This window comes from Haliotis cracherodii, unplaced genomic scaffold, assembly GCF_022045235.1.
Source record: "Haliotis cracherodii isolate W230 unplaced genomic scaffold, xgHalCrac1.p SCAF_8, whole genome shotgun sequence".
Classification (NCBI taxonomy): domain Eukaryota; kingdom Metazoa; phylum Mollusca; class Gastropoda; order Lepetellida; family Haliotidae; genus Haliotis; species Haliotis cracherodii.
This window is the reverse complement of record NW_027266341.1, coordinates 29,013,565-29,085,653: the sequence shown is the minus strand read 5'-3', so window position 1 is coordinate 29,085,653 and position 72,089 is coordinate 29,013,565. Positions and strand designations below refer to the sequence as shown.

The 72,089-nt window shown below is 40.0% G+C and overlaps 3 protein-coding genes across 3 annotated transcripts in view; all 3 read right to left on the bottom strand.

Moving 5' to 3' along the window:
• LOC139450073 (microsomal glutathione S-transferase 2-like) overlaps positions 1–7,520 on the bottom strand; it is a 17,163-nt gene extending 9,643 nt beyond the window's left edge. The window contains exons 1-2 of the mRNA XM_071231714.1: positions 7,401–7,520; positions 2,093–2,192 (exon numbers count right to left, since the gene is read on the bottom strand). Coding sequence (XP_071087815.1) covers positions 2,093–2,192; positions 7,401–7,485 — 185 coding nt within the window. The 5' untranslated portion in view covers positions 7,486–7,520. The remainder of the gene's footprint in view (positions 1–2,092; positions 2,193–7,400) is intronic.
• A 7,817-nt stretch (positions 7,521–15,337) lies between these two features.
• Positions 15,338–22,542, bottom strand: LOC139449498 (uncharacterized). Its single transcript, XM_071230922.1, has 2 exons — positions 22,474–22,542; positions 15,338–18,537 (listed from the first exon to the last, which is right to left on the bottom strand). Exon 2 carries the CDS (start codon positions 18,533–18,535, stop codon positions 15,338–15,340), a length of 3,198 nt encoding a protein of 1,065 aa, XP_071087023.1. The 5' UTR covers positions 18,536–18,537; positions 22,474–22,542.
• Positions 22,543–25,590: 3,048 nt separating this feature from the next.
• Positions 25,591–54,616, bottom strand: LOC139449966 (BBSome complex member BBS7-like). Its single transcript, XM_071231580.1, has 19 exons — positions 54,493–54,616; positions 52,650–52,709; positions 52,025–52,087; positions 50,541–50,716; positions 48,583–48,769; positions 46,778–46,850; positions 45,868–45,934; positions 44,207–44,256; positions 43,181–43,311; positions 42,309–42,393; positions 41,847–41,946; positions 34,364–34,556; positions 33,917–33,991; positions 33,199–33,401; positions 31,913–32,077; positions 31,156–31,265; positions 29,358–29,461; positions 29,049–29,172; positions 25,591–28,712 (listed from the first exon to the last, which is right to left on the bottom strand). The coding sequence occupies exons 1-19, from the start codon at positions 54,529–54,531 to the stop codon at positions 28,576–28,578; spliced, it is 2,142 nt and encodes a 713-aa protein (XP_071087681.1). The 5' UTR covers positions 54,532–54,616; the 3' UTR covers positions 25,591–28,575.
• Between the last annotated feature and the right edge of the window lie 17,473 nt (positions 54,617–72,089).

The window sequence follows — 72,089 nt, the reverse complement described above, 5'->3', positions numbered from 1 at the left end:
GCATTATACACTAGCTGGGCAGTATTACAATCAGCATTATACACTAGCTGGGAAGTATTACAATCAGCATTATACACTAGCTGGGTAGTATTACAATCAGCATTACACACTTACTGGGCAGTATTACAATCAGCATTATAAACTAACTGGTCAGTATTACAATCAGCATTATACACTAGCTGGGTAGTATTACAATCAGCATTATACACTAACTGGGCAGTATTACAATCAGCATTATACACTAACTGGGAAGTGTTACAATCAGCATTATACACTAGCTGGGTAGTATTACAATCAGCATTATACACTTACTGGGTAGTATAACAATCAGCATTAAACACGAGCTTGGCAGTATTACAATCAGCATTATACACTAACTGGGCAGCATTACAATCAGCATTATACACTAGCTGGGAAGTGTTACAATCTGCATTATACACTAGCTGGGAAGTGTTACGATCAGCATTATACACTAACTGGTAAGTATTACAATCAGCATTATACACTAGCTGGGAAGTATTACAATCAGCATTATACACTAGCTGGGCAGTATTACAATAAGCATTATACACTAGCTGGGTAGTATTACAATCAGCATTAAACACAAGCTGGGCAGTATTTACAATCAGCATTATAAACTAACTGGGCAGTATTACAATCAGCATTATACACTAGCTGGGCATGTTGATAATTGCAATCAGAAATACTTAAAATTCTTGGCCAAACAACTGACAGTTTTGTCAACAATTGTGAGGAAGAAGTTACAATGCCACACAATCCACACATTTTAAACACTCAATCACTAATGTACTCTGCTTTTTTGGGGGGCAGCAAAGACAATTTTAGCTTTTTTAGACAGGCTCCAGATAATATTTGGAGCCAATGAGTATTTACTAACAATTATCAATCACAATGGGTCTATATAGGCTTTTTGGGGGTATTCAACATATCTTTACTGACTTGGATCCTGTCACAGTTTTTTTTTAACCAAAATTCATTTGACATTTTTCTGCCTAAAATGCTGTCTCAGGTGACTTCTAATTTGTACCTGATCGTGTGCTACCCCAAGAGTGTTATATATCTCATAAACTCCAACTTCCCGAAGCAAAGGTGTTAACTGACTTTAAAAGTCCAGTTCTACTTTTAAAGTCAGTTAACAACCTTGCCTTGAAGAGATAAAAACGTTTTGCCACGGCTATGCTAAAAATGTGCAATAGGACATTTTAAGACATCTCCTGAGACCTACAGTGGGTACTTGGGTAGAGTCAAGTAATAGGGGGGTGGATACCCAGATAGTAAATTTAAACTCGTCCCAGCATTAGGATCTATGTCTCCATTCTGTTGTGATAAATGTCCTGGGCCCTGTTGCTACCACAGCTTCATGACATCCCCACCTCCATCCCTGGCATCACGTTCTTAGTACACACCATCTCTCACTCATGACAGTAATCTGATAGGACAGCTACTTTCAGCATTGTGTTATTGAATTGTGGCAAATGGGTCCTGGGAACTTATCATAAAGAATGGAAATATAATACCATTGATAATCAAGGATGATTCTACCTTAAAACCACATGCGGATAGAAAAATGCCATCAACAATAATCATTATTTGTATACAACCTTCTGGTTATAGGATGTGTGTATATTTACCACAGTGAGTGAGTGAGTGAGTGAGTGAGTGAGTTGGGCTTAACGCTGCTTTTAACAGTATTCCAGTTATATCACGGCGTGTCAGCTTGATCAAGGAGGAAAGCCCGAAGTGATGCAGGCCTTAGACGTTTACCACTTGGTGAAACCCACGAGCACGGGTATGGTGCTGAGAAACCCAAACATCATCAGGGCGAACCGGGATTCGAACCCACAATCATAAGTTTCTGGCGTGCCCAAGGGACGCAACTCTGCACAGCGAATTGCGGCACGTTAGACAACTGGGCTATCCATGCCCCTATTTACCACAGGAAGGTAGAGAGTGTATGCCGAAGGTACACATGTGTTTTCTAATGGTAAACAAATGGATGCATTTGATGTGACTCTGAAATTAAGAACTTTCTAAATGATCAAATGTTTAGAGGCAAAAATGTTGTACTCACTGCGCTCGAAATGCTCTTTCGAAGGCAGGCTCCCCTGATATTGCAGGGTAGGGTACCTTGTGCTTCTTCCTCTGAACACCCACATTGACAGCAAATTTTGCTACATTTGTGAAGGAAAAAACATGTTACATACGAAACCTGGGTGATTCTTACAAACTATTCGTTCTGTGACAATGGTGTGTTCATGAATATCTTGTCCCCCATTGATAGTGAACAAAAGCTGTTTTTTTAGCCAGTATCAGATATGTTTGAGATATGTAACCCCCACAAACTTTTGAAGCATACTAAACATTTTTATCATCCCAAACTGGCTCCAACAGGAGATATGGCTTGGGTGAGATCAATGGGTACATTGTAGATACTGCTGCAATAAAATAGTATCATATTGCTTTGCAGACAATTGTGACATCATTGGTTACCATGACATCACAATCAAATTACAACACTAATGGCTCTGCTACTGAAGCTGTCAGTAGTACTTTTTACACTTAAGACACTGCTTATTACTGTCTACAAACTGAAAAACTGGAAGAATGATGTTTAATGATAAATAAAATCTCACCCTCGTGTCTTTTGATATCAAATATATCAACACTCGTTGATAAAAGTGGAAAAACTTTTAGCATCTCGTGTTGATACATTTGATATCAAGAGACCCAAAGGGGAGATTCTCTGTATACATTCGGACATGTCAGTAGATATATAAAATACACATACACAAACTTGTAGGGCGATATATTTGCAACAAAATAACATGATAGATGAACGTGAATTACCAAATCACAAAATTCACCCTTCCTTTTCAAAAAAGCCATATCTGTGATCGACCTTGACCATAGGTGCTTTCGTCTTGGAATGTTAAACCAGTGGTCGACATCATGAGCAATGGTTCATGCCAATAGCTTGAACACACCTGAGTTTTGGATACTCTGCACATTTTCTGACTAGGCATTAATCATTTATTAAATATTTTATAAAGATTCACTCTCTAATTACAACTGTAGAACTTTAAAATAGTTCAGTTAATAATAACAATGAATTTATTGCCTGTTAATGAGTGAGTGAGTGAGTTTGATTTTACGCCGCTTTTAGCAATATTCCAGCAATATCACGGCGGGGGACACCAGAAATGGGCACACATTGTACCCATGTCGGGAATCGAACTCGGGTTTTCAGCGTGACGAGGCAACACTTTAACCACCAGGCTACCCGACCGCCCCTTACTGCATGTTAATGTAAAGTTGGCTAAGTTTCGGCAAAGTGGCTGTTCCAGTTAACACACTACCTCTTCACAACCTTGTGGTAAGGTTGTAGATTGGTGACTTTGTGATATAACACTGTCACAATGTTATTATTATGTCTATATGTAACATTAATAACGTAATAACAATGTTGCATACTGATGTGAAAACACTGTATTTGTGATATCACACAACCTTTAAGTAACAATGATTCTGGGGTGTTGTTGCAACCTCATGCAGTTTAGTTCGCGATAGTCATAGGAATAGGAGACTTTCATCAACATCAACTTTATTTTCTTAGAAAAACAGATCATTACGATCAAATATATTCGGCATTAGGATTTTCATCCCTTGAATATAATGAATAATATACCTGAATGCAATTGCCCCCCTCCATAACAACGTTTTACGTTACGGTGAAAAATATTAAACTTATTACATCTTATAATTTTAATTTGATATTTCAAATACAGTTTATTAACTGCCATTGCTTTTCTTCCATAGCATCACGTCATAGCTGTTTGTTGGTTGGTTTGTTTGTTGTTTAACGCCGCACTCAGCAATATTCCAACTATATGACGGCGGTCTGTAAATAATCGAGTCTGGACCAGACAATCCAGTGATTGATATCATGAGCATCGATCCATGCAATTGGGATCGATGACATGCATCAACCAAGTCAGCGAGTCTGACCACCCGATCCTGTTAGTTGCCTTTTACGACAAGCATCATAGCTGTTTACAGATAGTGACACCAGCAATTACAGCCAAACATTTTTGCAGACGTGAGTAGGACCGTTGCTGGTCGAAAGGGAATCTATTTTGTTTAGGTCATAATATAACTCGCATCACTCCTCACACGTCGCATGTGTGATGTACGACAGAGATTGATAGTTTCCAGAAACTAAACAACTCACACAAATTGCCCCAGGCATGGGTCTTCTATTTGTGTTCATCCGCACTGTGCTGTAAACGCAAGAGGGGCGGTCGGGTAGCCCAGTGGTTAAAGTGTTCTCTCGTCACGCCAAAGACCCGGGGTTCGATTCCCGACATGGGTACAATGTGTGAAGCCCATTTCTGGTGTCCCCCGCTGTGATATTGCTGGAATATTGCTAAAAGCGGTGTTAAAGCATACTCACTTGTAAACGCAAGAATTCCTGTACGTATGTGTGCTATCATATCCCGCCTCCATGGACAACTTATAAACATGAACCATGAGTAACAATTAAGATGTAGGTACAATTAGTAATTTGAGTTTGCATTCAGTAGGGCTGGGACGAGTAACTCGGGTACTCGGGTCGGGTGGGCCCCGAGTAGGACCCGGGTACCCACAGGACTACCCGGACCCGTGCTTAGTCACGTGATATATATTGTTTAATGACGAAACTCATCTAAAACTCTATGGTTACACTCTAAGTCACTAATGTTCCCATTTCTTTCTGACAATGCACCCATGTTTGAATAAAGATGAACTTCAGTGTATGCATGAGCGGATCGTTTTACACATTTATCTATATACATTTTGCCAGGGCTATGGTCAAACTTTTCCAAATCGGACAGTTTGTACCTATCTCTAAATATCTAAAGCGGGTACCCGGGTAGGGTCGGGTAATAGGGTGGTGGGTACCCAGGTAGTAAATTTTGTTTGTTGTTTAACGCAGCACTCAGCAATATTCCAGCTACATGATGGCAGTCTGTAAATAATCAAGTCTTGATCAGACAATCCAGTGATTGACATCATGAGCAACGATCAGTGCAATTGGGATCGATGACATACATCAACCAAGTCAGCGAGACTGACCGACCGATCCCATTAGTCGCCTCTTACGACAAGCATGCCGCAGTTTAACATGTATACCCCACTCAGACACAGTATACTGACTCTGAGCCGACTAGTCCTTGTTTTAGCCCGTTAATGCCGTGCGCCAGACAGGGTAACAACAAGTACCATCTTATAACGTCTTTTGGTATGACGCGGTCGGGGATCGAACCCCCGACCTTCCGCTCTCCGGGCGGACACTCTACCACTAGACCACGGAGGTGGTCGGAAAGAGGTAGAGTTGGAACTGATTGAGTATCTTATACATGCGCCATCTGAACAAGGGGGAGCACAGTTCCAAAGGTACGTGATATACGTCTGGAAATGCACAAATAGAAGTGGTATTCGTAAGATCCTTTTCTCTCACCTTCGTCTTACGTTAATGTTATGTGAAAAATATATTATGATGAAGAAATATAAAGTGGGTCCGTGGCATTTGATTGGTTAACTGAGCATATAACTTTTCACTTCTGTTTCCATCAACCGAAAAATAATAAGACCACGCCCGTTACTGGACTACATGTGTTGCAAAAGTGCCGGACTGTACGTCACAGATTCAATCTCATTAAAATCAGACCTCAGTTCTCGCTTCGGCTAAACAAAGATCTGAGGACATCCCATTAGGGGCCATGTCAGAATGACCTTTCATCCGACCAATCAGAGCGTCACTTACCAGATCATGAAAGTGACAGCCGGAATGTAATTTCTTATCATGCAGCCTCGAAAACGTTAAAACAGGGTATTCCGAACGATAGTTACGGGCTTAACGACTGAATCTTTTCAATCTAGACCATGTATTAGCCATTCTAGAATGTTCTTTTGTTCAGGTTTCAAATTTTTAAGCGAGAATTTGTCAAAATATCTTTCGATGCGTAGTCACCAATTTGAAATTAGTGCCGTAAAGCACGAGAAAGCTGCCTTCTGATTGGCTAATGTTGACTTCTTGTTAGTAATTCCTTTGGTCGGTCAGAGTTTGCGAAAGGTCAGTCTGACACAACGCGTAATGGGATGTCCTCAGATCTTTGTTTAGTGGCAGCAAGAACTAAGATCTGATTTTAATGAGATTGGTCACAGATTTCGTATTGCTATCTCTAGATTTCTGTGTGTAATAGATCATCAGTGTGTGACGTCAATTGTTGACATATTTATTTATAAGAATTGACTTAATTATGCTTTTTGCATAAACACAGGTGTTGGCACTTTGCATAGATTTAAACTGTGTATACACCGGTATTTAACTTTAAACCTCCATTAACGCAAAATTCTTAATTATTCCTTATAATATTGAAATACAGTTTCAAGTACTGTACAAGTTTGGGAAATTCCCATGATAATGAATACAGTATATTTATGTGTAAGGTGAAATGTTATACTTGTCGTACAAGTAGACTATACGTTATTTTATAGTGCAGAGATCATCTACAGGAACAAATGACTCCACAGACATTCAATATTCAATGAATTAAATTTCTGAATATTAATTCCTGTTTTGTTAAAATTTGCCAGAAAACCTTATGTTTCAGAGGCAGAGACAGGAATATATCAGTTATCCATTTATTACAATATAGGGAATCAGGATGGTGAAAAAGTGACTTACATACATGATCTGCATATTCTTTAGAAAACATCGAACGCATAATCGACCACACGAGTATTACCATGAACACCTCTAATCGATCCAAACCACTTTAGTATCAAATGTCGTTGAAGTCACTCCAAGGAAATATGGTATGGGTGATGAATAAAATCGCCCACATGTATGCGAGAGAAACGTTGTAACAACGTTTTGGATAAACCTTGTAACAACGTAAAAACGGACGTTGTGACAAAGTCTTCATTTGGTTGTATTTCGGGTTACGCACATCGTTGTAGCACCCAATCTGGGAGTCTACAGATTTACGTTGTGACAACGTACAGTCACAACGTTGTAGCAACGAAAACCCAACGTTTGTTGGGGTCCTACAAAGTTTGGTTCAAGCCATTCAACATATATTGTCTTGTAAGCTGACTCAATCTATTTAAGTATATCAATGAAGCAGTTAGTGATTGTAATTACACTATCATTTACAACTGGAACAAGATTCTGGAGTATATTCTCTCTTATCGCATAGCATGGACTTGTGTCTGCCCGAGTGATATTTGAAACGTGCCAGCAACACGGTCGCATCCATTGATGTCCCGAGCAAAATCCAGCACAAGACGAGTCGTGTACATCGATATAAGTAAAATTACATTGCGTGACAACTTACCCAGCTGCATTCCCGAGATAAGGGTTACCACTCCAGGCCATAACAGATTCTCAACACGAAGAAAAGTCCCGGTAACCTCGCTCATCTTGACTGTTCTGCTCTACCCTTTGCAAACTGTTCACCGAGGTCGGGGGGCAAAGTTCACATGTGCGCGTTGTCAGCTCAGATACGGTGATCTGTCCACACAAGCACGCACGCACGCACGCACGCACACACACACACACACATATATATATTCTCATGAAATCAGAATGATGAAAATTATTTGTTTTAATTTTAGAGGAGAGAGTGAATGAGTTGGGTTTAACGCCGCTTTTAACAGCATTCCAGTTATATCACAGCGTGTCCGCTTAAAAGTGATGCAGGTCTCAGACGTTTACCAATTCGCTGAAACCCACGAGCAAAACCTAGAAACATAATCGGGGCGAACCGGGATTCGAACCCACAATCATAGGTTTCTGGCATGCCCAAGGGAAGCAACTCTGCACAGCGAATCGCGGTGCCTTAGACGGCTGGGCCATCCGTGCCCCCTTTAGAGGAGAAAAGTGTATTATGTAATATAAGATTTCATAGGCTATATGTTAGTCAAATTAAGCCACTGCTTCTGTTTTTGCTGTGAAAACACATTTGTGACGTCATTCTATTGTTTGAGCAATCCATTATATTTCAGAGTACATACAGGTCGAGTTAAAATTTGGATTTAATGGTGCGAGGTAACTGAGACCTGAGAACTAAGAACAGATACCATAGATCGAGGATATTATAGAATTAGCTGGTTTATTTGTCAAATATGTAGCTCGTGTTCCATATTTAAGTCTTGGCACGGGTGGCCCAGTCGTCTAAGGCGCCGCGATTCGCTGTGCAGAGTTGCGTTTGTCAGCACCATACCCGTGCTCGTGGGTTTCACCGAAGTGGTAAACGTCTGAGACCTGAATCACTTCGGGCTTTCCTCCCACATTAAGCTGACACGCCGCGATATAACTGGAATACTGTTAAAAACGGCGTTAAACCCAACTCACTCACTCACCATATTAAAGCGAATATGTTTGTTATAAAACGGCCCTCAAGTTCTCATGCAAAGTGCGGTTCATACCCGCCTTTTTTGTTTTCATACTTCATCAATGATATATTATGGAATTTTTTAATTGTGAGGGAGCTCATGGTCTAACTTTAAGTCCTTTGGAATTATTTATTCTATTGTTTGCAGATGACATAATCCTGTTAGATGTAACAGCCAATGGCCTACAGAAACGTCTTGACCAACTTTCTTTTTATTGTAATAAATGGAAATTGACTATTAATACTCAAAAAAGCAAAGTGATTGTATTCAGGAATGGCGGCAAACTTAGATCTTATGAAAAGTTTAGGATTGGAGATTCGGTCATTGACATAGTCCATTGTTATAAATATCTAGGTGTGCAGTTATCGTCCTCTGGTTCTTGGTATCTTATTCAAAAGACTTTGGCACAACAGGCATGGAAAGTAGTTCGAATACTACATTCAACACTGGGAAAATTCTCCACAATCTCAGCTCGTGTCTGTTTTCATATTTTTGATATAAAAGTATTGCCAATTGTAACTGCAAGAGGTATTGTGAATAGAACATCAATCAAGGTTTTGCATTACATAAAAATTATAAAATTCTGGTTAAGGTCATTGTCACAACAGGTTAATGTTATCATGAAAGGTTCTTATGATTTTCAGTATAGAAGGGCAGAAAGTGGCCTTTTTGTATTGTGCCATATACAGAAAATGAATTTCACTTTTGTCTCGAGTGTCCATTCTATTCGAATTTAAGGGAACAGGTACTTCCTAAATATCATTGCATAAGTCCAACTCTGGATAAACTAAAACAATTATATAGCTGCAACCTTAGACTAACATCTAGTCTCTGAAATGAACATATCGTACATAAAAAAACAGTTGTTCAGTTATCTTAATAAAAATATAATAAAAAGGAGCCAAGTGACTCTCTTCATTTTCAGATACTGATATTGCAGTGATCTAGACTTGCCAAACATTATAGACTTGCATGGGCTTTTTTATATATATATTTGTATCAGGGTCTGAAAGACAGACTACTGCAACCTCTATGTTATAAGAAGATTTGCAAAGTATGTATTTCTCGCTCTCATGAAAAGGAACACTTTTCTTAAAGATGTGCCTGTTATGTAGTACCATGCCATTGTAACAATGTGAGACTGGTTGTTGCCAGGGTGTGTAACATGTGTTGGGACCCGATCCACGGGGCGTTTGTGGGTTATGACCGGCCTCAGTAACCTTATGTGCATCATCCTCAGCACTCCGATGAGTGTTGACCGCTTGTTCGTGGCTCGCGGGCGCTTTGTGAATCGGTTCCCTGATGTAATAATCAGCGCTCTCTGTACATGTGAACTGACTAATCCAATGTACCTTGTATAATGGGCCGGTGGCCCCTTTACGGAATAAACTCAATCAATCAATATAATACCCGATTTTGCCGGTCCATCACATTACCATATGACGTCATAGGTAAACATACTGACGCAAACAAACATGGCACCTGACATATCGGAACGGCTGCTCATGTCGAATCGCATGCATGACCGAGCGCCTCATTAGTCTACTAAAGTACTCATGGAAATGAAAAAAACCTGTTTTGCTGGATTTAATAATCGACACAAAGCATTACGTAGATGTAAATACGAAATAACAAAACAACTGGAAAAGTACTAGTCTGGATTTGCTAATTTTTTCTCAGTGCTCAATACAAAATGTACTTTACAGGAGGTAATTTGTAGGTACTTTCAACATTCAAAAATAAAACTAAGTCCAAACTGACATGGCAGAAACAGGCTATAGGCATTATGCAAATTAGCCTGGAAAAAAGTTATCAAAACAACAATAAAAATAACAGCTATGTTTATGTACATAATAATAATGACATGTAAGTTGTAGTTTGAGAAAGGAATATGTTACTTTTACGTTCTGATATTTTGACGATGATTCACTATCCCACAATGCCACTCACAAATCACTAACCACTGACAAATCACATGCACGTGGGTTTCAAGCACCTGTTTTCACCTGTCGTCAAGGTATCATAGGTCATGGACATTCACCTTGATCTACTAACACCTGGTTATGCTCAGTTTCACAATAGTCTGTTTTGTTCATATTTTTACACACTTTTACGTGTAAAAAGACATAAAAACCTTTGATACGCTGTATTTGTGCCAAGGCCTAATTAGTACTAATTGAGTTGTTTGAATATTTATATATTTTGTATGTTAACTGCATTTATTTACAATCTGAGATCGAAAAAACAGGTTTTTTTCATTTCCGTGAGTACTTTAGTATGGGTCGATGATCTCCAGTGCATATCTTGAGGAGAAAACATATTCCTTTCTCACGGGGCGGCCATTAAAAGCGAGAACGAGGCTCTATATACATGATCCACCTAACTGATGAATACTAACTGACAGAACCACATCACTTCACCGGTGGTGCACGATGGCGTCACAGGAAACGACCGAATGAAATTGCAAGGTGTGGTGCAATATCGGGGAATTCGCGAAAATTAGGTCGATCTGACTGTGTGTAAAAACTCTATATATACTGAATTAAATTGAAAACTTCACATTTTTAAAAGTAATCCCATATATGATATACAACGGACAAATGTATCAGAGAAGGTAATGTTTAATCATTAATGTCCAAAGAAGGATTTTAATTATGGTAACCATAATTTGTTCCAAGTACCTACGGTATTCGGTAATAACATCAACAGTTTAAATCATAGGTCCCAAGCACGAGAATCTGATGGCACACAAGTTCAGTAGCGTGTATGGCCACCATGACAACTGCCACACAACGCCTCCGCATGGGCCTTGTGATGCTTGTGAACACATGATTGGGAGACGACGCCACTGTTGCTGCAAAATGGCATGTGGCATGTTTTTTTTAATGACTGCTAACAAGTATGGCTGAAAACACGTGCGGTATTATGGCCACGTGACCAGTTGCACGTGAAAAAACACTTTTGCCACTATAGTGATGTGCACGTTTTTGATCGATTCACCAGCACAAAAACGGGTGTTATCTGAAGACAATACGTGGCCATTACTGTTTAAATACACAATAAGGGCCTTCAATGATAACTGGTCAAAATGTTAAAATTTTAGGATTGTGAAGTTTTTAATTTGGTTCAGTATATCTTAATTCTACAGATTCACTCAAATTGTATTGAATAAAACATGTCAGTGTTAGTTTGTATTTCTACATAGCATTAAACTATTCGGTTATTTCTAACATGAATACTACAACCCCTATGGTATACTGCACTAACTGTACAGGGTTCATTGCTCACACGGGGCGGCAGGGTAGCCTAGTGGTTAAAGCGTTCGCTCGTCACGCCGAAGACCCGGGTTCGATTCCCGACATGGGTACAATGTGTGAAACCCATTTCTGGTGTCCCTCGCCGTGATATTGCTGGAATATTGCTAAAAGCGGCGTAAAACCAAACTTACTCACCCTCATTGCTCACACACAACAAATCTGGTCAGGATAGTGTGACCTATTTTCGCACGGGGATTCCCCTGTATTGCACCACGCCTGACAATCTCATTCGGTTGTTTCCTGTGACGTCATCGTGCACCACCGGTGAAGTGATATGGTTCTGTCAGTTAGTATTCATCACCTAACCTTGTTTTGAATTTTTTAGCGGGTCGCGTGAGAGGATACCTATTAGCGACTTAGATGAGTAAACATTCGACTCTTTGTAGAGAAAATGAAGGGTAAAACGGACCTTATGGCAAAGAGGACCGCTTACTCAATATCAATACTCCGAGTTTCCAAGCTGGTGCCAGCATTGATCATTGTCAATCGTTTCCACATCAATTACATGAACTACAAGTCAATGTCAATCAAACTCTCATATTTACTTTCGACGTCCTCTCAAAATTGTTTATCCCCCATGAATTCGGAATCGAAAGCCAAGTTCGAATGACGTCATACGACATATAGTGACGTAATCTATTGTTTATGACCGTTTCTACCTTCTAGGCCCGTGTCCCACTGACCTCTGTTGTGTCTTTTGTGTGAAAAACAAGAAACGTTGTTGTTTTATTGAGTTGGTTTGAGGATATTGTAATGCTAAGGACAAATTCTTCCCATTTTTCTGTAAATTCGTGAAGATCCGTGGAACGATGCCCAAGATGTCAATCACTGGATTGTCTGGTCCAGACTCGATTATTTACAGACCGCCGTCATATAGTCGGGATATTGCTGAGTGCGGCGTTAAACAATAAACAAACAAACATTTTTTTCTGTAATAACGTTAACGCTATTTTTCAGAGCATTACCATGTTGGGAAGCCCTTGGCCTCCGTTCAACTGCCCTCCTTCGTTGAGTAGGTAATGTTTGACCTCGGACTTCTACTAATGAAAATGGTCGCTACACGGCTGAAATAATGCTGATGCGACGTTAAATTTTAACTCACTCATTAATGAAAATTCCCTGAAAAAATAACGTTATCTTATATTGGTTGCTAGCTGTTACAAAGTTAGTGGTTGATGCATGTCATCGTATCCCAACTGCGTAGATCGATGTTCATGATGTCAATCACTGGGTTGTCTGGTCCAGTCTCGATTATTTACAGACCGTCGTCCTTTAGCTGAACTATTACTGAGAGTGGTGTTAAACAACAAACAAACAAAGTGGGGCTTTATATTCTAAGCCCGAGTGACCACAGGGCCACATTTCTGACGTATAAACAAAATACGAAACAGATCGTAATGACGTCATAACACTAATGACGTCAAAGCCATTGGGCTTCGATAATATTGTACCACCTCACGGTACGCTCGAGGTCTATGACCCGTAATCGGTCACGTGGCGTAGTATAACTATTACATAGACTCCCGCTAGTATATAGATAATACTACGCTTCACTCTCTTTAGATACCATAGAAAGTTCACTGTCAAAATCAACAGACTCAAGTCTGCTTGCATGTCAGTGACAGCTTCGAACGAAGGGCAAGGTCACCACTGGAATAAGAAAACTACTACTCAGCGTTTTACGCTAGAGATAAGGAATGTTATTGTTCACTTTTGGGATGTTTTGGGCCACATAATCAAAAGTAAGGCACACGTCTACGGAGTTCACGAATGATTTGTATCGGAACTGTTCACTTTTAGTGATTTTGTCGTGCAGTCGTGTTCGTTCGTTCATTAACAAACACATCCGAAACAGTGCCACAAGTGTCGAAGGGGACACTAATGACACAACCGGAGCATCCAACGTAAGTCTAGATATCTGTCCAGATAGTTTAAACTGACTTCAAATCACCACGCTTAACCTTTTACGTTAAATCATATTGAAAGTCGCGAAAATGGTCGGATGCGTCACAGTCATAGTGACATGTTCGGTAATTTCCTCGTTGAAACAAACGATACCAAAAGGAAAATAGAACATTATACAAAGTGTACGAATGTCATATTTGGGACTAGACTTTCTCAGTAAAGTACAAGTTCTCGTACTTTAGTAGGTTGAATCTCGTCCAGGATTCGAACCTAGACTGCCAGAGTGAGGCACCCAATCGAAGTCAGCGATCTAACCCACTCAGCGACCAAGGCTTCCACACAAAAAAATGAAATTCCGACAACTGGTATCCTACATCACATATTTTGTGTACACCTCTGACAAGTGCAAAAATGACACGGCTCCCATGGGCGAAAGCTATGAACATTTCCCATTTCTGGCGCCGTGATATTGCTGGAATATTGCTAATAGTGGCGTAAAACCATACTCATCCACTCACTCACACACAGCCAGGCAAAAGTACTGTTATATTCACGTCACACATCTGATAATCGTTTCGTAAAATAGATCGGGCGCCCGCACATGCATGTACCTACATCATGTCCCAGATTCTCCACATACATACTAGAATAATGAAATATTATGAAACAGTTTATCATTAAAAACGAAAACTTAAGTCTCAACAACACGTTTATTCTTTAATGCAACACATGCTGCAGGATTGTAGATATATCTATGCAGCATACGTCATGGACTGACGCAGCAACTGTCATATGGCTGTTTCTGTGGAACAGTCTTCGACTGATGCCACCATACATGCAATCGGACTAACCATGAAACGCTATGGACTAATACACTCAATCAAAGATGTCTGTAACCTAGGCAACACGCCATGGACTAATTCAGTCAGTGCTGATGTCTGTAACCTAGGCAACATGCAATGTTTGTTTGTTTGTTTATTGTTTAACGCCGCACTCAGCAATATTCCAGCTATATGACGGCGGTCTGTAAATAATCGAGTCTGGACCAGACAATCCAGTGATTGATATCATGAGCATCGACCCACGCAATTGGGATCAATGACATGCATCAATCAAGTCAGCGAGCCTGACCACCCGATCCCGTTAGTCGCCTTTTACGACAAGCATAGTCACCTTTTACGGCAAGCATGATCTAATGCAGTCAATGCATGGTGTCTGTAACTTAGGCAACACACCATGGACTAATTCAGTCAATCCAAATTGTCTGTAATCAGGCAACACGTTATTGACTAATGCAGTCAATGCTAGATGTCTGTAACCTAGGCAACACGCCATGGACTAATGCAGTCAATACAAGATGTCCCTAACCTAGGCAACATGCAATGGACTAATGCAGTCAATGGAAGATGTCTGTAACCTAGGCAACACGTCTTGGACTAATGCAGTCAAGCCAAGATGTCAGTAACCTAGGCAACACGCCATGGTCTAATGCAGTCAATACAAGATATTCCTAACCTAGGCAACATGCAATGGACTAATGCAGTCAATGGAAGATGTCTGTAACCTAGGCAACACGTCTTGGACTAATGCAGTCAATCCAAGATGTCTGTAACCTAGGCAACACGTCTTGGACTAATGCAGTCAATGCTAGATGTCTATGACAATGATGAGCATTTCATGTTCCTGCGGAAATCATCATAAAGGCTCAATACTCGCGATGGGAGTAGTTTCACATTTAAATCCTTTAGTAGCTGCTTAGCTTCCTCTAGGGAGGGTTTTCTGAGCCACTGCATTAAGGTCAGATACACAACCAATTCCCGCTGCTTGACCCGCCACATGGCCGTGTAGTTCCCGGCATACACTGCCTGAACAACATCCTTGGTTACGCCATGGTCTCTTAGAAAACCCGTTACCGCCTTCACGGAAGGAACAGGGCCGTATGGCCTGAGAGGAAACTCGTCACAGAATTTTGCCCGAAGTCCAGTGATGGATGGAACTGGCAATGCTTTACTTGCTACGCCTCGCTTGTCTATCAAAATCTTTTTCATCCTTGATGATTCAACCTGTCTGTTCCCTATCATCCGGCCCCGCTTTAGCGGTGGTGGGGACGGTTCTGACTCATCATCTCCATCACTGCTCACATCAATTTTAAGATTCAAGATAGCGCTGCCATTGCTGTAACCATCAACACAATCTGTACTAACAGAGTGTCCTGCATTTTCATCAGCATCTTCTGAATTCGCCAGATCTGGACTAAACATCTCTGGAGAATCTCTGCGGTCTGGAGAAGATATTTTTCGAAAGCAATCCTTGCTATCTATGGAGTCTGATGTCATTGGTTTCTCATCATCTACTGAATCTTCGGGTCGACCAAACGGCCATGAAATATGATCCTCAGAATCTGTTAAATCTGTTGGCAGAGAAAATAGCTCAGGGATCTGCTCTTCAGCCCCAATGTATTTGATCAGTGGAGAAGATGCTTCTGTCTTTTCTTCCTCTCCACCCGGTGACATACACGGTGTAGATGTCTTTTGAAAGTAATGTTCATCAGAATCGGACGTATTTGTTGGTTGACCAGTCCCCGAAGTCGTGTCTGTTCGTAGAGGATGTGTAAATAGATTTTGGCTTTCCTCCATGTCATCTGATGAGTCTGTTGATATAGTAAACAGTTCCGGATCCTTTCCCACAACACCAACATACTTGATCAATGGAGAAGACAGGTCTTGCGTCTCACCCTCATCATCTGATAACAACATCGGCGAAAATGCCTCCTGAAAATCTCCCTCCATGTTGGATGATTTTTCATGTTTGTCAGAATTCCCAAGAATCAGGTCTGACCTTAAGGGAGATGACAATGGGGTCTGTTCATCGCCTGATGAATCTGTTGGCTGGGCTGATTGCCGTGGAGATGTGGATGATTCGGAAATCTCTTTCTCCTCATCCACAGAGACAGTAGGCGTACACACCTTCTGTGGTTGACATGTCTTAAAGGGAAGGGAGACAGGTGCTGAGAATGAATGGAGGTCATTGCTTTTCTTCAGACTTGCTACAGTGATCTGGTCAAGGATGAATCGGATTTTCAGGATGTCTTTCTCCTTTCCTAGTGACTTAAACTTCTCACAGTGGTCGATGTAGGTTGAAATCAGATTGATATCAGGGTGTCTGTAGACCTCATTTGTTATAATAGATCTCAAAGCCTTTCGTGCATTGATGGCTGTGTACCCTAGACGCTCACCACCTCTTGCCATGCAACGGACAATGCCGAAGAAAGCCTGAAAACGACTGCATTCATTCAAACGATTCGTCAGTGGTTGCCCGTTCGGCAATCTGAAGAATGATGACATCTGGGGGTTGCTGTCCTCTTGCAACGTCCCCCTGATATATTTTCGGTAATCTTTGAATAGATTATACTCTTCAAGGTTTAAACAGAGAATCGATGAGGTTTCATACACGACGATGATGTATCTGTCGCCAACATGTCTAGCTCCTTCAAAATCTGACAATTTCATAGCCACAGGTACACATGGCCGATGAAATAAGCCAAGCTGAATGATCCCACAAGCAATGTATCTCATGACCAGACGTCGTTCCATGATTGACAGACCCAAATTGCTTTCACTCCAAATACTAAGGTCAACATCTTTTGCACTTTGGATGATACTGTGAACTTCCTGCTTCACCTTAGAGGAAGTGTACCCTTGACGTACAACAGACAGATCCCATTTATCCTCAGTGGAATCAAGAACAGTCTTCCTGCGACGTTTTCTTACATCTTGTATCACCTTATTTATGGACGCACGAAAATACCTCAGATCTCTTGCTACTTGCATGGCCTCAGATGAAGTTTCCAAAAAATCCATGAATACTTTTAAAGATCCTAAATGCCTTCTAACTACATCTAAAGAAATACCCGCATCAATTAGCTCTTGTATATAAGTTGCAGAGTCGTTTCTGCGCTGTAGCACCTTTAGCGTAAACTGACTTGGCCATACTTCGCCAAAAGCTTTCTTCTGCATATAGAAGAAGTATCGCGAAACACGAGCAACAACCCTGACTGCATGCCGTGCACTGTGTTTCTTAAACTGGCACAAGTAGGACTTAAATGACTGCATGACAGGTTCATTATATGGGAAAGCCTTATACAGGAAACTACGTTTCAGTTTCTTTCGAAGATTGATGTCAGCATCGTCATCTTCCTGACCATTGATGACCAGGTCCTCTGCGTCAGACAATGGGGATTCCTCGTCCATTATGGTTTCACCTGGCGGATTATTTGAGCTTGGTCCCGTGTTTGAAGGACCTTGGTTAAAACAACTTGATGTTGTTGACTTCTCTGCTGAATGGTCTTCACATGGGTCGGAGCTCCTCTTTGTTGCTCTTGTTCCTTCACGTTCTTCATCGGGCTTACTGCCTCTTGTTCTTGTTGACTGTTCCGAATGATGTTCTTCAGGAGGGATGGGACTTGTAGTGTCTCGAGCAGTAACGTGATCTAGATTAGTGTCTGATGTAATTTGTTCTTCTTCTGATCGTGATTCTATGGCATCAGGGAAACCTTTTGAGGTTGTGGTTACAGTTTCTTTTGAAATGTGGTGGCCAAAATGCTTCAGCAACGCAACAACTTTCGGCAACGCATCCAGTTCGAATCCAACTTCTGTAGCGGCCTCGACCACGGTGTTTTCTGTGATCATACGACAGTTTTTGTAATGAAGGATTTCCTGTCTGGCAGACAAATGCATATTTGTTATATTCGCCTCCGATGAAGTCGGGTGGCAGAACTTGAGATGAGTCTTCATGTCATATGGTTTGCTGCATTTTGGACACACAGGCCAATTCCAATCAGATTCAGGATTCATTTCTGAAACATATTGAATTGATTTAAAAACTTATGCGACCTACCAGGAGAAAAGGGACCTTATGGGTGCAAGAATAAAATTGTGCTATGGCGCCATAAAGACGTTTGACGTCAACTTCCTTTGAACAGTGATGATCGATATGTGCGATGTGATGTATTTCTGTATTAAGTATGAATTGAAGAGCTTTTAAATTGTATTTTGTGTTCCGAAAATGTTGTTATATCAAAATATAAAGAAAAGTCAAAATGTTATTTTTTCCCCCTCAGGGTCCCTTATCTCATGGCTGGTCACATGTATCTACAATCTAAATTGTATCATGTTCCGTGAAACGGAATTGTCAACCAGCTCCTGTCGTTCCGGGATAAGCCGAATCGTGTAGGTTTACTTAAGAGGGGGAAAGGTGACGAATGGGGAGCACGGATGTTCTGAGATGCGTGCCTTAGGAATGGCAGGAACTTCTGGTCGTTGGTTCAAATCCCAGACTCGCTCTTATCATGTTTAGGGTTTATCAGGAACCATGCGGTGCTTGTGGGTTTCACTAACGTGGGAACGTCACAACCTGCTTTCCTCGAGCTTCAAGATGACACGCCGTTATATAAACAAAATAGTGTTCAAATCGGCGTTAAACCCAAACCCACACTGTTATATTTCAGAAATGGTGTCAATAGTGACAAAAAATTGTCTGGATTTCCTTTGACCTTGATCATGGGGGCGATCGGGTAGCCTAGTGGTTAAAGTGTTCGCTCGTCACGCCAAAGACCCAGGTTCGATTCCCGACATGGGTACATTGTGTGAAGCCCATTTCTGGTGTCCTCCGCTGTGATATTGCTAATAGCGGCGTAAACCCATACTCACTCACTCACTCACTCTCATGGTCATGATTTGGTTTGTTAGTACCATCTCCATGATGGTGGGTTTCATGTAACACGTCTACGACGAGTATTGTTGTTCACCTTTTACCCTCACATGACCCTGTCACACTGTGGTATGACTCAAATATTGTCACAGGCAACGCCAAACCTCCACCGGACCGGAAACTGAAGTCAATACTTGATACGTTAAAGGCCTCATCACCAAGCTAAATAAGTCAAGTGCTGTCAACGAGTTCAGAGGTCGCATGCTAATGGGAACGGATGCCTAATAAGGCTGGAGATTACGAAAGCCTAATAGTGCCACCTTGGTACCATAATTTTATTTTTTATATATATATAAAGTACTATGTATGAAACTGATATAAAGAAGATGATGGACTAACGTGGACTTTATTATTTTATTATATATTACATGTACACCGAGTGAACATTTACCTCATTTTTGTATATATATATATATATATAGGTAGGTGTGTGTGTGTGTGTGTGTGTGGGTGTGTGTGTGTGTGTGGATTTTATAGTGCCAGCCCACTAAGATACAATGCCGCAGTTTAACATGAATACTGCACTCAGACACAGTATACTGACTCCTCTTAATGCCGAACGCCAGGCAGGGTGACAACAAGTCTCGTCTATTAACGTCTTTTGGTATGACGTTGCTGGTGGTCGAACCCCAGACCTTCTGCTCTCCGGGCAGACGCTCTACCATTAGACCACGGTAGCGGTCTCAAATAAATTGAAGTGAAGACGGGATGTTTTTTTTAAGCAGGCTGACCCACTACACCTACAATCTAACCATGTTATTTGCCCGATGTAGATGAATAAACAGAGAGGTTTCGAATCCCATATGCACCATGATTACGATCCTAGGCCTGTAAACGCCATATCCCTGCTCGGAGCTGCATAACAACGTGGTGAACGTCTTCGACACGACACGCACTGATGCGTGTTGGAGAGCGAATGTTGTTTTTATCACTGCTTCAAGACATGCCAAATTGACGTAATAATCTGAATTCCTCTTTCAAATTACTGTTAATCTTCAATTGGTGAAAGATTTAAACAGGAATGTGCCCTTAACGTATACTACTCAAAATAAGTTAATGGAGATCCGATTTTGATTTTGATTTGATTTCTGTGCTAGGCGGTTCAACAAGTAACTATACGCTTAACATACCTACATGTCAGAATGACGAGATCTGATTGGTCCACGTTGAGGGCATAAGTCTCTTATTCCCCGCCACGAGCTATACAGGCTGCACGTGGATTACTGAGAGGAGGAATTAATCCCTTATACCCCGCTTCAAAGCAAAAAGCCGCACGTTTTTTCCAAATCAATGAAGTCACGTGACACAGCACAAATTGTACAGCTGTGTTCTATCAATTTTAAAGTTGTGTTAATACTTTTACAATGTCACATTAAAACGTGTTGATGAGATAAATTCGTTGTAGCAGGATCAACTCCGGCTCGTGGTATAAAACCTAATCTGTCCATCGACAAGTTAACTATAGTTATATGAAATAATATCGGGTGTTCTTTCACTTCTTTTTAGTAGTATATGTAACAAACCCAATACTAGCAGGCACATTGTGAGTGAGTAAGAATGATTTTGCCGCTTTTCACGCAATATCACGACGGGGACACCAGAAATGGCCTTCACACATGGTACCCAAGTGGGAATCAAACCCGGGTTTTCGGCTTGACGAGCGAACGCTTTAACCACTAGGCTACCCCACCGCCCCGGCAAACTTTTAAGTGTTTACATATAGGCGTTCATTTACGCACAAACGCTACCTCTTTCAGCCCACATAAACAACATTAGGCTTTAAATATTTAAAAAGGGATATTTGAGTTTAGAATTTTCCTTTGAATCTACAAAGCGTGTAACACAATGTGCTGTATATGTTGAATATTCTAGGAGTTAGTGACCTCGGAAATATTTATATTCCAGACAGGAAACGAATCGGAATCAACTCAGATAATATTGTGAAGTGTTTCCGCAGCCACAACTTACAGGCATATACTGCTGCAGTTGTATTGGGCTCAAATTCACATACACACTCCAAATGTAAATTTAGAGCTTCCGGTCAGAGTATCGAAGGTTTATTTGTTTGTTTGTTTTTTAACGCCGCGCTCAGCAATATTCCGACTATATGACGGCGTTCTGTAAATTGCCTTGTCTGGACCAGACAATCCAGTGACGCAATTGGGATACGATGACATGCATTAACCAAGTCAGCGAGCCGATCCCGTCAGTCGCCTCAAACGACAACTCAAGCATAGTCGCCTTTTATGGTTAGCATGTGTTGCTGAATAAATATTTTAACCCGGATCTTCGCGGATAGTTAAAAAACATCAGTTACCATTTTGTTGTTGCCAGGGGTATAGAACACGTTATGTGAATGATATTGATATGTTCGGGTTTAAATAACCGTAAAGATCCGGGGTAGAATAGGTCTTCAGCAACCATGCCGTAAAAGACGACAATGCTTGTCGTAAGAGGGATCGGGTGGTCAGGCTCACTGACTTGGTTGATGCATGTCATCGTATCCCAATTGCGTGGATCGCTGCTCAGGATGTCTATCACTAAATTAATTGTCTGGTCCAGACTCGATTATTTACAGACCGCCGTCATATAGCTGGAATATTGCTGAGTGCGGCGTTAAACAACAAACAAACATCAAAGGACGAAGACCCATGACATAAGTGATTGAATGTAGTTTAACGCCACAGTTAGGAATTTTCCAGCTATACCTGGGCAGTATAAATAACCATGCCTAGACTATTTAACCAGTGGCTGATATCATGAGTAAAGATCCACGGCGCCTGGATGCGATGACGCAATCGTTCAGGTCACACTTTTCAACGACCTGATTCTAACTATAGCGGCTGTTATGTAAGACAACTGGTCCACATTCCCCGTGCTCCGTGCCGATGGCGGGTCCTGTACAACAATGACAAAGCACTACCACTGATTGCAGGGGCGAGCGTCAGCCACACACAGAATTCACGATCTGTGCCTACACTGCAAGTGGAAACAAAAATTAGAGAGACGAAACAAACGTTACCTTAAATACGTTATTTCCCAGAAAAGTTGCCAACAAACTGGGTGGCTGTAAATTAAGATCTCCCTTTACGGCAGCGGTTGGTCACGCGCTCTTCACCCGCGCGTCCCAAACACCCACTGCGTCACGTCGAACTCTGCGGAGTTGTTTTTTTCAACTCAATCAGCGTCGCCAATCAACTTCGTTTGTCATTGAGCTTTGCGTTTCAACGTCCAACAATCACTACGCAATACATTAATATTTAATGTGTTTTGTTTGATTTTCTTTCCAAAGGGTGTGGGGAGGGGTTGTGGGGTGTGGAGGGGCTGTGGGGTGTGGAGGGGTTGAGGGGTGGGGGTAGGTGTTTGAAGGATGTACCTGACAGAGCTATGCACCACGATCCCTGATCGCTACATTGTTGCATAATGACAGCTCCGGTCAGCGTGGGAACTCTTGACACTATTTGATAAACAACATGTCGTAATCACGTTTTTTCTGGGTTTGAATACTTACTAAAAATGGGAATTATTTGACTGATCGTGTTTAGTGAGCGCATAAGTAAGTTTAGTATAGCGCCGCTTTTTACAATATTCCAGTTATATCAGGTCGTGTCAGCTCATTGTGGGCGGAAAGCCTTAAATGATGCAGGTCAAAGACGTTTGCCACATTGGTGAAACCCACGAGCACGTTTATGGGGCTGATAGATCTAGAAACATAATTTGGCAAGCGAGGATTCGAACCCACGATTACAGATTTCTGATGGCCTCTGCCCCTGTGCCACCTCTGCCCCTGAAAGTTATAGGACCTGTGAAGATTCCGGGGGAGAATAGGTCTTCAGCAACCCATGCTTGCCGTAAAATGTGACTATGCTTGTTGTAAAAGGCGACCAAGGGATCGGGTGGTCAGGCCCGCTGACTTGGTTGATGCATGTCATCGATCCCAGTTGCGTGGATCGATGCTCATGATATTAATCACTGGATTGTCTGTTCCAGACTCGATTATTTACAGATATTTCCATATAGCTGGAATACTGCTGAGTGCAGCTTTAAACAACAAACCAACCAACTCAAAGTTATAGAAATGCTATCTCTCTGGTAACAGTTGTACAGGTTGTATGTGCTATTTTCATACCTGTTTGTTTTTTGTTGTTGGATAAAGTTGTAAAATATAACGTTTCTTGATTTTAAATAAATGCAGTTAACATACAAATTATATAAATATTCAAACAACTCAATTAGTACCAATTTGGCCTTGGCACAAATACAGCGTATCAAAGGTTTTTATGTCTTTTTACACTAAAAGTGTGTAAAAATATGAACAAAACAGACTATTGTGAAACTGAGCATAACCAGGTGTTAGTAGATCAAGGTGAATGTCCATGACCTATGACACCTTGACGACAGGTGAAAAAACAGGTGCTTGAAACCCACGTGCATGTGATTTGTCAGTGGTTAGTGATTTGTGAGTGGCATTGTGGGATAGTGAATCATCGTCAAAATATCAGAACGTAAAAGTAACATATTCCTTTCTCAAACAACAACTTACATGTCATTATTATTATGTACATAAACATAGCTGTTTTTTTATTGTTGTTTTGATAACTTTTTTCCAGGCTAATTTGCATAATGCCTATAGCCTGTTTCTGCCATGTCAGTTTGGACTTAGTTTTATTTTTGAATGCTGAAAGTACCTACAAATTACCTCCTGTAAAGTACATTTTGTATTGAGCACTGAGATAAAATTAGCAAATCCAGACTAGTACTTTACCAGTTGTTTTGTTATTTCGTATTTACATCTACGTAATGCTTCGTGTCGATTATCAAATCCAGCAAAACAGTTTTTTTTCATTTCCATGAGTACTTTAGTGCTTAATTTTTTTATAATAAGATATTGAGAAACATTACCTGTCTGTATGCTGTGAAGAATGGTAGTGAATAGGTCTTCAGCAACTCATGCTTGACGTAAAAGGCGACTCTGGTAGGAGGCGAATAAAAGGATTGGCGATCAGGCTCGCTGACTTGGTTGATGCATGTCATTGTATCCCAAATGCATGGATCGATGCTCATGATGTCAATCATGGGACTGTCTGGTCCAGACTTATTTGCATACTGCCCATATATTGCCGAGTTCCGCGTTAAACAACAAACAAATAAAACATGCCTCTAGTTTGTAATTTAATATGAAAGTTCTCAGCACTTTCTATCTCCTCATGTCACCACCAGTTTGAAAACATTGTGGGCTATATTACCACTGCCTCTTGCTAGCTTGGAATGAACAGTCTGTCCCCAGGTAATACTTTCTGTTTGTTTGTTGTTTAACGCAGCACTCAGCAATATTCCAGCTATAAAACAGCGGTATGTAAATAATCGAGTCTGCACCGGACAATCCAGTGATTGACATCATAAGCACCGATCCATGCAATTGGGATATGACTACTGACTACTACCACTGACTACCTTGGCCTCTGCTGGCGGGACTGCTCGAGATTAACAGACTGCTGTGTGTTCTGCCACTGACTACCTTGGCCTCTGCTGGCGGGACTGCTCGAGATAAGCAAAACCAACACAACGGACCCCTGCACCATGAAGATTTGGGAAAGAATAGGTCTTCAGCAACCCATGCTTGCCGTAAAAGGCGACTAAGACAACTAACAGGAATCCGTGGTAAGGCTCGCTTGGTTGATGCATGTCATTGTATCCCAATTGCGTGGATCGATGCTCATGATATCAGTCACTGGACTGTCTGGTCCAGACTCAATTATTTACAGACCGCTGTCATAAAGTTGAATATTGCTGAGTGTGGCGTTAAACAAAAAAAACCAAAACAACGGTGCACTCTGTGTTCTGCCAGTGACCACCCCTGCCTCTATCGGTGAGGCTGCTCCATGCACCACCATCCCATTTTGCTTCCTGCTGATGTTACTGTGAGGAGTCATACTGCCAACTTGTGCTATGGTGCCTCACTTCCAGTGCCACTGACAAATTTTTGTGGCAGCAATATTTGGCACATAAGCCTTCAAGGAGGTCTGAATCAAATCTCTCTTGAATATCTGACCTAAAAATGTCTAATAATAATAATAATGATAATAATGACAATTAGAAAATATCATATCAAGTTTATTGACACAAGAGTTTTCCCCCATATCACAGATGTCGTCAACAACGTCAGAACATTAACAGTAGTGCGTCTACGAGTTTCACAGGGTGCAGTCACGATATCACCATTCACACTCATTCTCATATCACATCCTAATACTGTACTGATATACATTTTAAGTCTATGCCATCAACCTCAATAAATTGTTCAAAAATCTGGCGAAAACACTGCTTCCTTTTTCAAAATTTATTATAATTTTTAAGAAGATATCTGATGATTTCTATGTTTTTTTCCAACAAATTGTCTCAGAAAGTAAAGTACCAATGTTCTAAATGAATGGGGCAGTCGGGTAGCCCAGTGGTTAAACTTTTTCAACGCTCATGGTTACTAATTCTGCAAACCAGTCTAGGACAGTAAGTTCACAATGAATACATAAACTCCAGGATAATGGGAGGAACAGAAAAAAATATTTTAAAATATGCTTACTGTCTAACCTTTCTCCCCTCATTCGGGTCACACCCCACTCACTCACGCACTCATTCTTACAATCGTCAGTTCAAGGAAAACAAACTAAAAACATAATTATAACCAACTGTGGCCTTATATATAATAAATTCATCTATGGACAATGTTTTGTCTGAAATCAGGGGAGTCTACAGTAGCTAGGACTGAAATGAGTCCTCAGGATATGACATATCCCCACGGTCTGGTGCAATTCAGAAATAAAGTTGGCTACTTATACTCAACATTTGGTTCACTGCTGTTGGATACCTTCAGTTCAGTGAGGAAAAAATTAATTCTGTTCAGTATTTTTCAAAATCCCAAATCATCAAGACACCAGTTCATCACTAGACTGATCTGTATAACAAGTTTCTTCCTGAAATATTCAACAGTTTTAGAGTTCTTCTCCGGAAACGAGCACCAGCCCCATTTCCAGTATAAGTCCAACTTGTCATCATGCAAAAAAATAAAATAAAACAATACATAAATCCCACTAGACTGATCTATATAGCAAGGTTCAACAAGAAATATTTAAAGGTTTTGGACTTCTCCTTAAACAAGAAAACTGTTTTCATCATAAAAAATCATGAAAACAAAAAAAATGAAAAGAATAAATCCAAAATCATCAAAAGGCAGTAATTCCCCACTAGATTAATCAATATAAAAAGTTTCAACAAGAAATATTTTACGGTTTTGGAATTCTGCTCCGGAAAGGGAAAATGGACGGTGATGGACAAGCGGACACGATGATCGCCATATCCAGGGGGGATAATCAGGGGAGTCTAGGACTGAAATACAAGCATGTGCAGGTTGCACTTTATTGCTGTTTCCCAGAGCATACATCAAGTACTCGTCATCACAATCACAACAAACAAACAGTAACACAACAAGGGACGGAATGTTTTCATATTCTGCTGCATGTACACAATGATAAGCTGCTGTTGTATACACGTCAATGTAGCAGCACATCCACCATCTTCCCCTCTTGCCTAACATTTTGGCTGGACTAATGAGTCTATGCATAGTCCAATCAAATATGAGTAATGTAATCAGTTTCGTAAACTGACGTGGAGATTTCAGTTGATTGCAAGATTTGCAGAGCATGTGTATCGTCAATTGGGCGTTGACAGATATTTTACAAATCATTTCATATTTTTAATCACATTGCTCAAGTAATTCGTAGCACTTCGTGGGGTAAGACCCGTTTTATTTAAATATAACTCTTGATTATTGATCAGATCGTCTTGACTGGGCACCGCCATTTTGTTTGAAGCAAATGCAAGTAATATCACAGGTGGATTCTGATTTATCAGTAGGAGGGACATAGAAGGGACAAAACTTGTAATAACCACCAGTAGCACTACAATTGAGCCCCAAAATATCAACCGAGTTCAGCAAGGGTGAAAACTGGTCTTTTACAGTCAAGTAACTCCCTTGCCTTGGGAAGATGCACTTCCACTGACACTGGTAGTAGGTTCGGCTGACATTGTATATATAAACAGAACCAAATATGTTCACACATTTAGTTTGTTCTTATAATGATTAAACCTAAACCAACACTGATAAACTAATGAAGGTTAATTTGTCATCAAGGAGTGAATACTTGTTGGATAAAGAAGTGAGAATATGGCTCTTTATACATCATGAAGACATTTTGTATGCATAGTGAAAAAGGTTCTAACCCTACATTGAAGATTCGGTGTTCTTTATCATGCCATGTTTACATGTATTATGTATATCGGGGGCGGTGGGTAGCCCGTGGTTAAAGCGTTCGCCCGTCTCACTGAAGACCCGGGTTCAATTCCCCACATGGGCACAATGTGTGAAGCCCATTTCTGGTGTCCCCCACCACGATATTGCTGGAATATTGCTAAAACCAGCAAAATACCATGCTCAATCACTTTGAATCTCGTATCACAGCCTAGTGACAAACCTATCATATTTTGACAAAGTATCATTACAGTCCTAAAAGCACTCAAAATACAAAAACGCCAGCACATAATTTGCGAAAAAACTTGAGTTTGTAAGCTCAATATCAGTTAAACATTAGTTATTTTTGTTGAAAACATGTAACAAATGATTATGATTTAAATATGTCAACATAAGTATACTCCAAATGAGAGAGTGCACACACCCCATTCTGGATCCACATGCACAGTACAGATATTGCCTCACGATACAAGCTTCGAATGCACTCGAACAATCCATCCAAGATGCTTATCTTCCAGGGTGCATTGTACAGAGCAATCTTAGCGCTAAGGTGATCGTACCTCATACTTTAACATACACTTACGACAGTGGTAGTGGTAAGGTTGATTCGTACAACAACACCCATGGCTGTAGATACCAGTACATAATGAACGAATAAGTGATACAAAACTAGCGAAAATGCATATTGAGATTTCGGGCTTGATGTTGAGAATCCCACAATGCCGAGAAGTCTGATCTGTCTTCCTCTCCTAACATTTCTGAATCCCGTTTGTCTTCAGTGAGATGCCAGCCACATGTTCCTGCAGAGCTCATCAGGAATCAGGCAGAATTTTCAAAGAACTGCACGAGGCCTTCAAGGTCGTAAGTGTCAAGTACTTCCAGTAGGGCTGGGACCTTGCCCTTCACATTCTGACCTTTGAACTTAAACTTGTCAATGTACAAGTCTGTGATCATTCCTGGGAAATATACAAATGTATCGTCAGATCAAATATATCATCACCTCAAATATATATCATCACTTCAAATATACACCACCTCAAATATATATCATCACCTCATATAAATATCACCACCTCAAATACATATATCATCACCTTAAATATATCATCACCTTAAATATATCATTACCTCAAATTTTTATCATCACCTCAAATATATCATCACTTCAAATATATACCACCTCAAATATATATCACCACCTCAAATATATATCACCACCTCTAATATACCTCAAATATATCACCACCTCAAACATCATCACCAGAAATATAGCACCACAGCGTGAAACCTACCGTACAACCTCTCGAGGTGACAGGGCTGTTTCTTGTACTCTATCTGCAACTGGTCTCCCTCCTTCAGTATCTGCTGATACTCGGCTGACAGGAAACTTGTGTCGCTCTCGTGGACAGCCAGTTCCTACAATGGTGAATACAGGACACTTATTTTTCCTGCCACTGTTTGGGGATCCACACATGGAATAAAGGGGGACTTGAGAGTTGGGGGCAGTTGATAGTAGTGGTAGTTGATAGAGTTGCACACTACTGAGTCAAGAAGACACCCCAAAAAGTGGGTGATCTCCCTTTGTCCCCTGAATTACCTACCTTGAGTGCATCAACGAGTTGAACTTTCTTTGCCAGCAGGAGTTGATGTTCCAGTCTGGGATGTATGAGGGACAAGGTGTGGGGAATGGACTCATCACTCACGTCTGAAACACAAGATATACAGAGTACAGTGTATACAGTGTCTTTCTTGTCTGAGTGACCAACAGCTATGATGGGATATACACACCGTATGTAATGTCTAGCCTGATTGACTACCTACAATGGGATATACACACCGTATGTAATGTCTAGCCTGACTGACCACCTATGATGGGATATACACACCGTATGTAATGTCTAGCCTGATTGACCACCTATGAATGGAGGTACTACCTATGAATGGAGGTACAAACTGTATGTAATGTCTAGCCTGATTGACTACCTACAATGGGATATACACACCGTATGTAATGTCTAGCCTGACTGACCACCTATGATGGGATATACACACCGTATGTATTGTCTAGCCTGATTGACCACCTATGAATGGAGGTACTACCTATGAATGGAGGTACAAACTGTATGTAATGTCTAGCCTGATTGACTACCTATGAATGGAGGTACAAACTGTATGTTATGTCTAGCCTGACTGACCACCTATGATGGGATATACACACCGTATGTAATGTCTAGCCTGATTGACCACCTATGAATGGAGGTACTACCTATGAATGGAGGTACAAACTGTATGTAATGTCTAGCCTGATTGACTACCTATGAATGGAGGTACAAACTGTATGTTATGTCTAGCCTGACTGACTACCTATGAATGGAGGTACAAACTGTATGTAATGTCTAGCCTGACTGACAACCTATGAATGGAGGTACTACCTATGAATGGAGGTACAAACTGTATGTAATGTCTAGCCTGATTGACTACCTACAATGGGATATACACACCGTATGTAATGTCTAGCCTGACTGACCACCTATGATGGGATATACACACCGTATGTAATGTCTAGCCTGATTGACCACCTATGAATGGAGGTACTACCTATGAATGGAGGTACAAACTGTATGTAATGTCTAGCCTGATTGACTACCTATGAATGGAGGTACAAACTGTATGTTATGTCTAGCCTGACTGACTACCTATGAATGGAGGTACAAACTGTATGTAATGTCTAGCCTGACTGACAACCTATGAATGGAGGTACTACCTATGAATGGAGGTACAAACTGTATGTAATGTCTAGCCTGATTGACTACCTATGAATGGAGGTACAAACTGTATGTAATGTCTAGCCTGATTGACTACCTATGAATGGAGGTACAAACTGTATGTAATGTCTAGCCTGATTGACTACCTATGAATGGAGGTACAAACTGTATGTAATGTCTAGCCTGATTGACTACCTATGAATGGAGGTACAAACTGTATGTAATGTCTAGCCTGATTGACTACCTATGAATGGAGGTACTACCTATGAATGGAGGTACAAACTGCATGTAATGACTACCTATGAAGGGAGGTACAAACTGTATGTAATGTCTAGCCTGATTGACTACCTATGAATGGAGGTACAAACTGTATGTGATGTCTAGCCTGATTGACTACCTATGAATGGAGGTACAAACTGTATGTAATGTCTAGCCTGATTGACTATCTATGAATGGAGGTACAAACTGTATATAATGTCTAGCCTGATTGACTACCTATGAATGGAGGTACAAACTGCATGTAATGACTACCTATGAATGGAGGTACAAACTGCATGTAATGACTACCTATGAAGGGAGGTACACACTGTATATTGTCTAGCCTGATTGGCTACCTATGCCTGGAGATACGCACCATATGTAATGTCTAGCCTGATCTTCTTCTTGGTGGCTTCTTTAGACAGCACATCCTTCAGTATGGAGATGGTGGAGATGTTGTCCGACCTGAATACGGCCTCCCCCTTCCTGCAGACAACAATACATTCAAAGTAGAAACAATTTATGGATAACAACTTCTTTAATTACTATAAAGGTGATGTTTCAGTTTAGATCCTTTTCCATCATGTCCATAGTCAAGCATATAGTACAATATAAGATAGCTACATGACAAAGAGCAATGAAGAACGAAGCATGGTTCATTTCATGATAAAACATTGTTCACAATGTGATGACATAATATATTTGACGACGTTATGTTTGAGAGGGAAGTGTCCAGTAAGTTGTTCCCCATAGATGTAGCTGGGGTACGCATGTATAAACGCAGTGGCCGAATGATCGCATATGACAGTCGATATTAGGAGAAAAGGGACAGATAATCGATTTGAGAATTGTGAGAATATGCAGTAATATCAAACTTAACCCGCCTGTTTATAAAGTGAGCTTGTCCGACATTTCCGAGGTCGGATTCTATTCAGAGAGTCATCATTATTAAAATTTAGGCAACTTTTTTCAATGCTTGTACACTTTATCAACATCCTTAAAGAGGCTGTACATAATGATGACATCTCAAATAAGAAACAAACGACTGCACCCCTCATGGTTTGTTCCCCTGGCAGTGTTTTATTGTACGATAAACAACGACCACTTGTCGTTTATTTCTTAAGTATACCAACCTGTACGAGCACTCCAGCTGGGTGCTGAGGAAGGTGGAGACGAAGTGGAAGGTGACGCTGTCGCCAGCTGGGGTGCGGTCGGGAAGTTCTGGCAGACAGAAGCACACCCAGGAGTGTATCTCGGCTAGACTGAACTGTCCCGTCAAGGTCAGGCTGTTGTATGGCCTGTAACATAACACTGGCAATCACAATTCACAAGACAAACAATCTCACTCAGATGTTTGCATCAGACACCAAAATATATTTGAGTGAGTGAGTGAGTGAGTTGGGTTATCCCCTAAAGTATGTTATGTATCTTGTGATACTCCCCCATTAAGTCCCAATTTTCATGACCTTCTATGAAAGCAGTTCACATTGGAAAGCACACCTTTGCTGTCCATATACAGCCATAAAATAACCTCACTTTTCCCTGACATTGACAAATTGTACCGGTCCATGTTTTACACAGATGCCCCTCTGAACCTGTCATATTCTGAGATTACCTTCCTCCTGTTCTTACTTTGTACCTTAACTAGAGACACATTTAGATAAAACAAGATAGATACTTTAAGCATGTTCAGGTTTAGTGCAAGGAACAGTATATCAGTTAAAGTAAGTGAGTGAGTTTGGTTTTACGCCGCTTTTAGCAATATTCCAGCAATATCACGGCGGGGGACACCAGAAATGGGCTTCACACATTGTACCCATGTATATGAGTTAAATTGTAGCCAAAGCCAGTTTTACATGGAAGGAGGACATCTCAAATTGTTGGAAGTCAGAAATGTTTACCACTTTAGGGTTTGTTTGTTTGTTGTTTACGCTGCATCCAGCAATATTCCAGCTGTATATAGGTCTGTATATAATCGACTCTGGGCCAGAAATCCAGTGAATGAAATCATGAGCATCTATCTACGAAATTGATACAATGACATGCATCAACCAAGTCAGCGAGTCTGACCACCCGATCCTGTTAGTCACCTCTTACACCACTTTAGTGTAACCAAAAATAATGGAACAGTTTACTCCCGTGAAGATCCGGGGAGAGAACAGATCTTCAGTAACCTATGCTTGTTTTAAGAGGCGAGTAACTGGAACGGGTGGTCAGACTCGCTGACTTGGTTGATGTATTTCACCGTATCCCAGTTGCATGGATCTATGCTCATGATTACAATCACTGGATTGTCTGGTTCAGACTTGATTATTTACAGCCACCATATAGCTTGTATATTGATGAAGGCAGCATTAAACAACAACAAACAAACAAACAAACAAGGGGTCTTCTGTACATCAACCGAAGGTACACTCACCGACTGGTGTCAAACACGTGTGTTCGCTGATGCAGGGAGAGGGGTTTGATGGGATACTGCTTCACCTGGCATGTCTTGGGCTGGATGCGGGGTGTGATGTACGCCTGCAGTGTCCCATGCTGACCTTCAATTGACCTGACCTTCAACTCCAGACGGGTCGTGTTGGCTTGGCATCTGTACGTTGCCAACAGAAAGTTACCTTCCTGGAAGAAACAGGAAAAAGTAAACAGTGGAAGATCCAGTTTGTATTTTTTATGGCTTATGTGCTTTTTGCATATTATAATAGAGAAATCTTTATTATTGTCTGTAGATTAAACATTGACAATGGTGGCAGTTCCATGTTCTTTCTTACATGTTTCAAGGAAACTACATGTACGTCCAAATATCCATGGAAAGTAGGTAAATTTCAAGAAACAGTTACCTGATAGTGTCAAACAATTGTGTACTAGTGAGCAAGCTATTTCGAAAACGATTCATGTGAAGCATTACAGTGAGTGAGTATGGTTTTACGCCGCCTTTAGCAATATTCCAGCAATATCACAGCGGGGAAACACCAGCAATGGGCTTCACACATTGTACCCATATTGGGACTCAAACCCAGTCTTCGGTGTGACAAGCAAATGCTTTAACCACTTGGCTACCCGGCCGCCCCATGGGGGGGGAGAGAGAGAAAGAGAGAGAGAGAGAGCGAGCAGGGAACTGTTGTGGGGTGACTGACCTCTGGATTACAGGCACTGTAGCTGACCACCGCAGAATTCTTCTCAACGTCCAGGAGGTCAATCGGTACATCACTCTGTCAACATTGACACACATTAGGCCAGGCCATTGTTTTTTCTTAAAATACAGAGTGTGAGAAAAATTGTTATCATACAGTTGTTATATAACTAAACTTGAATAAATCAAGGCAATTAAAAAATAATGGTCTGGCTCATGGAGAAATTAAAAAAAATAAGAAAAGTGAAAGATTATACATTATACTTGACCCTTGATGTTAAGCAGAAGTTTGATGCCCTAATCATTGCTAACACTAAATGTACACATATTCAAACAACTGTTGAATACATTTAATACTTAACATTTACTTAATTTGACACTAGTACGGAAGTTGTAAACAACAATGATGTCTGCATGATGAGACATCCTCAACACAATGAAGGCCCTCTACCTGCAGCAGCACATTGTCGATGGGCATCTGCAGTTCCAAGCTGAGGGAGTAGCTAGCATCCTCGCAGTTAAGGACAAACTTATCGTTGATGCTGAAGATGGGGACAGCTGACACAGCATCCTTGGAGAAGGCCGTCTGCTGGTACTTCTCTCTCTCATCCAGAACCTTCTGCTGCAGGTTGTCCACCTCATTCCTGGAGAAGAGACATCCAGCAGTGCAGGTGTGTGACACGAGATACAACAGTGCAGGTGTGTGATACAGATATACAACAGTACAGGTGTGTGATACAGAGATACAACAGTGCAGGTGTGTGATACGCGATACAACAGTGCAGGTGTGTGATACGAGATACAACAGTGCAGGTGTGTGATACGAGATACAACAATGCAGGTGTGTGATATGAGATACAACAGTGCAGGTGTGTGATACTGATATACAACAGTACAGGTCAGTGATACAGATATACAACAGTGCAGGTGTGTGATACGAGATACAACAGTGCAGGTGTGTGATACGCGATACAACAGTGCAGGTGTGTGATACGAGATACAGCAGTGCAGGTGTGTGATACGAGATACAACAGTGCAGTTGTGTGATACAGATATACAACAGTACAGGTGTGTGATACAGATATACAACAGTGCAGGTGTGTGATAAAGATATACAACAGTGCAGGTGTGTGATACGAGATACAACAGTGCAGGTGTGTGATACGAGATACAACAGTGCAGGTGTATGATACGAGATACAACAGTGCAGGTGTGTGATACGAGATACAACAGTGCAGGTGTGTGATACAGACATCCAGCAGTGCAGGCATGTGATACGAGATACAACAGTGCAGGTGTGTGATACAGACAACCGGCAGTGCAGGTGTGTGATATGAGATACAACAGTGCAGGTGTGTGATATGAGATACAACATTGCAGGTGTGATACAGAGATACAACAGTGCAGGCATGTGATACGAGATACAAATATACAACAGTACTGGTGGGTGATACAAAGATACAAAAGTGCAGGTGTGTCATATGAGATACAACAGTGCAGGTGTGTGATACAAATATACAACAGTACAGGTGGGTGATACAAAGATACAACAGTGCAGGTGTGTGATATGAGATACAACAGTGCAGGTGTGTGATACAAATATACAACAGTAGAGGTGTGTGATACAGAGATACAACAGTGCAGGTGTGTGATATGAGATACAACAGTGCAGGTGTGTGATACTGATATACAACAGTACAGGTCAGTGATACAGATATACAACAGTGCAGGTGTGTGATACGAGATACAACAGTGCAGGTGTGTGATACGCGATACAACAGTGCAGGTGTGTGATACGAGATACAGCAGTGCAGGTGTGTGATACGAGATACAACAGTGCAGTTGTGTGATACAGATATACAACAGTACAGGTGTGTGATACAGATATACAACAGTGCAGGTGTGTGATAAAGATATACAACAGTGCAGGTGTGTGATACGAGATACAACAGTGCAGGTGTGTGATACGAGATACAACAGTGCAGGTGTATGATACGAGATACAACAGTGCAGGTGTGTGATACGAGATACAACAGTGCAGGTGTGTGATACAGACATCCAGCAGTGCAGGCATGTGATACGAGATACAACAGTGCAGGTGTGTGATACAGACAACCGGCAGTGCAGGTGTGTGATATGAGATACAACAGTGCAGGTGTGTGATATGAGATACAACATTGCAGGTGTGATACAGAGATACAACAGTGCAGGCATGTGATACGAGATACAAATATACAACAGTACTGGTGGGTGATACAAAGATACAAAAGTGCAGGTGTGTCATATGAGATACAACAGTGCAGGTGTGTGATACAAATATACAACAGTACAGGTGGGTGATACAAAGATACAACAGTGCAGGTGTGTGATATGAGATACAACAGTGCAGGTGTGTGATACAAATATACAACAGTAGAGGTGTGTGATACAGAGATACAACAGTGCAGGTGTGTGATATGAGATACAACAGTGCAGGTGTGTGATACAAATATACAACAGTAGAGGTGTGTGATACAGAGATACAACAGTGCAGGTGTGTGATACATACATCCAGCAGTGCAGGTGTGTGATACAGAGATACAACAGTGCAGGTGTGTGATACAAAGACATACAAAAGATATCACTTCTATAATGTGGTCATTCAGCTATTGAAATTTTCTCACATCAAAAATTCATGCAAGCGACATCATGAAAATCTAGTACTGATAAGAGTATTCTGTATTCAAATCATTTGATGTGCTGGAATCTTTGATTCTTTCAAATGAACTGGCACGAACAAATCTTAATTCTGTTGTATTGCTACACATCATATCATGTTTCAGATACCCAATAGATAGTTCCTTAGATGCAGACTCAAGATTGTTCACCATTTGAATTTTTATTCAACTGACTGACTGACTGACTGACTGACGATGGAGAATGTCACAAGCCTCTCTGGACCTTTGGTCCTGGGGAGCTAATAATACCATGAAAATAACAAGGAAATGGGTGTGTGAAGTGTGAGTGGGTCTATATCTGGTGCAAATTACAGGTCAAGCAACGCAAAACATGGTGCGAACATCATTCAGTAAACATAAAGTATTGGTGTATAGGATGTAAGGGAAGGGTACACATCTGTCTCAGGGTTCATACAGACCTTTGGACTCGAAATTCAAGCACTTTTAAACACTTTTCAAAGAAAAACAAGGACGCTTTTCTCATGTAAAAACACCTAAATTCTAAAGATTTAATCCCAACAATGATTGACAGTTTTTCTGGTAATGACTGCTTTGTCTGTGCGACTTTTGTGCACTTTCCCCCATTGTACCAAAATCAGGTTCCTCCCTGCAGCAGTAACACAATGCCTTGTTTTTGTCTTTTGGTTCGCGCACCCATTGGGACTTTGAAACCCAAGCGCGATTAAAAGCACACTTCCTCATGTTTTAACCACAATTTGACTGGTTCCCGGATCTTCCACTTGGTCAGTGGCAGGACAGGAACCAGTCTAGAATGTCAAGTACCGCTCATAACATTAATTAAACAATATTCAGTAATACAATACTTAAAGGAATTAACGTAAGTAACCAATAATAGACGGAAGACAGTCTTTCGTTTTATGTTGCAAGTAACAGGAAATAAACAATGCATTAAAACTAAGACTGATAATAAATAAATTTTCAGAAGCAATTTTATTTTAGCTTGACCGATTTTATTAATATTCCAGCATTTTTCAAGAACTGTAAATAAAATTCCAGCACTTTGATGGTAAAAGACAGAATCAAACACTTTTCATCAGATATGGTAAAATTCAAGTACTTTTCAAATCTGTGCGAACCCTTTGTCTTTGTGACATTACAAAAAGTTGAGAAAGACACATGAAAATAAACTGTATGAACACCTGAAACAGAAACACTAGCTCAAAAAACATGCTAGAGATTATTTAGAGGTGTTATTAAATACAATGTATTGTTAGAAACACACAGTTGTGGCTGAGAGGAGAGTTTCTGCCCATGCTGGCAGTCAGCTGGTTAGATATAAGTAGCACCAAACAGAACCCTGACAGAAAGGCTGCTGAAGCAGAGAGATCAGTAAGCTGGGTTAGAAGATGCTACACACAGGTGGAGGAAGTTAGTCAGGGGAGACTACTCTAACGGCACTCTGTGCTCAAGGAGCGGACATACTTGAGGTGGGAGAGTTTGGTGACCGCGGCCTCCCCGATGACCACCTCTCGGGCACCCATCTCTCGCAGCAGGGGTTCAGAGGTCAAACCGAACACCCAACCTGCATATGCAATATGCTGGCGTTATAACGCTGGACAAGTTTATACACATAAGCGCTCTGGAGTAATAAGCACCATTCCCATGCATGTAATGACTGTCAGACTGAAGTCTAGCAATGCAATTATCGCAACAAGTTTTATTCACAGAAATTCTGACACAAATATTCCTTTTTCGTATGATTAGTGATTGTTTGAATAAAACAAATCAGAACAAAAACAAAAGATTTTGTGGCAACAAAAAAACAAGACTAATCTTCAATCTGCCAATCTGCCATTCAGACATGTAACCCATGTGACTTGTAAGTTTGGGTGGGGTTGTTACAAATTACACAACTGATAATGGATGATACATACTGCTAGGGAGCTACTTGGTATATTGTCAACCAGGATATGTTGGTGTACGAGGCAGGTACCTTGGGAATTGTGGGGGTTGAAAGCGTCAATTTTATTATATACAGTCAAGTCCTGTTAATTCGACATTGTTGGTTGCATATGATTATGTCGGAGTAACGAGTATGTCGGATAAACGAAATTCGTGATAAAAAAATAAAAATGAAATATTCATATTGTTATTTTACATTGTTAGCGGAATATGTTTTCTAATCATGCAACCTCTAAAGCTCAACACAAAACAGCTGTTACGGACTGTATGACTTATTCAAAATACTTTAAAAATCATAGTCTGGAATGGAAGTCGCAAGTTTGAAACTGGTACCGCAAAGCTTAAGAAAACTGCTTTCTAAGTGGCTAATGTTGACTTCCTGTTAGTCATTTCATTGGTTGGTCATAGTTCGCGAAAGGTTGTTCTGACGTGACCTGAAATGGGATGTCCTCGGCGATAGCGAGAACTTGTCTCTGATTTTAATGAGATTGAGGTAATCTAAGCATGTGAATTATCCTGTTTTCTTTATTTAAAGCATTAATGTTTATTTTTAAGCATGTTTATCTCTGCAGCGTTTGTAATATGCAGCTACCAGCCGACTCGTCACTCATCCAAAGAGAGTCCTGATGGGTTTTAATGCTTAACGTAAAACAACCTTCAAACACTATCGTAAACGTAAAATTCATCAAAATACCCCAAAATAACTGCTCAACGTAAATATTGATTTACTGCTTAACGTAAAATGATTAAAATGATCAAAAACAGTCAGTCTTCAAGACCCAAATGCTTCGCCACAGAAAGCAGGCTGCTCAACTGATGCAGGGGACCAGTCTAGAATGTTTAGCAATTTGAGATTATACTCGGTATTAAAAATATGAATTGTCAGGATGAAAGGAAAAGTAAAATAACCTGGTGATAATATTATAATATTTGTTGAAAAATTCATTTGGCATTTTTGTGAAACAAATATGCGACCCCAAAACATTTAAGCGACGATTTTATTGAAAAAGAAGAAAAACTACTGCTTAATGAGAAAGCATCCTAAATTTTACTGCTTACGGGCAAGGCATTGACAAGGCAAAATAATGACAAATGTTTATTTATTGAGTTACAATTGCTTCTTGTCATTTGTTATTCTCTTGAATATTCTTCGTTATAAACTGTAAATTTCTCATTTAGCTCGACAATTAAGACAAAGCGCCTGTTTTGTTACTTGACCAGCGTGTATTCCTTCGCTTCCAACAGCGGTAATGTAGCTTCCAAGAATACTTTTTTGAAGTTGATTTTGTATATAATCATATCCAAATGTATGTGACCTCAGATATTTCTTATTTTTTTGTTTATATTTTTAAGATTTTTCAAACTCAGAACTAACAAAGTTGCAATCACAAAGGGTGGTGAAACATCCCTGTGTGTTAGGTAGGAGAATTATGTTTCAAGGTTTTATATTTGTAATTTTCTGGTAGACGACACAAAAAGTATATAATAAATAGGATATTCCATGTGTCTAGTGAAATATCTCCTTTCCCCCTCGTGATGGGGTAAAGAGGACATACATGATATTTCACTCAACACATGAAATATCCACTACATAGTGCACTTATATGATGAAGACAGCTGATACAAAATGAGTGAGTGAGTGAGTTGGGTTTAACGCTGCTTTTAACATTATTCCAGTTATATCACAGCGTGTCAGCTTAATGTGGGAGGAAAGCCCGAAGTGATGCAGGTCTCAGACGTTTACCACTTCGGTGAAACCCACGAGCACGGGTATGGTGCTGACAAATCTAGAAACATAATCGGGGCGAACCAGGATTCGAACCCACAATCATAGGTGTCCAGGGGAGATACAAAATGAGCATCAGATTCTATGAGGACATAAGTGTGGTTAAGATTATGTATGAGCCACCAGTGAATGTCAGATAGTAAAGCAGTATACAGCTAGTTCCACAACTAATTTCTGGGACAGTGTTTCACAAAAACAGTGATTTTAATGAGCTGGGCATGATCTACGAGTTTGTCATTAATATCCATTTTGGCCATTCGATCCACAGATCAGTCCCCACCTACTGGCAAGCATGGAACTGATAAACTGTGCTACATGCTGAAGCACAGTGACTAGGGCCTATCCTCATCTGGGAAACACAATACACATTTATAACGAACACGCTTATAACGAATTGACAAACATAACGAACTGACAGATATCATGAGCTGTTTTTGAGGTCCTGGGTATTTGCTGTATTTTCTATCACAAAAAATTTACAGATTTAACGAACACTCTTATAACGAAATAACCGATATAGTGAACTCACTATGTAGTCCCAAGTGTACTCTGTCTTACAGACCCTGATACAAATATATATCAAATACAGCCCATGCAAGTCTATAATGTTTCGCAAGTCTAGATTACTGCAGTATCTGAACAACTGTTTTTTCGGTACGATATGTTCATTTCAGAGACTAGATGTTAGTCTAGTACTCTGTCAGCGACAATGTTTATGTTTAGAAGAAACTGTTAACCTCTGAGCTGAACGAACGAACTAAAATTAGTGGTAAATTTGAGTTCATTATAACTGTAGTTTACTGTACCTTTTAATAACTCACATCATATCATAAAAGAGGTTGGTTGCCTTTCTGACCCACCCTGTGATTTTCAATATCGTATCGCTGCATGTCACCTCATACCCGACACTGGGAGACTTCTCCACTAGTGAGTGAGTGAGTGAGTTGGGTTTAACGCCGCTTTTAACAGTAGTCCAGTTATATCAGGGCGTGTCAGCTTAATGTGGGAGGAAAGCCCGAAGTGATGCAGGTCTTAGACGTTTACCACTTCGGTGAAACCCACGAGCACGGGTATGGTGCTGACAAACCTAGAAACATAATCGGGGTGAACCGGGATTCGAACCCACAATCATAGGTTTCTGGCGTGCCCAACTTCTCCACTAAACATCCCCACTAAACATCTCATGCCTATCTCTGTGTACATCATCTATGTTTCCAACAGTGTAAGTGGAACAAAAAAAGCCAAAAAACAATATCCAAATGTTGAGGAAAATTGAAAAGTGACAAAACATTTTGAAAAAGCCTTTGCGAATCACATCTCATATCTGACATATTTGGACGATCAATACGCAAGCTGAACATCTGTTCATATTTCTAAAATCATGCAGTTCCCTTGGTGACAGAAATCATGCCATCAACAATTACCGTAATGTCTGTAACGAAAGCATGCAGTTAGGACAGGTACATAAGCAACCAACATCCACGGCTCCAAGTTCATAACAGCGTTACCTCAGAGACACAATTTGGTCCCTTCCTTCCGAAGTAAATGTCATCATATCTTTTCCCGTTTCTTTGTGACATGGAGCCGATGTGAGGGAAAACAGCCAGCCTGTAACCATGGTAACGGTTTCTCCAGCGTTTATAAATTGAATAGGAACATAGTTTATTTCGCCTACGCCATGTACACAGTGACAATACAGCATACATTTCATCACAACCACACTAGACAAACACTAATCATATGTCTGCGGGAAAGTAGTATTCCAGATATATGTTATATGTTTGCCTCACAGCAGTATCTCAAGGCCAAAAGTTGAAAAAAATATAAACCAACAAAATAAAAATCATTGGGAGAATAGATGGATACTGGATAACAGAAATAACAAAACATGAATCTTAAATCCAAAATAATGGGAATCAATCTGCAGCATCCTGTGTTTGTATTGGATGAAGCACCAGTAAAATACTTGCCAGCATACGTGGAGCAGACAATCTCATCATATCCTGGTGTTGTCACCACACCCCCTTGTACCGACGTGACGCTCTCACTGCAAGTCTGAAATATTCCAACACATACTACACAATCTTCTTGAGGTTTGGTTATGTTGAAATACTACACAATCTTCTAGAGGTTTGTAAATACTGAAATATGTCCCTGAAGATAGGGGTTAGAATATATCTTCACGCTCGCTGACTTGGTTGATGCATGTCATTGTATCCCAATTGTGTTGATCGATGCTCATGATATCAATCACTGGATTGTCTAGTCCAGACTCGATTATTTACAGACCGCCGTCGTATGGCTGGAATATTGCTGTGTGCGGTGTTAAACAACAAGCAAACAAACCAACAAATAATACTAATACTACATTTGAGTGTAAAACTTTCATTGAAATGACATCTTAAAATGTATTATCAAATTGTTCAAGCCAGTCTACTGGTTAATAGAACTGGACCTGTTGGTCAGGTAGTTGAACTTTCAATGAGAATGAAAGTGCAGCCTGAAGTTTAAGGTTCTTGACTGTGAGTTGGACAAGGTGAGGTGATACCTCAAAATTATTGCACTTACATAGCAACAAGCATGTGTGTGTGTGGCTTCTTGTACTGGTCTGGACTAACACCAGTTTCATAGTGCTGGCCCACTGAGATACCATACCGTAGTTAAACATGAATACCCCACTCAGACACAGTATAAGGACTCTTAGCCCATCAGTACTTGTTTTATCCTCTTAATGTCTTTCGGTATGACACGGCCAGGAATTGAACCACCATCCTTTCGCTCTCTGGGCAGATGACTGACAACTACAAGATGCTGACAGTGAGACGAGATGTCTGTGACTTACATGGCTGTATCTCCAGATTGGTTCCTCAGCCTCGTCGAAGCTGTACACCTCCACCAGACCATCATCCCTCCCTACCAGGAGGTCCAGCACGCCATCGGCTGTGATGTCATAGTTGGCCAGACTCAACACACCTGTAAAATACAACCAGTAACTTACAAGATCCCATTAAGACATCCCATTAGGGGTCATGTCAGAACGACCTTTCATCCGACCAATCAGAGCGTCGCTTACCAGATCATGTCGAAATGTGATTTCTAATCATACAACCTCGAAAACTTTAACACGGGGTATTCCGAACGATAGTTACGGGTTTAGTGACTGAATCCATAGAATCTAGACCATCTATTAGCCATTCCAGAATGTTCTTTTGTTCAGGTTTAAAATTTGTAATCGTGAATTTGTCAAAATATGTTTCGAAGCGTAGTCGCCAATTTAAAATTAGTGCCGTAAAGCACGAGAAAGCTGCCTTCTGATTGGTCATTCCATTGGTCAGTCAAAGTTCGCGCAAGGTCAGTCTGACGTGACCTGTAATGGGATGTCCTCAGATCTTTGTTTAGCGGTAGCGAGAACTAGGATCTGATTTTAATGAGATTGTCAAAATGGCCGACATGATGGAAGGAGATTTCCGAAGTCGTCAATGAAGCAGTGGCGATTAGGTGATCATTGATAAACTGGTCCATCATTCAAATGTGGAATGTTCAACAATGTTGCTGACTGTCACTGTCAGCCAAGGCAGGAATAGTCGATAGTTTGAGTGTGCATTTCTATGTTTTGTCTAGGTCGTAGTGCGGATATTGAAGCACGCGCTTGCAGTCAGGCACTCTGGGTACAAGATAAAGGGTCTAACTGATCTGAAATGACACTTTTGGATTCATTTGTGTCTTGTGATGTATGAACGTCGTTTTGGCGATCACATTACCAACCTCTCATCCAATGGAAATGACATATATATCATGTAAACTTCATATTAAACAATATGTTTTGTTAATGACATCTGACCGCAGGACTGTTAATATGGTGACCTACCTCCATTCTTCTTCTCATTGGGCAGCTCCCATCTGTGTGTAGGGGCCAGTCTGTAAGAGGGGACACACTTAGCATGCTTAGATTACAACACAACACTTAGATTACAACACAACACTTAGATTACAACACAACACTTAAATTACAACACAATACTCAGATTACAACACAATACTCAGATTACAACACAACACTTAGATGACAACACAACACTTAAATTACAACACAATACTCAGATTACAACACAATACTCAGATTAGAACACAACACTCAGATTACAACACAACACTTGATTACAACACATCACTTAGATTACAACACAACACTCAGATTAAAACACAACACTAAGATTTCAACACACTTGGATTACAACACACACTTAGATTACAACACATCACTTAAATTACAACACAACACTCAGATTACAACACAACACTTAGATTACAACACATCACTTAGATTTCAACACACTTGGATTACACCACAACACTTAGAATAGAACACAACACTTATATTACAACACATAGATTACAACACAACACTTATATTACAACACAACACACTCAGATTACAACACACACTTAGATTACAACACATCACTTAGATTACAACATAACACTCAGATTACAACACAACACTAAGATTTCAACACACTTGGATTACACCACAACACTTAGAAGAGAAGACAACACCTATATTACAACACAACACATAGATTACAACACAACACTTACACTACAACACAACAAACACATAGATTACAACACCTAGACTACAACACACATAGATTACAACACAACACTTACACTACAACACAACAAACACATAGATTACAACACAACACCTAGACTACAACACACATAGATTACAACACAACACTTACACTACAACACAACAAACACTTAGATTACAACACAACACATAGATTACAACACCTAGACTACAACACACACAGATTACAACACAACACTTACACTACAACACAACAAACACTTAGATTACAACACAACACATAGATTACAACACCTAGACTACAACACACACAGATTACAACACAACACTTACACTACAACACAACAAACACTTAGATTACAACACAACACATAGATTACAACACAACAAACACTTAGATTACAACACAACACACTTGGATTACAACACAACAAACACTTAGATTACAACACAACACATAGATTACAACACAACAAACACTTAGATTACAACACAACACATAGATTACAACACCTAGACTACAACACACATAGATTACAACACAACACTTACACTACAACACAACAAACACATAGATTACAACACAACACATAGATTACAACACCTAGACTACAACACACACAGATTACAACACAACACTTACACTACAACACAACAAACACTTAGATTATAACACAACTCTAGGAACACAAATTACAAGACACTCAGATTACGACACACTTGGATTCCTACACACTTAGATTACAACAGCCTGTTTAAGATTACAACACACAGAGTACATGTACAACCAATTTAAATCACCATGACAAACATAGATTAGATCACACTTAGATTTCAACCACTGCAGTTAAAATATGCCTCACTAAGATTCCAACACACTAAGATCTCTCCCATTTCCCAGACAAAGTAGAGGGATGCATAAGACTACTCACGTGCCGATCTGTACGAGCCCCACTCTCCCATCTGACGTACCGAACAGGATCTCATTACCCTCATCACCTGGGACAAAATATCATTGAAAATCAGGAAACAAAAGAGCTGGGTGTATAGTATGACTCTATATTACCGCAGTATCTGCAAATCTTGTAATCCAAACTGCCTGTCAACTGTTTACTTATGCAAATCTAAGCCAGATATTTCATTGCTTGATTGAATACAGGACTCATTGCGGTATGTCAAAGCGACTCGGAGGTATACACGTTAACTTTTTTATGATTTTTTATGAATGTTTTGAAGTGGAATTACCTCTACCTTAATTTGAACATAAGAAGAGAACCCTTTTGTTTTGACAAAGTCTCTTGACCTAACCTAGGTGGTATACATATTGATTATGCATAATCCCAAACAGGAAGTGATGTAAAGCACATATTCCACACCACAAAATTAGCCATATGATAGAGTTGCCCGCCCTTGAGTCGCAAATGACACGTACCTTGTAAAAGTTGTTGCCATGGAAACTCAAAAAATATTTTTGTAAAAAATCCCAAATTCTCAAAAGGCAGCATTTTACCACTAGGCTTATCTATGTGCCAAGTTTGGTGAAGAAATATGGTACGTTTTTCAAGATCTGCTCCAGGAACAACATCTTGCACGGATGGACGGTGTTCATTTTTATACCCCCCACAAAACACATTGTGGGGATAACAATTGGTGTTTGAAAACTGAACTGGCTGGAACTGGCAAATCAGCAGGCCATAGCCCCCCTTTAACCATTCATTGCTCTTAACCATTTGCTCTGCAGTTTTATATCTATGGTCTGAACAACATAACAAGATATTTTTGATAATGACAATGGTCTGTCCTTGTAGAAGGGGACAGTGGGAGACGCTAGACTCCACCCACCTGCATCGTTCCCGTACAGCTCCAGCACGACCGGCGGACCTGGCACCTCCACCTCATACAGCAACTCCGAATGCTGCGGACAGACATCATTACACAGTGTGAGACATCATTCCTACTTCAGCTGAGTGAGTGAGTGTGTGAGTGAGTGAGTGAGTGAGTGAGTGAGTGAGTGAGTGAGTGATTTGGGTTTAACGCCGCTTTTAACAGTATTCCAGTTATATCACGGTGTGTCAGCTTAATGTGGGAGGAAAGCCCGGTGATGCAGGTCTCAGACGTTTACTACTTCTGTGAAACCCACGAGCACGGATATGGTGCTGACAAACCTAGAAACATAATCGGGGCGAACCGGGATTCGGACCCACAATCATAGGTTTCTGGCGTGCCCAAGGGACGCAGCTCTGCACAGCGAATCACGGCACCTTAGACGCTGGGCCACCCGTGCCCCCATTTTAGCTGAGAATGATTGTAAAGAGAATAAGGCCATGTGTCATTTGAGATCATGTGACACCCGAGACTGACAGATGCGACATATGGCACAATGCGACATAATATTTATTTGTTTGTTTAACACCGCACTCAGCAATATTCCAGCTATGTGACGGCTGTCTGTAAATAACAGACTCTGGACCAGACAATCCCAGAGAGTGACATCATGATCATTGATATACGCAAATGGGAAACGATGATATGCATCAACCAAGTCTACGAGTCTGACAACCCGATCCCGTCAGTCCCCTCTTACGACAAGCATAGTCGCTTTTTACGGCAAGCATGGGTTACAGAAGGCCTAACCCCGATGAGACATCACACAGGAAACTGAAACTAGAAGACTTTGAGACAGTCTCATTGTTGTGTCCATGTCACAATTCAGACTGAAACAGTAGATCAAACCATGTGTGACAGCTGAGTGAGTGATGTGACATCATAAAGGGACCAGATAAAAACCAAATTGATTTAATCAAATTTGGAGCTATAAAATGTAATAATAATGAGCATATTTATTATGCAACAAAACCATACACTACAGCTTGCTCAAAGTGCTACATTATTACCCTGACCAAAGGGTCAATGTGCATTCAATTTCCCTTCTCAGGTCCCTGGGAAATACTGTAGTCTTGAAATTGCTGTTCGCATTAATGAAACTTCGCATTTATGTCTCCAAAAATGTTTATCAACAATAAGACAGCCTCACTGCACACTTTGGATAGTGGAAATACCAACTTGAATATAAACACAAGTCACATTGATATTGAGTCGCATAGGGGTCAGCAGTCGTAATAATTTGGAGACGCATTAATTTCAAGATTTACAGTACAGTAAAATATGGTTATAACGAACTCAAAGGGACTACTAATTTTAGTTCGTTATAACCGTAGTTCGTTATACATGCTATAAGCATATATACAGTATAAGTAATAACTACAGCAGATAGTCGGGACCAAAAAAGTAAGTTCGTTATATCCGTCAGTTCGTTATAAGCGTGTTCGTTATAACCATAGTTTACTGTATATTACCCAAGCTGTCTGTGAGACGTCAGAAGGTAAACAGTCATCTCACCCTACTAGGTACCCATTCACTGCTGGGAGAACGGAGGCATATTTCAAGCAATTTCACATGCCTAAGATGACACAGTGTGCGACATGTGCTTCTGCGTGGGGCAGGACAGAAGCACAAGAAACTTCAGGAGTCAAGCTGCCGAACTCGGTCACCCATCCAGCTTCTCTCGGCAAACAATGTTGCCTTGTGACCTGTGCACTGGACCCAGGACCATGTCAAACTGCTGAATCCACTGTTTGTTCCCCTACCTGCAGTGATCGAAGCACGCGGTCCTGACAGGCGAGGATGGGGATTACATCAGGTATCTTGTCCAAGGGAAGGTTGATGACATCATTGATCTTATCTCCGCACAGGAAGTGGTTGATGTCTTTACAGTCGCGGTAGTGGTTGTAGATAAAGTTTCCGCATGTGAACAGATCAGAGCCTTCAACATACCTATAATGCAACAAATCACATTGTTACCATGGTTACAGATCTGCTACACTGCAGAAATCTCCCCATCAAAAACAATACTGTTACAACACATTTTGCTAATAAGACTGGATGAGACAATCCAGTGATTGACATCATGAGCATCGATCCACGCATTTGGGATTCGATGACATGCAACAACCAAGTCAGTGAGCCTGACCGTCTGATCCCGTTAGTCACCTTTTACAACAACCATGGGTTGCTAAAGACCAAGTCTAACAAGCATAGTCGACTTTCACGGCAAACATGGGATGGTGAAGACCTATTCTACCCCGGATCATAGTTTAACATGAATACCACCTTGGACACAGGAAACTGATTCCGAGCAAATAAGTCCTTGTTTTTGCCTCTTAATGCCAAGAGCCAGGCAGGGTAACAACAAATTTCTTTTAACGTGATTTGGTACACTGTGCAGTTGGGGATGAAACCACCGAAGCTTTATCCACTAGACCACAGAGGCAGTGGATCCTGCACCATGAGTGAGTTGGGTTTTACATCACTTTTCTCAAAATATAGTAATATCACGGTGAGGGACACCAGCAATGGGCTTCACACATTGCCCCAATGTGGAGAATCGAACCCAGGTCTTCAGCGTGACAAGCAAACACTTTAACCACTAGGCTACCCAACCCCCCAGATCCTGCATTAATACATCTGTGAATACAATTGTCTTGCCAGTATGGCTTGTGACACCACCTTCCCTCAACCAAGGGTACTTTTGGGACATGATATTTGAAAATTGATGTGGACAGACCATATTTTTTCAACTGTGTAAAAAGTTACTACATGAATGTAAAAAAACCCATTGTTTTATTAGAAAGCAGGAAGATATGCTTCATGAGTGAGTGAGTTGGGTTTAACGCCGCTTTTAACAATATTTCAGTTATATCACGTGTCAGCTTAATGTGGGAGGAAAGCCCGAAGTGATTCAGGTCTGAGATGTGTACCACTTTGATCAAACCTACAAGGATGGGTATGGTGCTGACAAACCTAGAAACCTCATTGGGGCGAACTGGGATTCGAACCCACAATCATAGGTTTCTGGTGTGCCCAAGGGACGCAACTCTGCACAGCGAAATGCGGCGCCTTAGTCGACTGGGCCAACAGTGCCCCCACTTCATGCAGGAAGCACTGGTACATGCAGGAAGCACTGGTTTCCGCCTGAGATATATATACATTTAACAAAATAAATTTAACAAGATTCAGAGCTCCAGATAAGCTTTTGGTGCTGTGGGTATTTTACCTATGCATTTTAAAATCAGTGGGTATCAGTAATTCTATCAGCGTATTCAAATTTCTGTTACCCACTAGTTTTTACACATGTGGGTATTTAAGTTAAATATTTAAAAACACTATTCATCTAGTCCCTGCAAACTGGTGTCCTTTCGGTTCAAAAGCTTTATAGGACTAAAAACTATACGATACTTCAACAAGAAAAATGATTGCAAATGATCATGATGTAACTGTCATCGTTGAGTTTGGCAAGGTTGACTGAATGCCCGTTTATAATTGCTGATTTGCTAATCAAATACGCAGGGTTACTTCACAATATTTTGAGGATACGCACAAGTTTTATTTTTGTAGCGTATCTCTAATGTTCGTTGCGTATTTGATACGCTTGGATTATATTTTACTGCATATTTCTGCATTTTTTATGCGTATTTCACGCAGATACGCAGCTTATCTGGAGCTCTGAAGATTCAATACTGAATACCACAACAACAGAACATCTTACATGGACTGTATTGGTTCGGACATGTTTGTGTCAAAGGTCAGGAAGTTTTTGCCCTTCTTTGTGTAACCTCTGACCTCTGGCCCTGATGCCACAAATATCCTCTCCTTAGCCCCGCCCACTGGCCCTGCAACCTCCAGGCGGATGATCTTCGGCCCCGGCAGAGTGGCAAATACTTGCTACAAAACAAAGAACCACATGTTCATCTTTGATGTAAAACACTGTCATTAACTCCTTAGTACATGTAGAAGTGAGAGAATAGTTTGGTTTTAATGTTGCTTTGAATGTGCTGAACAGGAAAGGTGAGGTGGCATGGGGTTCAATGTCGCGGTCAAGACTACTGTACCTACATATTTCAACATGATGGCATGTGCGTGGGGCGGCTTGTACTAGTCTAGACGATGCTACTTTTTAAAGTGTAGCACTTTCCCGATAGAAACTTGCAGAATTTTTTTACAAAATTTTCGACTGCACAAACATGTTTCACGTTAGCGATGTGGCATAGGGTGTCAGGTGACCGAGCTGCTGTTTGGGTGGTGACTATGGTGATGTGTGGGGTGTTTGAGCAAAATGTTTTTCGAAGCTGGAAACTTTGTTTCAGGATGTTTCCACATGAGGATCAAAAGAAGGAAGAAATGCATAGAGTGAGATAGGATAAGTTTAAAAACTTTCTGTTAAGTCCTGACCCACCAGCTGGACGTGGAGGAGAAGCTGCCAGTCAGAGATGTTCAACGCAACAAACCACAGATGATAATTGAGACCAATCGGGGATTCAAACCTATGATCAGTAGGTTTGGGCACTTCTAAGGGACACAACTGTGCACAGCAAAATGCAATACCATAAACCACAGGATCAGCAGACTCCTCCAAGGATTAGTAAAGTTTCAAAATAGGAGTCTCTTTATAACTCTAAGTAGTGTTAAGACAATGGCGTGAATGCATACATGGATCCAGGAGGAGTGCATGGATGTGCACCTACATAAAACCAAGTCATTTGATGAAATTTAACAAGACAAACAGCAGTGCAGATTAGTTCCATTCATGTAGCACTTGTGATCACAAAATCGACCGTCAGATTTTAAATAGCCTTATCTGTGCTAGAGTGAGTGAGTATGGTTTTATGCCACTTTTAGGAATATTCAAGCAACATCAGGGTGGCAGACACCCAGAAATGCGCTCCACATATGATACCCATGTGGGAAATCAAACCCGGGTCTTGGTCATGACCAGCAAATGCTTATAGGTAACCACAAGGCTAGCCCACTGCCCCTTATCAGTGCTAGATGACCCATAACTTTCATAAAATTGCATCCATAATACATGTCATACAGCAGTTTTGTTGATTCATAAATATCAATACATTTGATGGATAAGTTTTCTTATTTCAGGCAATACAGAAAACAGAGAACTCACACAATATATCTAGAAATTGGAAATTAATTTAATTTGATTTTACGTTGTATATTTTGCTAGCTATCATCACTTACCTGAACTTCTCCCTTTCTCATACCGAAACACTGCAGGACCCCTTGATGGTCTGCCACAGCTATCTAAACACAGAACATGGCACACAGTGTAGGATCAGACAGAGACAGCAGGCCCCTGTTACCGCAAAGTGATCTTAGTACTATGATCATCATAGCGCTAATATTGTTTTGAGAAATGGGGCCCAGAAATACTTTACATCAGAGATCTGGATAAAAAAAATGAACAAAAAACTCCCTACATCAGAAAACTGAGGCAAATCTGAGATTGACCCACAATTAGTGGATCCTGGATCAACAAAGGGACACAACTCAACACAACAAGTTGTCATGCCTTAGGCCACCTGGGCCCCCTCATCAAATATGTTTGTTTGTTGTTCAAAACAATATTCCAGCTACACGGCGGCGGTCTGGAAATAATCGAATCTGGACCAGACAGTCCAGTGATTGACATTATGAGCATCAATATACGTAATGGGATATGATGACAAGTATCAACCAATCCAGCGAGCCTGACCACCTGAATGTGTTAGTCACCTCTTACGCCAAGCATGGGTTGCTTAAGACCAAGTCTAACTCAGATCTTCACAGGGCTCATCCAGTATGAATTGCTTATCAAATATCATACCTTTTGTGTTTTTCCTGAAGCAGGGAGAAGCCTCATTGTCTTGGGAGACGTGATCCCCACCTGAAATAAGTACAAATACAGGCCACATACATGATGCCCATTATAATGGAGACAGTTTAATGAGCACAATTTCATCAAAAACAGATCTGAGCAAATGTAAAGATTTCATTGAAGCAGGAACCATTACCATAAATTGACGGCCCTCTAGCGTGAAAGATCTGTAGATTAATAGCGTCATTTTTATTGCTTACAGTAAACACAAGTACCCATGCATATTTGCAAGTAATCTGGTCTGAATTAATTAAATGATACGAAAATAATTTGGAGATATACTTTGTTCACATTGGGAATATGGTGAACTGTTACAACTGTCTTGATTGCGTCTGGATGAGTTTTATTTACACTTCCTGATTTCCTGTGCAATTAACGGGATCATATTTTTCTGTGGCATTCACAGTGGATTTTGTTATTTTGTATATTTATAATAGTTATACAATTGCAACATAAAATAAGATATATTTACTGATTTTTAAATAAAAATAAAAACATAATATGATACTTTTGATATCGAATTGGTTGTGCAGTTTCTTCACATGCTGTCCAAAACCTACATTCGTAGACAGCCATCACATTTTCTGTTCCTATCTTTTTCTTTGTTTGAAACTTTTGGGGAGATTTTACCGATGACATGGTAGCGGAAACATCACTGTCATTTTTAATCTATCATACAGTCCCTGAAAGAAATGTATCCAAAACAGCCCATGCAAGTCAATAATATTTGGCAAATCTATATTTCTGCCTGTCTGAAAATGACGAATGTCACTTGGCCCCTTTTTATTATATTACTAAGTTCATTTCAGAGACTAGATGTTAGACTGTGTCATTCCCTTTAGACGAAGAGTCATCCAGAACCCACCCCTGGTCGTAGTCTGTGAATTCTCTCCAAGTAAAATATTGAAGCACAAAATGGAATCGTCTCAGTGAATGAAATCGTCCAAGGATGTGTAAATTTATAAAAATGTCCTGAGCTTATAAGTACATGTACATTTCAGAAGACACACATGTTCAGCGAATAATTCAAAGCCAACTGACATCTGCTTATGAGAGATAAGATAAAGACCATTGTTATCTGCTAAGAACCATCCTTTTATTGGATTGTCACTGGTCACAGTCAGAGAAATTTTGGCTAAGGGAATTAACTCTAGCCCCGCATATTAGGTAATATTTTTATGTGGTTACCAGAATGTCAGTTGCGAATGTCTGAGCATTTATTGTGCATCTGCAGCAGCACTGGGAGGTAACAGCAGGGTGTGGGAGTGTATAAGTTACAAGCCAGACTGTAGTGCTGATGGTAAATGATAAACCGTAGGGGAGGGACGTCCCTTTTGTTATGGTCTCTGATTGACATGATTGAAAGTATATGATCAGATCTGCATTTTGCTTTTGCGAACATATATATTTTTAATGCACTGGAAGTTAAATATTTCATCTGAATACTCAATACATTTACGATTTTTTAATCAGACTACAGACAACCTTTAGCATGTAAGCACTAACCACATTGATGTTTCCATCAATTAAAAAAAAAAAGCATGTAAGCTTTTAAGATCTTGTAATGCATTATATGACAACTCTCAAAGATATATGTTTTATTTGTTTCCAGTTACCATAGCCAGTGACAATAATGAAAGACCTCACTTAAAACATGTTAACTACAAATACTGATAAAGGCAGGCCTCTGTCGTGTACGTTTTGTGATCGAAAATAGGACACTTAGAAGGATATTGACATAAATCGCTTCACTTTAACATAAACGTATTTGAAAATTTTCATATATAGTTACCTGCTGATAATCTACACGTGTAAGATTTAATTCCATCATTTTGAATGTTCTGTTTGTGTAACAGACGTGAGATAACTTCAAGAAATCGTCACCGGTCTCACTTTGTTGATCTTCCCGACCGAAAATGTACGATAGCCCCGCACTGAAGAAATTATCCGATTTCATTTGACTGAATCCTTGCAACTTAAAATTATAATCCAAAATGTATTTAAAATTACTTGTAATGACTGTTGACGAAAATATGTATTTTTAGAAGAAAAAGGGATAGCATGCAGAATTTACACTATTTCGCAGATGTGCGGTCCTCTCTTGCGCTGTTGTGAGTGAGGGCAGCAAAATTTGTGCCTGTTCTTGCCGCGGGAAAAACGAAGATTTCACAGTTCTGAGACAAAATCATTCATAAAGGAACTTCGCTTTTTCGACATATGTTTTAATAACAAAATATTTGATATGTTCTCGAATTTACATGATTGCACCTTTGTCTAATTATCATTTGTGAGTGAGTGAGTATGGTTGAAGCTATATTCCAGCAATATCACGACGGGGGACACTATATAGTATCCATGTTGGGAATCGAACCTGGATATTTGGCGTGACGAGCGAACGCTTTAACCACTAGACTACACCACCGCCCCAATCATCATTTGTAAAATTTCACTGTAAAAAAACACAAGCACACCCCCAGCATGGGTAGCAACTTATTTGGTTTTCCTAAAATATCTGTTCACATGCAATAATGCAGTGGCATCACAAAGAGCGTGAATGTTTTCCTTTTATGCATTGCAGGGAACACAAATAATGACACACAACTGAAGGGACAGATATGGGCAACCATAATTCGTGGCTACACAAACAAGATTAAGTTTTTGTAATGATTGATGACACCATGAGCATAGGCCTAAGCGATTGGGATGCAATGATGATGACTAACGAGTCTGAGCACTTATCACAAGCATAGGTTATCAGGGACCTATATTCCCTAGCCGAAATCAAAGAGTACACCTCATAAGATACATGGGTATTTGCCCAATTGCCAATTGATATTTTTCCCATGTCACCTGTATCTCTGAAATGGACTAGTGTCTAACATGTTCCATGCATTGCAGCTATTATTTTCAAGAAATAATTACAGCATAGTGGCAAAATATCTCTCCCTAAGCTACCTAGGCCATCCCAGTTCAACTCTGACATTGCAGACTAGATGGCGTGGAGTTTAACACTTGTGACTCTCTGTTTGATTCCAAATTCCATTATTTCCTGCCAAATCTACAGGTACCATAAACACAGTATTTTTATCTCTTCATTATTGTAACCCTTTTACAATAATCTATGTAAAACATGTCTTTAACATTAATTTTCATTATTGTCTGAAGTGTCATAAAATCACTGCATGTTGCCCATGTAACAGCTCAAATGGCATTATTTTCCAATCAGTAGTGGATTAGCTTTCCCTCAAGATAAAGATGTGGTTACTTTGCATGAACCATCTCTGATAGAACTAAACCTATTTACTTGCCCTGCCCTTGTTATTACTTTGCACGCTCACCCCGCCCTTGTCATTGTGCCATAATCTCTCCTATTTATGATTCTACAGCATATATATATATTATATATCTCTGATATCACACAACTATAAGACATCAATTCCCCATGATCTGTCATAGCTTTGGATGTTTTAATATTCTTGACGCCGAATGACTTTTCTTTTGTTTTTTAGATCTGCACCTTGCTATTGAAAAAAAATATCTGATTTAAAAAATGGGGGAAAGACAACATGTGTTCTTAAAATAATGACTAAAAAGGTAATGAACTTCAAATTCTGTTTTTAGGTAATTTCCATTGAAATATCTGGAACATTTTTTAGTGATTTTCAATCAAAGCTGACAAGAAACATGAAAGGTGAAACTGTAACTCATTATAAGTCGAGGTGAATAGTCTCACTCTGAAACACTGTTACCTCACCTGGTTTAGGTCTGTATCAGCTCACCTGGTCGAGTATTGTCTGTCAGCATCTTCCTGATATTGAAACTGAGTCTGTATATACATGTTCCCAAAATGACACCTAGTCACCTACATAGTTAAATGGACTCAAATCCAATTTTCAATATGGCTGCCACAGAAGCCATATTGGATAATCTATTTTTGATAATTAGTGAGATACTTGTGCAGATTGTCAGGTGAGTTACCTTGGTAGTATGGGTTCTCACTACTCAAAAGAAGTTAAAGAACATTCATTTTTTTTCTTATGACTAAGGTGGTCGGGTAGCCTAGTGGTTAGAGCGTTCTCTCGTCATGCCGAAGACCGGGGTTCGATTCCTGACATAGGTACAATGTGTGAAGCCCATTTCTGGTTTCCCCCCGCCATGATATTGCTGGAATATTGCTAAAAGCGGTGCAAAACCAAACTTACTCACTCTTATGACTATAGTAATATGAAAGAATCGGGTGTTCTTTAACTTCTATTGAGTACCGGTAGTATATATAGGAACTAAGCTACAACATGGGATTATATCTGGTATCTGATTTAGAATACCATTTTCAGCTATTTTGAAAATGTAGTATGGAGGTTTTTTTTCTGGTAGTTTTAAAGTTTCATAAGTATGCTGTCAGGGTTTTTTTTAGCCATAGGTTTGAATGTTCACGAAGATTGATCTTTACTCTTTGACCATGCATTACTGTTTTAACATTTAAAGTCTTTTATGAATGTTATGTATTTAACTTTCTGGGTCATACTCATTCAAGCTGGATCATGAAGTGTTTGTGTTTGTCAACTGAAGAAATTTCTTTTGGTAATAAGACACTTACCTTGATTCACAGTAAACTACATTTATAACAAACACACTTATAACAAACGGACAGATATAACAAACTATCTCTTGGTCTCGTCCATTTGCTGTACATATATTGAACATATGCTTATAATGAACTACGGTTATAACAAACTAAAATTGGTGATCCCTTCGAGTTCGTTATAACCGTAGTTTACTGAAATTGCATTGTTAGACCCGTGAAGATCCGGGGTAGAATAGGTCTTCAGCAATGCATGCTTGTTGTAAGAGGCGACTAATGATCGGGTGGTCAGGCTCACAGACTTGGTTAATGCATGTCATCGATCCCAATTGCGTGGATCGATGCTCATGATATCAACCACTGGATTGGTCCTGACTCAATTATTTACAGACCACTGTCACAGGCATATTGCTGAGTGCGGCGAACCAAACAAACAACCTTGCATTGTTACATTTGTTGTCGTGCCAGCCTGCATGTATAATGAACAATCTTTTTGTATCGATAAAACCGGAGGATTTTTTTTTTCAAGTTATTTCTGGAACAATTCTTTAGTATCAAAACTAATGTGGTCCCCTCATTCATTATTAGTGGTATATAACATCAGTTGTTCATCCTGCATGTGTGGCTCAAGTCTTCATAATTTCACTGGACTGTGAACTGTCAGCAAGCATGTGTCTGGAACTGAATGTGAATGTGCCAATGACATGATTTGTTTTCTGCCTAAATCTTATGCAGTTTGCTTGGTGACCTTCCTGACCCATTGAGTTGGACGTAAATGACTGATTTAACCAGAATGTATTAACAATACAAAGTATATTCGGTTTCACTCCACATGGAATAAGAAAACTGCCATCAGATAAGAGTGAGTGAGTGAGTATGGTTTTACGCCGCTTTTAGGCAATATTCCAGCAATATCAAGGCGGGGGACACCAGAAATGGGCTTCACACATTGTACCCATGTCGGGAATCGAATCCGGGTCTTCGGCGTGACGAGCGAACGCTTTAACCACTAGGCTATCCGACCGCCCCCCCATCAGATAAGACTAATTAGACCCAGGTTGGCTCAGAGTCAGTATACCGTGTGTGAGTGGGTGTGCATTATGGCTGGGACGAGTCCAAAATTACTATCCGTGTACCCGACCCCCTATTACCCGTCCCTATCCGGGTACCCATTGTAGGTCTCAAGAGTTGGGAACAAAATGTCTGACTGGGAATTGTTTTACTGCAGCCCTGGCTAAAATTATTTCAATACATATATGTATCAATCAATCAGATCATGGTTACACTGAAATTGACGGAAGCTTTATCTTTACTGAAACACATCCAATCAAAAAGAATGTGTGCATTGTCAGAAAGAAATGCGACATTAGCTACTTGTAGTGTAACCACTGAGCTATAGTGAGTTTTTGTCATTAACGAGTATATCTCGTAACTATTCATGGGTCCGGGTAGTACTGTGGGTAGTCGACTGGGTACCCGGGTCCTACTCAGGACCCACCCAACCTGAGTACCCGAGGTACCCGTCCCAGCCCTAGTATGCATGTTAAACTGCTGCATGATATCTCAGTGGGCTAGCACAATAAAATTAGGCTGGACTAGTACGAGCAGTTACATACACACACACACGTGCATGCACTGAGCTATATAACTGCCAAAATCTTGGATTCGACATTAAACTTCATTTCACTTCACTTTTTTAACAAAAATAGCTAGTGACATTGTTTATAATATGAAACCTGTGATGGACGGACTTTTGAAACTAAATTTGACAAAGCCGTGGGAATTAATGACATATGAACACCCTGAAATCACAGCATGATTCACAAAATAAAACTGGTGATTGATAAGTTGAAAAGCTTATTATCAATGAAAAGGAAAGTGGCAAACCTTACAAACTACAACTGCTAGAAGGCGTCAGATTTATTCTTGTTGGCATTCTTAATTCCAAAAGGGCATGCATAAACATCTTAATGAGAGCCTGGGCCTGGGACAGATACCTCTCCGTCACTGTAATGAAACAGGTGAGCTACATGCTCTAGCTTTGTCCTCTATTTGTCTTTTTCTATTTGATCCTTTTTGTCCAGTGGTTACCATAGTAACATAGCAGCTCTAACATGCACAATATTCAGTATTGACATTATTGATAAAAATATAATTCATGGAAGTAGTAACTTTAAGAAATCTACTGTCCACTTTCAGAACGCTACTTATCTATGCTACTTCAAAATCATTACTGTCATTAACTTTGGAAATTACATATTTGATGTCTCTCTGAACACGATAGACGTAATTTTCCATCACACTCCAGACACATTACCATTTCGTACTGAACAATACGCAAACATATCATTGTCCTCGCCATCGGAGGTCTTAATGCTGCACTTCATAACGAGGCAAGACCTGCCGCTGCTTTGATCGCTGAAGACACCAATTAACTTTATAAGCTGTGACGAATAATGGCTGGCCTACCTCTCTCCTGTAAAACCTTCACAATCTCCTAAAGAATGAATGGCCACTCATTTAGCTATGAAGGGCTTTGGGTGAAGGGACGTCCAGTCATGGGCTGTAGGGTGCTCAAGTGTTAAATCACTGCTTCTTTTTATGAGTTGTCTGCTCTTGTGTACTCCCTTATAGCTATGTATGTATACAGGGTTTTACCGCTTGCAAAATATTGCATCCTGTAATCGGGAACGGACGCAAATAGTTTACACTGAGATCCTGGGGATGCAAATAGTTTACACTGAGATCATTGGGATGCAAATAATTTACACTGAGACCATGGGGATGCAAATAAATTACACTGAGATCATCATGCAAATAACTTACACTGAGATCATGGGTGATGCAAATAATTTACACTGAGATCATGGGGATGCAAATAGTTTACACTGAGATCACGGGGATGCAAATAGTTTACATTGAGATCACGGGGATGCAAATAGTTTACATTGAGATCATGGGGATGCAAATAACTTACACTGAGATCACGGGGTTGCAAATAGTGTACACTGAGATCATGGGTGATGCAAATAATTTACACTGAGATCACGGGGTTGCAAATAGTGTACACTGAGATCATGGGTGATGCAAATAATTTACACTGAGATCACGGGGTTGCAAATAGTGTACACTGAGATCATGGGTGATGCAAATAATTTACACTGAGATCATGGGATGCAAATAATTTACACTGAGATCACGGGGATGCAAATAATTTACACAGATCACGGGGATGCAAACAGTATTGCTATTTGAATCATTAGACTGACATTTCTATTTTGGTAAGAAATATTCAAATTTCAAAGCATTAATGGTTGAATCTTTATTGTAACATTGAAATCGCCATCTATAATAGGAGCATGTGCAAGGATAGGCAAGTGTAAAATTCTTGGAAATTATGAGACATATGTCGCCAGCCTAGAACCCCCATGTTCATTCCTTGGACCTGCTACTCTGGACAAGACAGACAGACTAAGTTAAATCCGAGATACAGTTAAGCCAGGCCTCAAGAATCAATATTTCACAAAGTTGTAATCTTCACGAGAGGCGGTTGGGTAGCTTAGTGGTTAAATTGTTCACTTGTCACACCAAAGACTCCGGTTCAATTCCCCACATGGTTACAGTGCTGAAGCCCATTTTTTCTGGATATTGCTGGAATAACAGCAGTTTCAAATCTTCACCCAGTCACACTGAATGTTCCAAGAGGACTGCCCAGGGCAAGTTGGGATTTAGGTTTAACATATTTTCTGGAATATAGTGCATACTCTCCTCCCCCCCCCCCCCCCCCCCCCCCAAACACAGCTGTTTTGTGTAGAATGTGCATAATACACGCCACATTGAGTTTGATATTTTTCATCTACACTATAAACTTCCCATCAGCATGAGCACATAGCACTAATATCATGTCAACAAATCTGTACTAAAAGTACGCAATTTATCCTGTTCTTACACTCTCTGATTATATAAAGTGTTCACTCTGTATCTGAACTTATGTTTGTAATCAATTTTATCAATTTTATTCAAAATTTCATGCAATGTTGTTTTCATTAGTTTCGGCTAAATTGTGTGTGAAGTGATCTGCAGATCTGCAGATTGTCTAACTGATCACAATTTACAGCAACCACAATTTGATTACCGCTATTGATGACTTGAAACAAACCTTCATTAATGCTTCTTGGAACAACACTTCAGTTATTGAGCAAGAATTATCCAATGATCCTAGATTTATAACGCCAAATTGCTGCGATTATGATCCTTGGTTTGTCAACATGTCAGTGCCTGTTGGTTTCATCGGAGGAGTCCATGGCCTAAAACCTGCAACCCTTTCCTACCACATTAACCTGTATTTGCTTGGAACTGAAATAGGCTCAAAGCAGTGTAGCGGCCGTAAAATTTCCGAGTCCCGTGATGGGATTCGAACCACAGACTTTCTGATCTGAGGTTGGACGCCTTGTCCACATGACCAAAGAGGTTAACCCCGTCAGCAGGCTGACAAGGTAAGGATATCATCTGTAGGATGACTCCACGCCCTGCTACACAGCATTAGACCTGTAATACGGACCTTGAAACAAGTCATGCAAGTCTATAATATTTAGCAAGTCTAGATTACTACCCTATCAGGAAAATGAAGTCTCTTGGCTCCTTTTTATTATATTTCATAACTATCATTTAACAACTGTTTTTATCTGTAAAATAGGTGAGGTGAAATGGGGTTTACCGTCGCGTCCAAGACTATTGCACTTATATAGCGATGTACATGCACGTGTGTTTGTGTGTGTGGCTGCTTGTACTAGTCCGGACTGATGCCAAATTATAGTGCTAGCTCACTGGGATACCATGCCGCAGTTTAACATGAACAACCCACTCAGACAAAGTATACTGACCAGTCCTTGTTTTAGCCCCTTAATGCCGAGCGTCAGACAGGGTAACAACAAGTACCATCTTTTAACGTCTTTTGGCATGACACGGCCGGGGATCGAACGTTGGACCTTCAGCTCTCCAGGCGGACGCTCTACCACTAGACCATGGAGGCGGTCATCTGTAAAATATCTTCATTTCAGAGACTAGATGTTAGTCTACGTCAGACCCAACTCTTTCACAGAACTTAAGCCCCTTGTTGCCGCTCTTAAGCATCTAGCATTGGATAGCCTTGTGTTAGTTGCCAGGTTAGCTAAAGAGCTGAGCTTGAGATCTGTATTTGTGTATTTCAGTATCATGCTAATAACAGAAATCACCTTTATCTAGAAATGAAAAATATATTCTCCATCTTTATTGTACATTACGAGAGAGACCCTATGTTTAATTCCGTTTACTTACTTTCATCGTCGGAAAGAACCAGCAGAAAAATCTGTTTCCATGGTGATACATGTTAAATTGCCCTGGAGACATTTTAGAAATATGTGATGTATTACCACAATTTGCAGTTCTGATAAAGGCAAAAAGACCTAAAATTGTAGCCTTGTTAAAGCCGAATGCAGAGACAAAATTGATCAGTTCTCATTGCTGTCGTTATGTTTCAAATCTTCAGGGAAATGGTCAATTTTCTGCCTTCCTTGCGGTTTTTAGGTATCATTTGATTTTTTTTTTGTGGCAGCACAGGTTCCAATACACTCTTTTAAGATTTTAGCGTAATGTGGATGAAAACCTAAGCTGTGACTAGAAAGAGCGTCACTATGTTGCCACTGTTTCAACATGAAGAGGATCATATTTTTTTCTGTTGAGTATGATGAAAGTGCGATTTGTTCCTTGGGGACGGACTACACTGTCATCAGAATGTTCCATCATGTGGAGTCGGAGCATGGGGGACTATAAAAAACAAATGCGTAACTACTATTGTACGAAATATCTGAGACATTAAGAGCTGAAGGTATTGGAATTGTATGAAGAAAGAAACAGTTTGCTTGCCCCTGTGCGACCAGTCCATAAAAATACTATGCTCAAATAAGTATATGACCCCCTAAATTCCAAATTTCTTTTCACCCTAAATTACAAATTACTTTTTGACTGTTGAGATTGAAATTTTGACGAGGGACATGAAATTTGCCAAGCGAAGTGTCTGACTTAAAGGGTTTTTTTGTTTTTGAGTGAGTCAATATTTAACGTCACATCGGCAATATTTCAGCCATATCGTGACGATTCTTTCTTTTTTTTACTAATAATTTTTTCTCAATAGTGAACATGGCTGGTATAAGTGTATTGGATGAATATGTCTATGAAGAAAAGATGTAATTTACCTACTTATGGTAACATAGTTCTGGGATATGATACAATGATCTCAATAATCATAAGACTGTGTGAGTGAGTGAGTGATATTGCAGCTATTCAAGACTTAGAATCTTGTTTTATGGAGAGTGAAGGATTGAGGTTTTGGGGGCGAGTGAATAAGTGAGAGAGCAAGTACTGTTTTACGTCGCATTTAGCAATATTCCAGCAATATCACGGCAGTGGTATAATGAGACTTGTAATGGGGTGTAGACTTACATAGTAGACAACAGTTCTGTATGCAACACTGAGCCTTCATTTTGAACTAGTTTGAGAACAATGAGTGAGAAAGAGTGCCATCCAGGCAGCCATGCTGCTTTTGTTGTTTGTCCATTAATCAGCCATTTTTGTATGGCTCGTTATGAAACTGTATATATATCAGTAAATATCTGGTACATAGAATAGAATGGTGTTTTTTTGCATATTTTGTGTCTGTCTTTCTATGGTCTTTCATAATAAAATATTCTTGCTTTATTGTGTCCAAACTTTTGATATTAATGTTTGCATATTCTCATTCTTCCAAATATTCTGGTGGGCTACAAAGCCCATGGACCTGGACTCATCTGTCCATCCATTACCTTTCATTTCCAGATCATTACTTATAAACTGTTTTAAAATTTCTTAGTAAAACTTTGTAAATAAACTTTGTAAATGAAAACTGAAAGAACTTGTTTAAATTTCATCATGTCTACTTAACCATCACTCATTCCTGCAACAGTTTGTAAAAAGTAATCTGTGGCTGGATTATTTTGTGTAAAAATAAATTGGTTCAGTAAAGATTTGGGTAAGAATTGAATTTACAACCACATGACCTCTTTCATGTTTGAAATGTAAATTTGTGCTGCCAAAAAAGCAAATTTATTGATTTTCAAAGATAAGATGTCTGAGATACCAATCAACAGTTGTGTATTATGGGAATGTTTTTTTTAAATTTTTAAAAGTTTTAAATCAAATTATATGTTAAAAGTTAAAACTAAGTAGATGTATTCTTTCAGTGCTGACTAAATGCCAATGCAGTTATTTTTTTGGGATATGATATCACTAACCTTTTCTTGTGCTTCCATGGCAACAAGTCAGATTTATGTTCAAATGAGTAATGTTAATGATGGTCTGGTTCTTTTCTGGGGCATTACTCACAAACCATTCAATAATTCTTTGTGAACATTCCAGGCATGTGCTGAACTGGTGCCTTTTGATATTCAGCAAGTTTTGAATATGTTATTTTTTCATTTCCCAGGCAATAAGTTTAAATGAGGGTATGGTTTGTTTCTTGTGCTAAAGACATAAACCTTTCAATATGTCTCCATGAAACCTTCCAGATTTATCAAGCCTGTCAAATGAGCGTTGGGGTGGTGATGTAGGCATGTGATTCCCACTTAAACCAGTCTTGATGTCCCCTCCAGTGACATCACTCACTCACTCACTCACTCACTCACTCACTCACTCAACCACTCAACCACTCACTCAACCACCCACCCATAAACTAAACTCATAAACCTTTCAATGTGTCTATATGAAACCTTCCAGATTTTTCAAGCCTGTTAGCCCTCAGATTCAAATGAGCATTAGGGTGGTGATGGAGGCTACTTGTAAAAGCATGTTTCCAAAGTGTGATACATTGTATGAACATCATGCATCATAGGGTGACACGGGGGGCGCCGCAATTCGCTGTGCAGAGTAGCGTCCCTTGGGCACGCCAGGAACCTATGTTTTGGGTTCAAATCCCGGTTCGCCCCGATTATGTTTCTAGCTTTGTCAGCACCATACCCATGCTCGTATCCCAATTGCGTGAATCGATGCTCATGTTATCAATCACTGGATTGTCTGGTCCAGACTCTATCATTTACAGACCACAGTCATATAGCTTGGATATTGCTGAGTGTAGCGTTAAACAACCAACCAACCATTTCTTGGTTACTGGTGACCCTCAAACTGTCAGTATGTGTGGGTGAGTGCTAGCCCTGCTAGATACCATGCCTCAATTTAACATGAAAACCCTATCACACACAGTTTACTGACGCCAAGCCAACCAGTCCTTGTTTTATCCTTTTAATGCCAATCACCAGGCAGGGTAATAACTAGCACCATCTTTTATCATCTTTTGGTGAATCCCAGTTTTGAATGGTGCTAACATTAACATCAATCTCATTGAATTCAGATCTTAATTCTCACTACCGCTAAACAAAGATCTGAGGACATCCCATTACGGGTCACGTCAGACCGACCTTTAATCCGACCAATCAGAGCGTCGCTTACCAGATCATGAAAGTGGCAGTTGGAATGTGATTTCTAATCCTGCAGCCTCGAAAAGTTTAAAACGGACTATTCCGAACGATAGTTACGGGTTTAACGACTGAATCTATACATTCTAGACCATATATTAGCCATTCGAGAATGTTCTTTTCATCAGGTTTCAAATTTTTAAGCGAGAATTTGTCAAAATATGTTTCGTAGCGTAGTCGCCAATTTGAAATTAGTGCCGTAAAGCATGAGAAAGCTGCCTTCTGATTGGTTAATGTTCGCGAAAGGTCGGTCCTGTAATGGGATGTCCTCAGATCTTTGTTTAGCGGCAGCAAGAACTAAGATCTGATTTTAATGAGATTGATATAAACATGTATATAAAGTTAACTTTGTTGTTTTATAGACATTTCAGAAGGGCTTATTCTTACGATGACGCCCTCACCCCAATGAACTCAAACCACTTCTTTCTTTTTTCCGGCCACAAGTTTGTAAAACATGAATCTTAATGAGTCTGGCCAATAATATTTCATCTGAGAAGGTTTGGGGAACCTCTGGCGTTATTCAGTCTTTTACGAATATTCCTTCCGAAAACAGTATGTGCCCTACACTTTCTGCTCTACCTGTAAAGTTCCGCGTTAGAATAGGTCTTCATCAACCCATGTTTGACGTAAAAGACGACTATGCGACCCACGTGATCAGGTGGTCAGGCTTGTTGAATTGGTTGAGGCATGTCATCGTATCACGATTGCGTGGATTGATGCTCATGATGTCAATCACGCGATTATTTACAGACAGTGGACATAGAGCTGGAATATTGTTGAGTGCAGCGTTTAACAACAAACAAGCCACAAAAAAACTTTCTGCTCTGGTGGGAAATCAAGCCAAGTTAGGCTACCCACAATTCATTTAATTATAAAAATGGTTTCAGCTCAATTTACCTACAAATGTTTACCACCTCTCTTCAGCCAACTCACAATTAGCCTCCCTCTGACCATGAATGAAACAGAAACGTTTTCATCTAATCGTGGCCTAATCTGCTCTGTTGTCTCTAAAGCAGCAGCAGCAGCGACCATCTTCATCCTGTCTGATACCATCGTGAAGTGTAATCCAGGCGGTGGCCACTTGTCTCGGAGCAGGTAAGTCAGTTCGGCTGCACCATTCATCACAGGTTTCATTATTCCCACCTGACAGCCTGATTTGGTTGCCGCGAGGATCAGCCATTGATTGCTTAGCTCCCTGACTCTCTGCCATCCTTCCTGGGCGGAGTGCGGCCACCAGACTCGACCAGCCGATGCTCATCACTACTGATGCCTCTTTAGGCAGCTGACGGAAATGGAAACGAAAAAGATTTATACTTGACTAGTGTTTGTTCTGTGTCTAATGTTGCTGGTTTCAATTGGTTAATTTAAATTCTAATTTGGTTACAATGTCAACCAAACTAAATTGTGTTGTAATTCAAATGTTGTAGTATTGGATGACTTTTATCTGATAGCTGTGATCCATTGCCCAAGGCATTTGTGTTGTGTGTGTTTGAGACAGACTAGTTAAAGTATCTTGGAAGCTATGATCTACAGACATTTGATGGTATGGTGAGGTGAGGTGAGGTGAGGTTAAATGGGGTTTAACAACATGTTCAAGATTGTTCCACTTATATAGCAATGTGCATGCACGTGTGTGTCTGTGTAGGTGTCTGTGTGTTAGACTAACATTTAGTCACAGAAATAAAGTCTATATTAATTACCTAAGTCAAATCTTATTAAAGACTATAAATCTACAAAATTTAAAAATCTAAATGGAACCCTTAACAATGCTTAATGTCAGGCTAGAGTAGAAGCAATCTAGACTTGCCCAGTAATTCTAGACTTTTGCATGTTTCGGTGGATTCCTATCTTAATTTGTTCTCTGGGATGTGGGTGTGGGTGTGGGTGTGGGTGTGTGTGTGCTTGTTCTAGTCCGGACTGATGCTGATTTTATAGTGCTAGCCCACTGAGATAGCATGCCGCAGTTTAGCATGAATACCCCACTCAGATACAGTATCCTGACTCCGAGCCAACGAGCCCTTATTTGTTCACCTTAATGCCAAGCACCAGGCATGGTACCAACATGTACCATCTTTTAACATCTTTTGGTATGACACGCCCAGGGATTGAACCACCAACCTTCCACTCATATCCTTGGCCCATTTCTAAATACCCAATTCTCAACTCCACCCAAGGTCATCCTAGAGTTGTCTTAATATGTAGTATATTTATCATGTTTCTATCATGTTTATCCAACAAAATTATTGATTCAAACCTCTATCATGTGTCTATGGTATGTACTTGAGAAACAAACACATTGTAGAAAATGTCTACCCTGATAAAGCTTTCTGACCAAGACCAATTTTTGGTCAAGGTGTCAAAGTTGGTTATTATGATTTGTATCTAGGAACATCAACCAAAGGCAATAACTCTTCAGAAAGTTTCCTGCCCTAAACTTTTAGCTATCATTCATACAACTGATTAAGTTCCTGAATTCTGTGTATTACCTGATGGGTTGGGTCCCCTTATTTCAAAGACATTTTAGGGACTGACTATTTGGTTTTGGGGGGTAGGAGGGGAACTGGGATTTTATTGTCCCAAATATAATTATTCTTCAGAATTTTGTGAATAAAAGAAATTGTCTGCCTCAAAAAATACATTGTTGCGAAATGCTTTATTTTATTTTTTAATTTAAGCTCATAGTATTTATAAAAGAACTATCAAATTTTGTAGATGTACCTGAAAAAATATCTCATCTCCATATAAAGTCCCCAGCCCCATTCCTAGAATGTCAAATGGTCGGTCCCTTAGATGTGATTGTTCATCATGGTGTATTGATTACGGTGGAGCTTCCCTTAAAGTTGGGCTAGGGCTGCTGGGACAGGCTGGACACACCTGGCCACAGGCCACTAATGGATGAGGAGGATCACTGAGACATGGACCCTCATGTCACATCAGAAAAACAGCAGGTGCTCACTCCTCAGAAAAACAAAAAAGATTTAATTTTTTGTGTGTGTTTCAGAATGAAACAGGAAGCCTTTCTAATAAGAAGACAGATTTGGCAAAAAACACTTCACTTTACAAACTAGAAAGAGAATATTTTCAAGAAGATAAACATTTGTGGCATAAAGAATTAGATGTAAGGTTTTCAGTGAATATGGCTTATGGTTATTTTAGAAACCTCACAAGAAGTGATGATACCATTTGTATTGAATATTTACAGCTTGCTTTTTGCATCACTACTGGACTCAGCTAACATCTAAATGTACAATTCACACAAAATAGTATTTATGAACTAATCTTTTTCTGAAACATGAATACAGGACAATGTTCATGTGAATTTTGGCTTGATTTGAAACATTCTAACTGACACACAACACAGCTTTAACTGTTGTAGATGTAGGACAAAACAATGTTTTTCATTAGATAGAGAGGCTCTATTTATTAAGATTGGTGCTTTGGTTTATGATTAGTATATCATTTTGTATACCCAAACAGTTACATGCTTGAGGCAGGTGAGCTACAAGTATAAGTTTGGGTTGAAGAATTCAGTTCAAATTATGCCCCAAAGGATGGAAACAAATATGTCTGTATCAATTTTGGTGTGTTTTATTATTCTTCAACCATTTATTATTCTTCAACCATTTATTATTCCTCAGCCATTTATTATCCCCCACCCAACAAAGTTGGCAGGGGATAAAGAAACAGCTCCGTCGTCCATACGTCCGTCCGTCTGTCACGTTTCGTTTCCGGAGCATAATTCAGAAACCGTTCAATATTTTTTCATTAAACTTTGCAGGTCTGTCGAGGACATGCTGAACTGGTGCCTTTTGCTATTTAGAAATTTAGAATTTTTTTACATTTCCATGGCAACAAGATGGACTTAGGTTCTGTGAGGGTAGGGTTCATTTCCGGAGCATAACTCATAAACCGTTCAATATTTTTTCATGAAACTTTGCAGGTTTGTCAGGTACATGCTGAACTGGTGCCTTTTGCTATTGAGAAATTTTAGAAATTTTATTTTTTACCTTTCCAAGGCAAAAAGATGGACTTAGGTTCCAAACTCTTCTTTTTTTAACAATTTCCATGACAAGTTCCACCTCGGTTAAAAAGGGTTAGGTTTTTTTTAGATTTAATTATGTCATAAATTCTGCAACAGGGCGGAGGATATAGCCACGTTAGTGGCAAACTCTTGTTATTATTCCTCAACCATTTATTATTATTATTCAACCATTTGTTTTTCTTCAACCATTTATTAAAGAATGTCTTCTGACAAGTGCTAGTCTCTTTAGTTTCACATAAAAGAATTTTCAATTATTTCTAAGCTGCGACACCATTGCCTGTCACATCACTGACACTGACTCCAACACTGACAGGACCAAATGAAGATGTTAACTTTGTGGAAAGAGAAAACTCCAGTCGAAAGCTGCATCCTGCTGGCATCAATATCTGGCCCTTTGATACAGCAATGCATCACTTTCCACAGTGTAATGGTTACGACAGCAGCATCTCTTTCATGTTGGTCATTGGCCATCATGTCCAGTTCCTGGGCCTTGTGATGAGGAGCCAGACGGAGGAGGTTCAAGACAGGCACCATGTCCACTTACAGCCAAATGTTTGTATTGCAGGTTGGCAGCATTCGTTTCTTGTTCCACTAACCATTTCCTACTTTGTGTTGGGTCGTCACTGGGATTGGAGTTTGTGACTGGCTCACAAAGTGTAGTAATGCTATTGCATTGGTTACATAAGTGTAGCAACATTATTGTGTTTGTCAGTTAAAATATATGATTTGTTTGTTTAATGCTACATTCAGAAATATTCAAGCTATAGTACACTGGTCTGTAAATAATCAAGTCTGGACCAGACAATCCAGTGACTGACATATGCACCGATCCACACAATTGGGATATGATGACATGTATCAGCCAAGTCAGTGAGCCTGACCACTCGATCCCGTTAGTCGCCTTTAACAGCAAGCATAGGTTGCTGAAGACCTATTCTACCCCGGATCTTCACAGGTCTGAAATATATGAAGTACAGACACAGGCTGTAGCTCACCTGGCTATTTTTATGGTGCTTCAAACTTATTATGTTGATAAAGATTGACAGTGACCCTTCTAATTATATATATCTCCAGAAACACACCTGATTTAGCCATTCATTGTAGACCCCATTTAACAAAAGGCAAGTTTACCAGGTGAGCTTTAATTCCAAGTAAGTGACCTGAAACCGCTATGTGCATTCAACTTTTCAAGAATATTCATTAACTTGCTAAAACTTTGAAACAATTTTTTTCATCTGAGATCTCTAGAGAGATAAATTATGGATTTCCAAAATTAGTCATCTGAGCTGCTGTTATGTTTTTGTCTTAAAACTGTCAAAATTTGGAATTCTTAATGCCTTCTTAAAAACAAATTCCTTGAACATAAAAGCAATAAACTGATTTTATTTTTATATCTGTGTTACTATCGATAGATGTATCAGGAGGTTTAAAACTGCTGTACCTGATTGTAATTATGATTATAAGTTGTAAATTTGAAGTTTGATTGATGTTTGTTCAAAATCCGTCAGTGTAAATATTGTGTTACCTCCTTTTAACTTGTATCAGAGGTTTCATCCTTTGGGTGAGTGAGTGAATATTGTTTATGCCGCATTTAGCAATATTCCAACACTATTACAGCAGGGGACACCAGCAATGAGCTTCACACATTGTACCCAATTGGGGAATCAAACACAGGCCTTCGGTGTGATGAGCAAATGCTTTAACCACTAAGCTACTGCCCTTTATCCTTTGACTGGCATACCAAAATAAGCACCCTCTCCTACTAACCACCCCAAGTATACCCTTATTTGGGGTTAAGTGTCTTTTCAGATTTGAGTATTGAGTTAAATTTTGGGGGCAACAAATACTCAATTAAACGCACAAATATTATTGATAAACTTTGTAACATACAACAGTTATCAGGCATCTTCTGAAACAATGTATCTACATGAACTCTCTCAGTGATGAGGCAGACAAGACATGACTGCACTCTGGAATTTCTATGACGTCACTCTGGAATGCTATGATGTCAGTCTGGAATGTTATGACATCACCCTGGAATGATGTGACATCACCTGGAATGCTATGACATCACCTGGAATGCTATGACTTCACCTGGAATGCTATGATGTCACCTGGAATGCTATGACATCACTTTGGGGTGCTATGACATCACCTGGAATGCTATGACATCACCTGGAATGCTATGACGTCACCTGGAATGCTATGACGTCACCTGGAAT

Coding starts and splice junctions, on each gene's coding strand:
- LOC139449498 (XM_071230922.1), bottom strand. CDS start 18,535: ATGAATCCTGAATCTGATTGGAATTGGCCTGTGTGTCCAAAATGCAGC.
- LOC139449966 (XM_071231580.1), bottom strand. CDS start 54,531: ATGATGGAATTAAATCTTACACGTGTAGATTATCAGCAG. Junction 52,088..52,649: donor CTTCAGGAAAAACACAAAAG/GTATGATATTTG, acceptor TTCTGTGTTTAG/ATAGCTGTGGCAGACCATCA. Junction 44,257..45,867: donor GGGCTCGTACAGATCGGCAC/GTGAGTAGTCTT, acceptor CCCCTCTTACAG/ACTGGCCCCTACACACAGAT.